Here is a 72,089-nt window from a genome sequence, read left to right as displayed (position 1 = left end):
TCATTTACTGCAGAATATACAGTATGGGGTTTTCTCACTTTCATAGGCCTGTTTACGGGACGTATTATGGAATACCGTTGTCCGTCTATCTGTCCGTCCGTCGTCAACATGTCAGACATTAACTTAAAAACGCTTTAAAAAATTTGCATATAACTTTGGTGAATTGTTTATATCTATTGATGTGAGCTCCCTTTCTTTTTTTATAAATTTTAGATTTTACATTTCCGAGTTTATTCTTAAAAAAAGGGGAATTTTTCAGGTTTCAGACTATAACTCAAAAATGCTTCAGCAGTTCTCATGAAACATTTGTGAATTGTTTATATCTAGTGATGTAAGCTAGCCGCAGCTGCCTTTAGAATTTTATAAATTTTACATTTGACATTTCCAAGTTATGGGGTTTTTATATATTAAAAGGGGGGATTTTCCAGTTTTGGACAATGTTTTCAGCAATTCTCATTAATCTTTGGTGAATTGTTTATATCTATTGATGTAAATAGATATAAGAAGATGTGGTATGAGTGCTCTCCATCCGAGTCAAAATTTATAAAAGTAAACCATTATAAGTCAAAGTACGGTCTTCCAACACGGAGCCTTGGCTCACACCGAACAGCAAGCTATAAAGGGCCCCAAAAAGCTCCCTTTTCGATTTTCATAAATTACTAAAATGACATTGAGAAGTAATTGAACTTTATTTTTTGTAAATGTGACGGGCATATCATGCGCTCATGGCGCAGCTGTTTATTGAAGGTGGTATGCATATGGTTGCCTATAATTTCTTATTTACATCTATTTTATTTGAATTTAAAGGAATAGTTGTTATATTTGTACATAAACAAATCTATAGTTGTTAATTTCTGTGTCATTTGGTCTCTTGTGGAGAGTTGTCTCATTGACAATCATACCACATCTTCTTTTTTATAAATCCCACGTCGATATATAACATGTACAACAATCAAACATCAACCCATGCCAAACTGGATGTAATTGAAAGACATCTAGAGGTCAATATACAGTCTCGAACAAAAGACAAAATAAGGAAAAATATAGCGAATTTTTGAGAAGAATTATTATTGCATGTATTTGCAATATTTAAAATATATCGTTAAACATTTTTTTTAGGTTCCACCTACCATTTTAAAAAACTGAGATTTCATTGCGGCTAGTCTATTAGAGGGATATTTCATTGGTAGATATGGAATCTTATTTTATCACGAAGTCAGATTTGATCACGACTTGAGGAATGAAGGTGGAGTAAAGACCGAATGTCAGTTTTAGTCTTATATATGTACGTCAATTTTAGTCTTATATATGTATACATATATTATTGATTCAGTGGTGATGGTAAATAGACACTGACAAGTCTTAGATAACATTTTATAGTTTTGAATGTTTCTTCATCAATTAACTAAAATTAGGTGGAGGTACGCATGTTCTTATTTCCGACAGATGGGCACTCAACCTATATCAATTTGTGCATGAAGCGATTGATAGTTGCTAGATACTGAATGATTTTACCACAAATTTGTGAACGTTTTAACTGGTGTATATACTTAAAATACGATAATAAAATTCATGTCTTTTTCAGGACTTAATGATCCAACGATGTAGTATGGCATGTTTGTGAGATATGGTTTTGGCCGATAGGATGTTCATGAAGGACCTGTAGTACAAAGTATATCACTGGATTGAGCTCTTTGTCTAAGTGTATTATTAAAGTGCTTTGCTTTGAGCTCAGTTCGTTGTTATGCAATTCATTCTTTGTGAAATAAGGATTTGACAGACAACTCTCATGAACAAGGAATTGTCAAAGTAGTATTCATTCTATGTACAATGTAAGTAATAGGGAGATAAAAGCATTTTATTTAGATATGAACCAAACATGTTTTGTCCATTAGCCAAATTTTAAAAAAGCACAAATTTACCAAACAATACTACTCTCGCTACTAGCAATATGATGCTAGGTTGTTTTGTTACACTTTATTTTTGTATATCTGTACTGCCTACTGACGACTCAGTCCTGAGTGTAAATGGTCATTCAGTATGTTAAAAAAAAAGTCCAAATTTTTTAAAGCCTATCTGGTCTAATTGATTTCTAAAACTATATTTCATTGTATATGTTCAACATTTATCATTCATTTGTTTGAATTAACAGTAAATGTTAATTACTACACTTTCATATCACAACAAAACTGCCTTACTGTACTGGTTTCACTTATATTTGTATACATATATTTGTATAGTCATTCCTAACTATCCTACTACCTGTTGATACATTTATTTTTGGCATTGCACCAGTCATGTCTTCTTTGACTGTTCATGACTTTAAAATACTAAATCCCTGGGATGTATTTTAGTTGATTTTAGTCTCTGATGCATGATTTTTTTATTATTAATTGTTTTGGCTTTTAACTGGCTGTCAGTAACTGCGAGTACTCTCAAATCGTACTTTCTTTTTAATTTGACCTGTTGATACTATTTGTAATGATTTTTTGTTATTCAATGTTAACATGGATCTTGTCTATATACCAGCTTTGATTATTTGGTATTACTTCAAATTTTCACTTCTTCGCAGTACTATGAACATCAAAATTATTTCATTTTTCCTTAGATGCTGTTCTTGGACCTGTACAGGAAGTTTTATCTAGCACTAATTGTATAGTTTTATTGTTGATATTCACCCCATATGTACCAAGTGTTAGATTAGTTTTATTGATATTAAAGAAATTTCTTGGTATTCCTAAACGGAAGATTTTATACACACAGAAGAAGTATACTTAACAACAAAATTATTTTCATTTACCTGTGTATAATATGACGCAGGTTTCTTCAAAAGTGATGATTTTCTAAAAATTGTTTGACATTTCAGTGATATCATACTTTAACTTTGTTTAAACCTGTTTATTTTTACTTTTGACTTTAATTATTTATCCCTTGTAATTTTTTATTAACTGTGTATTTGCATTCAGGTGTCACAGGTCAAATTTATTCGTTCATTGTGTGTTAATTTACGTTTTTTGATTGAGTTAAGCCTTCCAATTGAAATTTTAAAGTGTGTTTTTCTATGTTGTGATGTTATACTATTGTTTCAGAAAAGGGAGAAGGTTTGGTACCATTAAAACGTATAATCCCGCTGCAAATGTTTGCACCTGTCCTAAGTCAGGAATCTGATTACAGTAGTTGTCGGCTGTTTATGTAGTTCATACGTGTTTCTCGTTTCTCGTTTTTATATAGATTAGACCGTTGGTTTTTCCGTTTGAATGGTTTTACACTAGTAATTTTTTTGGGGCACTTTATAGCTTGATGTTCGGTGTGAACCAATGCTCCGTGTTGAAGGCTGTACCTTGACCTATAATGGTTTACTTTTATAAATTGTAACTTGGATGGAGAGTTGTCTCATTGGCACTCATACCACATCTTCCTATATCTAAATAACAACAAAAATTGAAAAGAGAATATTTTTGCAATACCTTTTTCATATTAAACATAAAACATATAAAACACTGTCAAACACCCAATCATACTATCCACACTGATTTTTGTCCACACTTGTACAATACAACAAAATCAATCGCATGGATTCAAAAATCAAAAATGTTAAATTAAATTTGCTTTTGAAATAATAATCAGTTCTTTGAATTGCATATATGTAAACGAAATAAAGTTTTAACCTGGCGTTCGCTTATACCTAGAGCCGCCAAATGGCATATTTTCTATTTTTCCAGCTCCGGCAACACATTCACTATTTCGCTGGTGCCGGTAAAATAGCAAATTTCTATAGAAATATGCTATTTTGCCGGCTTGAATAAAGATATTTTAATCAGAGCCGGTAAAATAGCATATTTTCTAATTTGCCGGTACCGGCAAAATAACCACTGCCTTAATATTAACGTAATGCAGAGTTTTGCAATTGTTTGTTAAACTGCATGGGCAGTACATGTATTCACTTAATATATAATGTATAGCTGAGTTGACCAAACAATTGTAAAAGTTAGCATGGCTTATGGTTCATCAAACGCAATTTAAAAATAAGGCCGTGTTTACACCACGTTGGGACAAAATCTTCTCCGAGTACAGACAAACCGATGCACCAAGGAAAGTTTTAAGGCATGGCTAGACCTAAATATATTATAGTTATATGTAGTATATGTTCCAGAATATTAAAAACTTACCTAGATTTTGATGTGCGGTTTTTTCCAGTCTGCAGAAGATAGCAAAATAAACAAACAAATGAGTTTCATTTGATACAGTAAACTCAGTTACACAGTTTGAATAACCTATTGTTTGTACATGTCTATTGTCCATCTATTGTCCATTTAAATCAACACAACTCACAACATTTAAATTTGAGGGGAGCTTCTCAAACCTCTTTAGTTAAGTTTTTAATATTCTGAAACTTAAAACGCATTTAAATTGTATATATCTAGATCCAGCCATGCTCTAAAACTTTTCCAGGTGCAAAGGTTTGTACTCGGAGTGAAAATTGTAGTGTCAATCTGACGGCCACATTTACTGAAAGGTTATGATGAACCATATACACGTAAAATTATGCAGCTGTGTTGGGCAAACAATTTTGAAACTGTGCAAGCTATATAATTTACGCAATGCACAGTTTAGCAATTGTTTGTTGATCAACTGGCCATGCATTGTTTTACAATTTTCATCCGATCTGTACACCATGCATAATTCCCCATTGTATATAGATGCCTATGTTACAAACTTACGGTCTATCAGATGACCATGACATCATTTATGGATCAGCGACTACTTGAAAGTTAAAAAAAAAAATAAGATTTTATTTTTGTTATGTTACTTTCTCTCTTATTATACGTAATAAGGTAACTATATTTGGTATGTGCGTACCTTGGATACTAAAAAATTCCAAAAATCCTTTAGAGTACATACAATCTAAGACTCTCTCATCTTGCAATAGTATTAAAACATTTGACTTTTCTACACTTTACACAAGTATTCCCCATTCCAAACTAAAAGATAAATTGAAATAGTTGGTATTACTTTGTTTCATTAAAAAGAATGGCGAACGTAGATACAAGTATCTTGTCTTGGGAGGGGGGATAGATCCTACTTTGTAAAAAATCACTCTGACTTTCAACAGACTGTCGGAATTCTAATGGGAACCAATTGTGCCCCTCTTCTTGCCGACTTGTTTCTTTATTATTACGAGACTGGCTTCATATACAGGAACTTCATAGGAAGAAAGATAAGAAGTTAGCAATATCCTTTAACTTTACGTTCCGCTATATAGATGATGTTCTCTCACTAAATAATACAAAATTTGGTGACTATGTTGAACGAATTTATCCCATCGAACTAGATAAAAAGGATACTACAGATACAGTTAAGTCTGCCTCATAACTTGACTTACATCTAGAAATTGACAATGAGGGTCGGTTGAAAACAAAACTTTACGACAAAAGAGATAATTTCAGCTTCCCAATTGAGAACTTTCCATTTCTATGTAGCAACATTCCAGCAGCGCCTGCATACGGAGTATATATCTCCCAATTGATACGATATTCCCGGGCTTGTATTTCCTATCATGATATCCTTGATAGAGGATTGCTGCTCACAAGGAAGCTATTAAACCAAGAGTTCCAAATGGTGAAGTTGAAATCATCCCTTCGTAAATTTTACGGACGCCATCACGAGTTGGTTGACCGTTATAGAATAACCGTTTCACAGGTGATATCAGATATGTTCCTTTTGTCGTAACTACAATACCCTTCCCTTTTCACGAATGTGACCTACCGAATTAAACTATTTACCGGATTTGTAATAACATAAGCAACACGACGGGTGCCACTTTTGGAGCAGGATCTACTTACCCTTCCGGAGCACCTGAGATCACCCCCAGTTTTTGGTGGGGTTCGTGTTGCTTAGTCTTTAGTTTTCTATGTTTTGTCATCTGTACTATTATTTGTCTGTTTGTCTTTTTATTTTTGGCCATGGCGTTGTCAGTTTGTTTTCGATCTATGAGTTTGACTGTCCCTCTGGTATCTTTCGTCCCTCTTTTGCAAGGTCCTCGTGCCTTTCAGATAGTTTTCTCTTGACCTAGACCCCATTTCATGGATCAGTGAACAAGGCTTAGTTTGCGTGGTCATGTCCGTATCTCAGACACTAAAAGTAATAGGTGTTAGGTGTTAGGTGGAATTGCTGTAAGGTGTACATGTCCAACTGGCAGTTGTCGTCTGACCTTGAACTCATTTTGGTTTTTTTTTACTTTCAACATAAATTTAGTTATGAACACTAGGACAGGCGAGACGTTTCAGTGTGTCTACTCTTGTTAAAAGGATAAGTCGTCTAAATTATTTAGAGGTTCGAATTTCGTATACTGGAAAATTGGACTCGCTACATTCAATACTTCGAATTGTAAAATATCAGTTGATCGACATTTGACCAATAAAATGAAAGAACTTATTAAAGATCAGATACTTAGTATGCAGTAAAATATAATACTGAATAGAACAGGCTAGTTGTATGTTTTTTTTTAATTTAGGCTGGTGTGTAAAGGCTCTCTACTTCAAGGTGAAATAGAATCCAGTGGACGTCAATGCACGTGTATAGCTTTAGTAAACTATAAATGATATCTCAAAGTCAGTACAGGAAGTCGATAATACACTCCATAAAGGAGCTACTACATACTTGCTCGCGATGATAATGTATACTTTCTCATATCAGACTTTCCAGACAGGGTCAGCATTGAAAATGAAATTTTCGATCTTTTAGTCAGAAATTCAATTTGCAAGAATTTGATCAGACATTCAAACCTCGATTTTGCTGTAGAGCAATGCTATGATATGGCACCTACATGTTTCCTGACCACTGGAAATAATTCGGGATATACGATCGGGGTTAAAAAGATTGGTGAGCACTACTATGTTATGGATTCTCATAGTAGAGATGAAAAGAGGCTATCTTCACCGTTGGGTAAAGATATAGTGTTACAATTTAACTCTTTTGAACAATTGGTGAAATATATTAGACATGTGTCATTCTTTATCAAATACCGACATGCAATATGAATTGACTCCAATAGTTATCAAGGCTAGTGTATTGGCACCCTCGACAAGCCCTCAACCCACCGACGATACGAACAAAATCAATCAAAATAATCCAAGTCCTCAATGTTTCGAACCCACGGATATTGAACATGTCGCAGATGATAATCCATTGCCAGATTCTGATATATCGGTAGATGGAGGTGGAACAGACTCGAACGTACAGCAAAACTTTGATGCTATAGATGTTGGAAATTCAGACCCACTTCTATTAACAGATGATCAAAAACACATGCTTATATGTAATAGGATGCCAGAACCTACCTTCAAATTTCCATCAAAACTATACAAGGATAGTTGTTGCAAATCAGGTAGTTTCAAAAGATCTTATTATTGGGAATGGTTTACGAAGTTTGAATTTATTTCCTACTCAAAGGATAAAGATGGTATATATTGCCTGGCATGCAAGTTCTTTCCAGACACCTCTGGTCGCCGACCGCGAAAGCTAGTTTCCGAGCCATACCAAAACTTGAAAGACGCTTTAATTCATTTAAAGCGACATGCATCATCCGAAACACATTTAAACTCTATAATTAGACTATCTGGGTTCCGAGAAACTTATATGAGACCAGAGCCCAGAATTGATATTAACACAAATGCAAGGAGTGACACATTAATTGCGAAAAATTGACAGATTTTGAAATCACTCATCAAATGTCTCGAGTTTTGTGGGAGGCGCGGATTGGCCCTTCGAGGCCACCGAGATGACGATCAAACTGAAGATAAAACACAAAGTTATAATCTAGGCAACTATAAGGAACTAGTTAAATTTCGCGAGACAGGAGACTCCGTCTTGGGCGACCATTTAAAACAATGTGCTAAAAATGCATCATATACGTCAAAAACTTCTCAAAATGAATTGTTATCATGCATCAAGAGGTTTATCCAAGAGACAATCGTCGATGAAGTAAAGGCTCAACCGCTTGGTCCACATTTAGAATATCAATGCGATGAGGTGTCGGATGCTAGTAACTGGGAACAACTCGGAATTATTATATGATATCTTAGAGACGGTAGTCCAGTAGAAAAGTTTCTTGAATTTTGTCCAAGCAGAAGAGACAACAGGCTCGACACTTTGTGGTTTGATAGTCAAAGCTTTGACGGATGTTGGATTTGATATTCAGTTTTGTCACGCGCAGACTATGGGTGGCGCCGGCAATATGTCCGGTAAAAATCTTGGTTGCGCGGCGCAGTTTACCAGACTGTCACCAAGGACAGTTTATCATTACTGCGCTAGCCATAACCTGAATCTAGTACTATGCAAATGTTGCAATGTTCCAGAAATACAATTGATGTTAGATAGCTTAAAACAGCTCGGGATATTTTTCAAGTATTCTCCAAAACGGAGTTGATGTCTCGAAAAGCCGTAGATGAGATAAATTCGAACAGGGATGCGCAAAACAAAATAACAAAACAGAAATTTAAGGTCTTCTGTGAAACAAGACGGAGTGAAAAAATTACGACCCTCGGCAGTTTTTCTACCATGTACGAGCCAATCATATCTTGTTTGGAGGAAATCAGCTCTAACGTTGGACGCACCTGGGAAAAGAAAGCTGTTATTGACCCTAAAGGGCTACTCACAAAAATACTTGATTCTACTTTTATAGTTAGTTTTAAAGCCGTCCACAACTTTTTTGGATATGTAAGTGGATTGAGTAGAAAACTCCAAGGGTCTACACTCGATATTGTAGAAGGGTATAAAATGATTGATACCGTCAAATCTTTGGTCAAATCAACACGAGACGACGAAAAGGAATTTGACACCGTGTTTGAAAAATCTACGATATAATGGCTGAAGTTGCCGACATTGGTGGTATCAAGACTCTAAGACGGTGTGGGCGCCAAACCCAGCGAAGTAATGTCCCTGCCGACAATGATCAAGTGTATTTTTGACGTGCAGTTTTTCTACCACTCTTTGTCTCCATGGTTCAGCAGTTCAATATTCGGTTTGATTAACATGCTGTTTCCGTTGTAAGGGCATTGGCTTTGATTCCAAGCAACATTCACCAAACATCAGATGACGCTATCGACGACATTGTTGGTTATTATGAAGTTGACATGCCATATCCTGACTCTTGTAGACGGGAGTTTCGACTCTGGAACGAGTTATGACGTGACCAGACCGACAAACCGTCTACATTAACGTCTACCGTAACAGACATAAGACTGTGTCGTACGATCATTCCAAACATCGTAAAACTTCTGAGCCTACTTTCATTGCATTTTTGACCAGCGTAACATCAAGTTCCACAGAAAGGGCAGCGTCATTAAAATATATTAAAACCTTCTCGCGTAATACAATTGGAGGAAAACGTTTAAATGCCCTGTTGCTTTTGTATGTTCATAAAAACATTAAACTTGACTACGAAAAGATCATTGACGATTTTTCTCGTCGAAATCCGAAGAACATGCTTTTGGTTAATCCTATGGCTTAGACGTCATCACTAGAAACTTAATAAAAAAATGTTTTGTGTGGATCTATTTTTTATTGATAAGTGCATGAATAAAGTAAAATATCAATTATATAAGTATGTATGATCAGATGCACCTGGGGTGCGAATCACAAATTCGCAATGCATTCTTCAGATGCTAGTTGTGACATCTATTTCATTGACTGACTTGGCTAGGGAGATTTTTTCCATGTCCACTTTTTAACGATCAATTCCACATCAAATTTTATGTACATATAGCTTTGGATCCATCCAGTCATTTTACAATAGACAATCAATGGGGAGAATACGGCATCAAAAATGTCCAACCCTTTAACATTAACTATAAAATGTACATGCCCCACTTCAGAAACCGTTAAATTAGTACAATTTACACTTGTTTTATGTTTTTTTAGCCAAAAAAAGGTCAAAAAAAATGTTCGCCTTGCTCCGCCCTGCAAAAGTTTTAATCTACTCCCCCCCCCCCCCCCCCCCCCCCTTTTCAAAAATCCTGGATCCGCCCCTGTTTATAAGCCATTCGGGATATCTTATATGATTGATTTATCTAATATCTTATTTAGTTTATGTGATATCTTAATTAGTTTATAAGATATCTCAATTAGTTTATTAAATATCTCATATATATTATAAGATATCTCATTTTTTTAATAAGATATCTCAATTGGTTTATAAAATATCTTATTAATTTTATAAGATATCTTATAAGCTATACCATATATATTTTATGATTAATAAATCAGATATATTATTTAGTTTATATATAAACATCTTATTTATAAAATTAAGATGTGGTATGATTGCCAATGAGACAACTCTCCACCACAGACCAAATAAGTTTGAGATATCTCATTTAGTGTATGAAATATATAATTAAGATATCTCTATTAGTTTATAAAATATATCATTTAGCTTTATAAGATATCTCTATTAGTTTATAAAATATATCATTTAGCTTTATAAGATATCTCATTTAGTTTTATAAGATATCTCATTTAGTTTTATAAGATATGAGGGTCTGGATGGAGTTTACAGAATATTTCCAGAAAAAAGGGCAAACATATAAAGAATAGTGAAAAAGGGGCCAAAAAATTAAAGAATAGAGAATAACAGGCAAAATGAAAAGATTAGAGAAAAATAGATCAGACAGAAATGAAAATCCCCCCCCCCTTTCCTATCCTCACCCTCAGATATTTTATTTAATATATAAGATATTTTATATAGATTATAATATATATTTTTAAAGATATCATGAAGCAAAAATCTCACAAGATTTCTTATTACTATATATATATAAAAATATTAATTTTCGTGAACCATTTAGGTCACGGAAATTCCATTTTTTGCCATCAGTAAGGAGAGTTGTACAAATAATGTGAATACACAGAACCCCGATCCAATTCATCTTTTGCTAAAACTATTTATCATTTTCTGTTTTATATCTTCTAACATCATTCCATTTTTCTCTAATTTCGATTAAAATATGCCAAAACCTGCAGTAAAAATAGATGTATGCCCCAAATAAACATTCCCCGATTGGTTTAATTTATAAGATATCTGTAAAAGTGGGTAAGATATCTTATTTACTTCATTATATATCGTATTTAATGATATAAAATATCTTATTAACTTTATAAGATATCTTACAAGCTATACAAGATATTGAATATAATTGATTTATCAGATATTTAATAAACTAATACAAGATATTGTATCCCTTTGCCAAAAGGCAGAGCATGAAAATCTATTAAATATCTTATATTGTTTATAAGATATCTCTTTAAGTCAGTAAGATATCTTATAACTTAAATAAGTCTATAAGTATTAATATGCCATGAACTGTTTATCTGTTTGTATATGACAATAGAGAGTAAATGTAGCCCCATTTTGCAGTCTTTCATGAAAATTTGAAAGGTCATCTTTAAAATGATGACTATATTGCAACCAATTACCTCATTATAAATCATAGACAAGGAATGAGCTTTCAAATTGACAGCAAACTGGGTTGTCTGTATTTTGAAAGGCACTTTCAGGCTTTATTTACCTGCCAATTCTATGTCTCTTACAAACTATCAAGCACCTTAACTCCTGAACGACAAAAATGAAAATTCTCAATATCAAAATTGACCACCATTTTGTCATCTGTAACAGCATACTAACATTTTGAGAGCATTGGTTGTACGGTTCATATGTAATTGCACAGAAACTACTTAGAGTGCAAATTTCCAATCCAGCAAGGACTATAACTCCTGAACATCAAAAATGAAAATCCTCAATATCAAAATTGATCACCATTTTGTCATCAGTAACAGCATATTAAAAATTTAAGAACATAAAGTGCCATTTTTTAATCTATTAAGAACCATTACTGCAAAAGTGAAAATCATCAATATTGAACTTGACCTCCATTTTTTCATCAATAGCAACATATCAAAATTTAAAAAGTATTGGTCTAGTGGTTCATAAGAAGTTGCACAGAAACTACATACATAAAGTGACATTTTCCAATAAACATAGAACCATAACTCCTTAACAGTAAAAGTGAAAATGGTCAATATTGAACTTGACCTCCATTTTGTCATTAGTAACAACATATTACAATTTAAAAACCATTGGAAGAAGGGTTCATAAGTTATTGAATGGAAACAACATAAAGTGTCATTTCCCAACATTAAATCGTCTACATCGAACTTGACCTCCATTTTGTCACTAGTATCAACATATTAAAATTTGGAAAGCATTGGTTGAACAATTCATAAGTTATTGCACAGAAACTGTTACCAGCTTGAAGCATAGTGAAAGGCACACTAAAATTGTATTTTAATAAGATTTATCAGTGACCCTACAACAGCAATATCTGTCAAAGCCTTGTTCCATCAACACTTTATTTCCATGAGAAAACTGTTTGTTTCCACTATGATAATACTAGCATAGAGATGCTGTAATTTTGTATCACTAATCTCATATCTATAAACATAATACTGACTCAATCTTAGTACCAGTAATGAGAAATTATGTGCTCTAGATGAAGACAGCAACGATAGCTATAACTTTTAAAACAAGACATTAATAATCAGATGTTCAGTGGCTGTCTTATTTTTGTTTTTAAAAGACCATGTACTGAACTTTGGTTAAATTTTAAGAAATGTATTTAAAAGTAATGGATAAAAGTTATATATTTGACCTGTAGAAAAGTCATTACTGTTATATTATCCCTAAATGTTAAGACTTTTTACTAAAAAAATATTTGAGAAAATTAATTTCAAAATGTATCAAGTGCTTTAAAATAACTTTGTAATAGGGGTCAACTGTGATGAAGTGACATCACCTATTCCAAACCTGTATACATGTATATAGAAAAATATGATGATGTTATGTGGTATGGGATGTGACAACTATATGCCAGATCTAAAATCATTTAATGACGTAGATGTAAGCATATATAGGTCACCATGGCATGTCTGCCTTCAATAATGAGCAAAACCCATACCAAATCTTTAGGCTTCAAAAAGTTCCAGATGAATGCAAATCCAGAAAAGCACTTTGTCTGTATCAAATTTTATTCAGTTTATTTCATATATTAAGGAAGATCGCTACTCAGTTTCAAAATAACAAGCTTTTCATAACACAAGTATATATTGATAGGGGATTAATAAAGGAACCAAAAGAGCAAAAAAAAAATATTGGTCCGTGTGTGATTGTTTTCGAGATATTAGCCATTGAAATTTTGACGGGAAAATGTTCTCTCTTGATCATTCATAGCTTTATCATTGACAAGTTTAAGTTCTCAAAAACTATTAAAAAATAACGAAGATTTTATAAGACTTTTACAGATGGCTTATAATTATACATGTAAAAGATTTATAAAAGAAAAATGGGGGTTAGTGGGCAAAATTTGTTAAGGCTTTCAAATGGATAAAACCAGAGGATTCTGAAAATCTAACAAAAATTCAAAACATGACAAGCGAACATCCTTAAAAGCCTTGACATGAAAAAATGTACAACAATTTGAACAACGAACCCAACAGTCAGATTTCTGTAGAAAACATACTTTCATAAAGTCCCAATCCAATTATTGGGTTTCAATATGTGTGTTGCAAGTGATAATAAAATGCTCCGCTGGGCGCAGCTTGATACGACCGCAGAGGTCGAACCCTGATCAGTTGGGGCAAGTATGGACACAACATTCAAGCTTGATACAGCACTGAATTTGGATTGTGATTAAATATTTGACACAGAATGAATGTGGTCTAAGAACTTATAATTTTTTAATTTACCTATTCAAACCATATCATTATTTGCTTTTATATATAAATCAGAAATAACCAATTTAAAATGGAAAATTTTAAAGAAAAAAAAGGGGAAAAAAATCCCCCCCCAAATTTTTTGAACCCCCTTATGATTCATCACCCCCCAAACTCAATCCCAGCCTTCCCTTTGTGGTATGGTACTTGTGTGTAAGTGTATGGATCTTTATGAAATTGTACTTTTTCAGAGAGATCCATACACTTGAACACAAGTTATTCTCTGGAAACTAGAAAAATGGTTATTTTTGGCCCCTTATTCCTAAACATTTTGGGCAATTACCCCCAAACTCAATTCCAGCTTTCCCTTTGTGATATGGAACCTTGTAGTACAATTTCATAAAGATCCATACACTTACACACAAGTTATTGTCCGGAAACTAGAAAAATGCTTGTTTTTTGCCCCTATTTGGCCCCTAATTCCTAAAATTTTGAGGCAATTACCCCCAAAATCAATCCAAGCCTTTCCTTTGTGATATGGTACCTTGCAGTACAATTTCAGAGAGATCCATACACTTGAACACAATTTATTCTCTGGAAACTAGAAAAATGCTTATTTTTGGCCCTTATTCCTAAACGTTTTGGGCAACTACCCCCAAACTCAATTCGAGCTTTTCCTTTGTGATATGGAACCTTGTAGTACAATTTCAGAACGATCCATACACTAACACACAAGTTATTGTCATAAAACTAGAAAAATGCTTGTTTTTTGCCCCTTTTTTGGCCCCTAATTCCTAAAATTTTAAGGCATTTACCCCCAAAATCAATCCCAGCATTCCCTTTGTGATATGGAACCGTGTGGTACAATGTCAGAGAGATCCATACACTAACACACAAGTTATGTCTGGAAGTTACAAAAATGCTTATTTTTGGCCCCTTTTTGGCCCTTAATTCCTTAACTGTTGATACCATAACCCCCAAAATCAATCCCAACCTTCCTTTTGTGATATTGAACGTTATGGTAAAATTTCATAGAGATCCATTCACTTAAACTAAAGTTAGAGTGCGAAAACCAATGTGTCTTCAAACGACGACGACACCAACGTCATACCAATATACGACCACAAATTTTTTTTGCGGTCGTGTAAAAAAAAGGACTACCTCTTATAGGATAGAGGTTGCACCATTTTACATACTGTGAATATGATGGACACTACAAACAAGGAAACAATGTAAAACTACTGAACAGTATTGATTTTTTGTGGCATTATTTCAAAACCTATGCAATATTAATATCATTCAATGAAAGTAATATCTACATCCAAAAAAAAAACATAATTACAACTTTATATAACAATAACAGTTACCATGGATTTTGTGAAAAAGATAAAAGATTCAGAAATACATGCACAAAACATTTGTGTAGGTCAATTTGTATCATGATTCTAAAGAATCAGTTTTGTTTTATAAAAAAATCAAAACTAATAAAAGACAAATGAAATACTTTCAATTTTTTTTATCACATTATGTTCCTTTTGTCACTAAACAGAAACCTGGTTTTTAATTCAAGTAATCAAAATCAACATTTTAGAAGACTGAAAGTCAAGTATATGGTAATTATAAAGTTAAGGAAATTATTGAACCAATGCAAGTTGCATATATATTAAATTAAGTCCTCTGTGCATGTTTTTACATTTGTTACCAATCCATAACGTATAATTGACAAAAAATATTTCATTCTGTGATTGTCGATCCAAATATTTGGCTGCAAATTCAAAAGTGAGATAGAGCAATTTGCACTTGTTTTTTAATGTAATCCATATATTCCAATTTGTAAATTAAACTTTTTCATGACAGTTCTTCAATGGATTCACAGCTGAACGAAACCCATTTTTGTCTAGAAATCATAATCCCAGTTGCCACTGATTTTGGGAATCAGTGAAAGTTTAATCAATGAAGTGCAATACTTTTTTCAAGAGTGCAAAGGATCCTGATAAATTACTTCATATGATTTAAAAATATACAAAAAATCATAAATATTCAACTCAGTACATGTAAGAACTGTAAAGACATTTATAATATGTTAATACATGTACATGTTAATACATGTACATGTTAATACATCTACACAGCTTCATAACAAACTAACATATTGCACAGATCCATGAAATAATCAGTGTACTCTTTACATTTTTATTAATAAAAAAGACCATATAATATACTGTCAACCAACTTATTTTCGTTCATACTTTATTTCGTTTAAATTCTTTCTAGCCAACTTTGCATTCTTCACAATTTTTTGATATATGTTTACATAAGAGAAGATCTCATATATAATAATTCAGCATGACTTAAATTCTTGTTATTTTTCTACTTGCAAAAATAAATCACTCATGAATATTAGTTGGTTTACAAAATCAACAAAACGGTTCTAAGTTTAGTGAACTCAAAGAAAATTGTCTGGATTGAAATCCATCAGGTATACTAACATCCAAATGGAAAAATAAAGAACTGTACCTTCAAAATGTAAAAAATTCAAAAACCTTCTGTTTCCAGTAAATAAAATAAAGTCAGAACTCTGACATATTTTTTGCATGAAAATGTATATGTACAATAAAAACTGGATTTCAAACTTCAGAAATCCCATTTGCAAACAAAAAAGTTAATGGAAATATGACTCATACCCATATTTCAAGTGAAGGCTATTCCATAATTTATCAATGGGAGATAACAATGGGAAGGATCTTTTTTTTTATCTCACAATGCATAAAATTTGATTATTTCCTTTATTTCTGAGAGTCAATAATAAAAACAACCACCATCCATCAAACTTTAGCCCTATAAATAAATAATTTAAAAACATGGTATTTTTTTAATAACTCTCTTCAATAACTCTTTATTGTGAACCAAATGAAACTCTTCCACAGAGTCATCTTCTCTTGGTCAAGGTATTCAAATTTTGTATTCAAACCCCGCTCATGCGGGTGCACTCGACTCCAATCTTAATTGGCTAGGATTGTCAGTTTTCATATCGAAGGTCGGTGGTTTTCTCCGGGCATTCCGGCTTCCTCCACCAATAAAAACTGGCCGCCACGAAATAGCCCAAAAGCGGTGCTTAAAAGTGGCGTTAAAACACCAAAAATCAAATCAAATTAAATCAAACTTTGTAAAATTTCTTCTAAGAGAAACCAATCACTCATTGATTAATTTACCTGAAGCAAAAATTATCTTCTATATAGATGAAAATACATGGAGTCAACTCACAAAACTGCATGTGATGTTGTATTTATTCAATATCAATAAAACATTTTCAATCTGTTCAATGTAAACACTTATTCAAACATTAGAAGTTGATTTCTGACAAAATTTTCAACATTGTTCCTATTGAAATTTGTTTTTTGTGTGTTTGACAAATAAAAACTGAAAATGACGATGTTTAAACTAAGTCCTTCTTAAATGTATTCTATAACTAAACAACTGAAAAAAAAAATGCAAATTTCGATAGGAACAAAAGCTAAAAAATGTGTAAGAAATAAACTTTTAATGATTTAACCAGTGTGTATATTGAAAAGATTGAAAATATATCATTGGTATTGAATAAATACATCACATGTAGTTTTGTGAGTTGATTACATGTTTTTTTCATCTACTAAGAAGATAAATTTTTGCATCAGGTATACAAATTAATCAATGAGTGATGGATTTCTCTTAAAAGAATTTTACAGGACCCACTGAATAAACCAAACAGTGGACAATAGCTATTGTATTTATCTAATGGGACAATTGAACTACCAAGAGGAGATAACTCTGTGGAAGAGTTTCATTTTGTTCACAATAATAAGAAATGAAATTGAAAATTACAAAGAACATTTAAATGTTATTGCCTTTTTTCAATTAAAGAGTAATTTTTTACCAATGAACATACAATAAACATATGATAAAACCATGCTAGTTAGTTTTGCTGTTGTAGTCATGGTTTTAAAATTAATAAATGCATACAAGAATTTGCATAGTATTAAAGAGAAAAAAATTTACAATTACATTTGGGAGATACTTTATAATGCTATAAAAAAAAATGTTAGTGATCTCAATACCAGTAACTGATACGTAAAATATTAATTTAAAAGATTAAAATGGTATGCATTTCTAAAATTTACATGAAATTTAAGGATGGTTCAACACCTAAAAGTTGGTTTTTTTTGCTCTACCTTATATGACAAGAATTCTTTTGTTTTAAGACAGACTAGCACTTTAAACTGCAAGTTTTTCTTATTAAAATGTGCGATTGCCTGAAATAAAGGTCACTTCAGGCTACTAAAATGTTTCCTTGTATGTATACATGATATGTTACTGCATCATTCATCGAATTCTGGAATGTCATCATAAGAATATCCATCATATCCTTTATAAGCATAACAAGCTAGTCTAACATGATAGGCACCAGGAATAAACATGATAGCTCCTAAAATTATCACAGGCCAAGTTCTGTCACCATACTGAAATAAAAATGTATATATACATGTATTGCTTATTTATTCATAGTTTTTCTGTAAATTTAACATTTTATACAGTTTTCCCCTTCATTTTAACATAGCAAAGTGGGATTTGAATTTGAAATAGCACGGTTTCCTTTAAATTACAGCAACATATTTGTGATACAGTCTGCTAAATATTCTATTCATCTAGCATACTGATTTTATGGTAAAATATACTGCTTCGCCTAGCGCAGCTGGATACAACCGCAGAGGTCCAACCCTGAACAGTAAGGGCAAAAATGGACACAATATTCAAGCTTGATACAGGTCTGAATTTGGATTGTAATTAAATATTTGACACATTATAGGTTTCTGACACAGAATAAATGAAGTCAAAGAACTTGAAATTGGTTATATGATTTGAATTTATATATTCAATTGAAGATTTCTTGCTTTTGTGCAATACACTGTGCTGATCATCGGACCGCCCTGTGAAAACGACCTAGCTGGAACACTGTGATGTGCAATACTTAGTAAATCTGTTTTCAGACTATATACAAAGAATTAGCAAAATGAAATATGACCCCCAATTTTTCTTTGGAAAATTGACAATTTCTTAAATCTTGAGGAAAAAATTTACACCCTCCCCCACCCCCTTTTAAAAAAAAAAAATAAAATTTGAAGAAATTTTCTATTTGTAAAATGTGGTACAATTTAAGAAAAATTGATACTTATACACAAGTTATTGTCCTGAAACTAGAAAAATGCTTGTTTGGGCCGTAACTACATTGAGGCAAATGAGACAAATGCCTCATGTTGAAAATTTCGAAAAAAAAAAGTATAAGTTGAAACAAAAGCTTGTCTTCATATCAAATTGTTTTCACGGCGAGTGTCTTGCAAGAAGCAAGTTCTGTTCACCTTCTGACGTCATCCCATGTTTTTCGGGATCCATGTTACTCATTTATTTTTAGTTTTCAGTGTTGATGGTCTATTGTTCGTCGTTATGTGTCTTATCTGTTACCGGGTTTGTCTTTTGTTCGTTTATTGCCCCTCTTTATAACTATTGTCTTAGTGTTGAATTTCATTTGTCAATTTAATTTAGTAATTTTGTTTTAAACTTGAGTTTTGTTATATTTAAGGACCTTTTGTCTAATTTTAAAGCCTACTTTAACTTGTAAAAATATTTGAAATTAGCTCTAGCTTTTTTTGTTCTGAGGCGGCGATAGGCGAACACCAATCAATCAATCAATCAATCTTTATGACTAACGCTTCAGTTGTCCAATATTAAGCTGTTTTTGATTCTTCTCGTAACATCTGTATGTTGTAAACGTTCATTCTCTGCTTTGAGTAGACTTAAGACTTGGGAAAGATCAACGATGACGGGTGAAAGGTTGTGTGGTTTGGCAATGTTGCATGTCCACCGATGTCGAAAAAATGGTGTGAGAAGATTCGATGCTGCCGGACATAGAAAAATTGGTCGTTTTTTTCATGGAAAATTAAACTTTATATTAAAAAATACAAGACTGGCTCTCTTTTCTGTAAATAAAACTAAAAAGCTGACATGGGTTAAATTAAAGTGAGACAATCTCCCGGAATCAAATCACTTGAAAAGAAAAATCACGTATTGCCATACGACCTTTTACATTGAAGGGCTAAACTCGCATTAAGCCGTGTTCAGGCCCTTAAATAGAATATAAAGGGATATGGAGTAAATGTGCAATGGACAAAATCGCACACACTACATAGAAAAAAGTACAAATTATCAATGAACAGGGTTTTTATTCCTGTTCTTCATCTTGACAGTCGCTTGAGGGTCTTCAACAATGAAAGAATCATTCATACCCTACAACAAGGTCAAGACGGCCCCTAGCGTCGACTTAAGCGGTACTTAAAGTATTTGTACTGTGAATAAATTTGAAAGTCACACAAAAATACACCAAAGTCTAAACACAATACAAGACCAGAACAGACAGATCAGACATTAATCAGCCGGTATAAAATGTAGCAATGAGGTCTAAGAACAGTTTTCCTGATTCTACCCTGAGTGTACCCTCTTATCCCAGTTAGGAACTACATCAAGTTGGAATTGAAATGCGTTATAAAATCTTAATTCACATAGTTAAATAAATGATAATCAGCCCCCTCTTAACTTGATTTGAGAAAAAAAATAATTGACAGGTATAATACGTTTTCTGCAAGCTGAAACTCAATTAAAAAAAAAAAAAAACAGCAGCCACACACTTAATTATGTGACATACGATTTTTGCTTTATCCTACTAATCGGTCTTTTGATGTTGTCCCTAAAAACTAAGAGTCTTACAATGAATCTATATATTTTGCTTTGAGACCAGAATATTGTCGAAAACATATTTAAAACAAAACTTACGTTTCTGATTAAGAACGGGTCCGAGAAACGCTCAGAATGCACAATTTTGCGTCATTTTTTCCAGAGCTTCTGGGGGCCTTGAGCGGCCCCAGACCCCTCGCCGAAACTGTTTTCGCACCGTGAATATATTTTGCCTCATTTTTAAGAGGCTAGTTACGGCCCTGTTTGGGCCCCTAAACGGTTGGGATCATCACCCCCAAAAACAATCCCAACCTTCCTTTTGTGGTATTGAACCTTTTGGTTTAATTTCATAGAGATCCATACACTTAAACTAAAGTTATTGTCCAGAAACCCAATGTCTTTGGACGACGACACAGACGACGACATGATAGCTTTATACGACCCCAAAATTTTTTTGCAGTCGTATAAAAAATATGACGCCATGGTACAAGGCCCTGGGGAGAACACTGTCAGTTCTTCCCCATGTATATCTTGCTCTTTTAATTTACTTCCAACGATAATTGTAAGTAAGAATAAAATGAGATAAATGTATTTGTTATAAGTCAATGAAAGAGGGACGAAAGATACCAGAGCGACAGTCAAACTCATAGATCGAAAACAAACTGACAACGCCATGGCCAAAAATAAAAAGACAAACAGACAAATAATAGTCAATGAAATATACCAACAAAATATAAAAGACATCTAGTCGTTAACAAGATTTTTAAAAGAATAGACTATTGTCTAAACGATAAAACAAGAAAAATAATTTGCCCTGAGTCTGGAAAAGTTGTAAATAAATTTAACAGAACCTATCAATGATCTGTCAACACCAAATTTCCCAAATGACATAGATATCAAGATGACAAATATTGACTGAATGTTGACAACTTGACATAGATATCAAGATGACAAATATTGACTGAATGTTGACAACTTGACATAGATATCAAGATGACAAATATTGACTGAATGATGACATAGATATCAAGATGATAAATATTGACTGAATGATGACATAGATATCAAGATGACAAATATTGACTGAATGATGACATAGATATCAAGATGACAAATATTGATTGAATGATGACATAGATATCAAGATGATAAATATTGACTGAATGATGACATAGATATCAAGATGACAAATATTGACTGAATGATGACATAGATATCAAGATGATAAATATTGACTGAATGATGACATAGATATCTAGATGACAAATATTGACTGAATGATGACATAGATATCAAGATGACAAATATTGACTGAATGTTGACAACTTGACATAGATATCAAGATGACAAATATTGACTGAATGTTGACAACTTGACAAATATATCAAGATGGCAAATATTGACTGAATGATGACATAGATATCAAGATGACAAATATTGACTGAATGATGACATAGATATCAAGATGACAAATATTGACTGAATGATGACATAGATATCAAGATGATAAATATTGACTGAATGATGACATAGATATCAAGATGACAAATATTGACTGAATGTTGACATAGATATCAAGATGATAAATATTGACTGAATGATGACATAGATATCAAGATGACAAATATTGACTGAATGATGACATAGATATCAAGATGACAAATATTGACTGAATGATGACATAGATATCAAGATGACAAATATTGACTGAATGATGACATAACTTGTGACTTTACAGATATTAACCATTTTTATGTGTGTTTTTTTATGTCACTGGAATTAGACTTATCATGATCAACACGACTGGTGCCACATGTGGAGCAGGATCTTTTTATCGTTTAGAGCGCCTGAGATCACCCCTGGTTTTTTGTGGAGATTGTTGCACAGTCTCTAGTTTTCTATGTTGTTTTTTGTATACTGTTTTTGATGGTTTTATGTTTTTTGCAATGGCATTGTCAGTTTGTTTTCAACTTATGAGTTTGAATATCACTCTGGTATCTTTCACATCCCTTTTACGGATTGTTAAATGTACCTTAGCATCAATGTAACCTGTCAACAACATGGATCCAATTATAAGCAGAACAGTCCCTATAACAAACAGCACTGTAGCAAGTGTTATAGCTTTGTATGGTATCTTTGGTGGTGGTCTCTGAAACTAATGAATAAAGTTCAATTACTAAAAGATATTATTTTCTTGGCAAGAAGTCAAAACTCCAAAGTTAATTTAGCTTCATAAGATACATATTTTCTTTGCAAGCCACTTAACACTTTTCATATCATTTTGAACATTTTGATAAAGAATTGACAAGAATGGTTTTACTTGGCTGAAAAGATTTCTCCTGTTTCAATGTTTGATGTCTAAGTTTATATTAAACTAGCTAGTAATTAAATGCTCCGCTGGGCGCAGCTTGATATGACTGCAGAGGTCGAACCCTGAACAGTTGGGGCAAGTATGGACACAACATTCAAGCTTGATACAGCTCTGAATTTGGATTGTGATTAAATATTTGACACAGCATAGGTTTCTGACACAGAATGAATGGGGTCTAAGAACTTAAAAAATTTGAAATTTACCTATTATGGTCGCATATCCAAAATCTAAATACATACACGGTTAGATTCAGCACATCAAAGAACCCCAAGAATTCAATTTTTGTTAAAATCAAACTAAGTTTAATTTTGGACCCTTTGGACCTTAATGTAGACCAATTTGAAAACAGGACCAAAAATTAAGAATTTAAATACATGGTTAAATTCAGCATAAAGAACCCCAATATTTCAATTTTTGATGAAATCAAACCATATCATTATTATTTGCTTTTATATATAAATGAAAAATAACCAACTTAAAATGGAAAATTTTAAAGAAAAAAAAAAGGAAAAAAAATCCCACCCCCAATTTTTTCAACCCCCTTATGATTCATCACCCCTAAACTCAATCCCAGCCTTCCCTTTGTGGTATGGTACCTTGCAGTACAATTTCAGAGAGATCCATACACTTGAACTCAAGTTATTGTCTGGAAACTGTAAAAATGCTTGTTTTTTGGCCCCTTTTTGGCCTCAAATTCCTAAATTTTAGGGCAATTACCCCCAAACTCAAACCCAGCTTTCCCTTTGTGATATGGAACCTTGTAGTACAATTTCATAAAGATCCCTACATTTACACACAAGTTATTGTCCTGAAACTAGAAAAAGGCTTGTTTTTTGCCCCTTTTTTGCCCCTAATTCCTAATATTCTGAGGCAATTACCCCCAAAATCAATCCCAGCCTTCCCTTTGTGGTATGGTACCTTGCAGTACAATTTCATAGAGATCCATACACTTGAACAAGTTATATTATTGTCTGGAAACTAGAAAAATGCTTATTTTTAGCCCCTTATTTCTAAACGTTTTGGGCAACTACCCCCAAACTCATTTCCAGCTTTTCCTTTGTGAGATGGAACCTTGTAGTACAATTTCAGAAAGATCCATACACTTACACACAAGTTATTGTCATGAAAAATGCTTGTTTTTTGCCCCTTTTTCTGCCCCTAATTCCTAAAATTTTGAGACAATTACCCCCAAAATCAATCCCAGCATTCCCTTTGTGATATGAAACCTTGTGGTACAATGTCAGAGAGATCCATACACTAACACACAAGTTATTGTCTGGAAGTTACAAAAATGCTTATTTTTGGCCCCTTATTCCTTAACTGTTGGTACCATAACCCCCAAAATCAATCCCAACCTTCCTTTTGTGATATTGAACCTTATGGTAAAATTTCATAGAGATCCATTCACTTAAACTAAAGTTATTGTGCGAAAACCAATGTGTCTTCGAACGACGACGGACTACGACGCCAACTTCATACCAATATACGAACGCAAAAATTTTTTGCAGTCGTATAAAAAATTGTCAATATGTTTTGACTAAATGATACCTAACATATTCAAATTAAAGTGTATCTTACTTGGGAAACAAACACATGTCTCATGTTTGTAAACCACTAGAAAAATATTGGGCCTATGACAGATTTGAAACCATCTCATAAACTTGATAAAGATTATCTTTAGCTCCTCAAAAGCTGTAAGGCTAAGTAACAATTAGTCAATTAAGTATATTTAATTTTCTATTAAATGCATTTAGATATAGTTATTCAAAGCAACTAAATCCTGTTTTTACTTAAAACACTTCCTATTTAAAAAAAAAAGAACAAAACATAACAGAGCCTGGCTTCAAAAGATAAATACAAATATACAATAATGATATTGTAATTGCTCTGAGTACATGTACATGTATATAAAATTTTAATTTGCTCAATGTACAATGTACATTTTCCTATAATACATGTATACAAATTAGCCATCTTGCCTTTTGATACATGATTTCATTCTAATTCAAAACCTTTCAGATTGCCTGTCTCCTACAGAATACAGAATACTAGTTTCTCACACTCTAGATCATTCAGTTCAAACTTCTGATTGATCTGCCAAATTGAACAATAGTAACAATTTACATGTCTCCTTACTAACTTAGACAAATGTACATGTATCCTTACTAACTTAAAGACAAATGTACATGCATCCTTACTAACTTAAAAACAAATGTACATGTATCCATACTAACTTAAAGACAAATGTACATGTATCCTTACTAACTTAAAGACAAATGTACATGTATCCTTACTAACTTAAAGACAAATGTACATGTATCCTTATTAATTTAAAGACAAATGTACATGTACCAACCTGTAAATCTATAAAGCCATCATCAACATTTCTTCTTAATTTGTGGTATTTTACTTCTTCACCTGATCCATTTCTTGATCTTCTCATTATTCAATCTCAGTGCAGACCTACAAAGAGATATATGACATATATTTTGGGAAATAAATTTAAAATATACGGTATGCATGGACATTAATGTGGTAGACTGCATTTTATATGTTTTACAGTAATTGTATTTTGTATATTATATGACTTATATTGATAAATATAAGGTATGAGTATTTAAATTACAGATTGTAATTGATTGATTAGTATATTTATGTGCTTATAAATCAGAATATGTGGTATGAGTGCCAATGAGACAACTCTCCACCCAAGTCATAATGTGTAAAAAGTAAACAATTATAGGTCAAAGTCTGGCCTTCAACACGGAGCCTTGGCTCACACCGAACAGCAAGCTATAAAGGGCCCCAAAATGACTAGTGTCAAACAATTCAAACTGGAAAACCAACAGTCTAATTTATATAAAAAACGAGAAATGCTTATGAACCACATCAACAAACGACAACTACTGAACAACAGGCTCCTGACTAAGGACAGGTGCATACAAATGCAGCGGGCTTAAATGTTTTAACAGGCGCCAACCTTCACCCTAACCTGAAACAGTAGTGTAAAATTACAACATAAAAAGACTCACTATAAAATGTCGATTGAAATGGCTTAACTTGATCAAAAATACATATAAACAAAAACAGGTAAGCATACACTGAACGAATCAGTTTGATCTATGACACAATATAAATACAACATCAATAAAAAAGCTGTAGAACAATGTCAAAAAAACAACTCTAACCTGGGACAAAACGGCGTTAAATAAAATAATGTACACAAGTAAATTTAAACATAATAATTTTGTTGTTAGTACAGAAATATTTTTTTCAAAATAAATAAATTTGTTGTTCACAGTACGAGTACAGAAGTGAAAATTTATCGTCATACTAAATACTTATCAAAGGTGGTACATATTAAAAATAGTGAGAAGAGATATGACACCAAATAAGTAAACATTGAATAACAAAAAAGCATTACAAATTGTGTCAACAGGTCAAATAACACGAAAGTACTATTTGAGAGTACTTGCAGTACTAATAAAATATCATACATCAGAGACTAAAATCAATTAAAACACATCCCAGGGATTTAGTGTTTAAACGACATGGACAGTCAAAGAAGACATGACTTGTGCAATACCAAAATAAAAGTATTGACAGGCAGTAGGATACAATGTAGTTAGGATGTAACCTTATAATAAATATGTATCATGTTATATATAGATAAAGCAATCTCTATATAGAAAAAAAAACTTGGATGATACAGACATTATGGCATTGTTTATAACAAAGTTTCCTGTGGAACTTCTGTTAGGCGGAACAAAATATACGTTCACAGGGAGATTAAAATAATCCAAGATACATGTAAGTTGCAGTTTGGTTAAGCTACAATGTATCATGTGAAAAATCTCAACTCACCAGAATTCTCGATAAGTGGTGGTCCGAAGGTTTTGACAGCCAAAATTTTGCAAAGGACCAACACAATATTGGTATTTTGCAATAGAAATAATCGTAAGAACAGGCAAATTTTCTTCAAAGGCGACCAGGGAAAAAAAGAATTTCGAGAACTCTGACTCAGGCAAACTCCTCAGTTATGCCGATCATGGTGTAGAAATTGAGGTTAGATAAACTTTGTTCATTATATATTAAATATAAATCTTGAAGGATTTTAAGGGTGTCATTAATAAAAAATTATACCGTTCGTAAAAGGCTGAAAACAATTTTTCTTGAAACCGGAAGTAAACAAAGTGTAATATTCACAAACTTTACTGGAGCAATCCTGATTCATTTCCGAAATTATGAATTAATTACAGTTACTGCCAAATTCTGAGAGACAAGGATTTTCATGAGTGTCTTGATAGTTTTTACAGAGTAGAGAATATTGGGCACAGATAAGAGATAAATGAGCCTTAAAATAAGGAATAAAGAAAAAAATGGGGGAAATAAAGAATAGGGAATATCAAGTTAAATAATAGGCAAAATAAATAAAAAAATACTGAAATCTGGGTCTATTATGATCTATTATACTAGTTATTTAGTATAATTGTCCCAGCTGAAATACAGAAATGAAGACTCAACCATCCAATAGTCTAATTCATAGTAGAATCATTGATTTTTGTGTTCTCAACAAGCATATTTTTAATGTAAGATAATATTTTTTTTAAAAGTCATGTTCTAAGTAATAGGTAATACACGACAGCTGGGACATAATATATTAATTAGTATAATAGTCCCAGTCGACAGCAACCTTTCTTAAGAGATGATCAATAAACAATTCTCAATTAAACATTAAACTTGGATTGTGCAAGAAATACAAATAAAGGTTAACATATAGTAGACTTGGACTCGAGACTTCACATAGATCCTTTCATCTTGTGACTACGTTCAGTCGGAAACGTTGATGTCTCTTGTTAATTAATACGAATGAGAACTTTATTATGTTAAAAAAAAAATTCGATTTTCTGTCTCGTGGCCTTTAGTCTTTAGCAGTTCTTATTTTTTATAGAAAGAGTCAGCCTTTCCCCGGTCATCGTTTCCATGAATAAGTGGAACAAAGCCTGATTATGGATTATGTTTCACGGCTTTTAGTTTGTTTATGAAAACGTAGAATGAGGAAATCACGAAGTCGAATTTCAGGCTAGTCACAATTCAACAAACGTAATCTTACAAATATTCAGGCAATACTCAGATTGACGGCGAATGATTACAAAACACTGTAACCAGGGGCGGATCCAGGATTTTAGGTTAGGGGGCGCAAACTTAAATTTTAGACGAGCGGAGCGAGGCGAACATTTTTTTTGAGGTAAAATTATCGAAATATTCTTTCTTAAGCTGAGGACAACCCATGCTTTGCAAATTTAAGGGGGGGGCACGCCCGCCACGCCCCCGCCTGAATCCGCCCCTGGTAACTCGCCTAATTTACGTGGCCTGCGCTAAAATTCTAAGTGTTTGCTAATATACTTCACTATAATGACGTCATAATTAAAACGCTACCCATTGCACGTGAAAAGTGGTGTATATTTAAACCGACAATCTAATAAAGTAAAGACGGCGAACGTTATATCGTTCAGTTTTGTTATATTTGGTTGCTGTTTTATTGAAGTATATATGCCTTGCATCTTCTTTTATTTATATTTATGTTTTATGTGTCAAAAAGTTGTAACTTATTTACAAAAGAATGAAAATTTTATCGCATTTTATAGCTGTTGTTTACCATTAAAATAAACATATTACACGCCCCCCCCCCCCCCCCCCTTTCTTAAAAAATAGATGCAAAACAACACAATACAAAAACAATAACAAAAACACAAAAAAAATCGTTTTCAACGCATAATAAGAAACAAAACACGCTACTTCTTTCAGAGGTAAGCATACGATTTATTATATATGTATATGAAAGGGTTTGGAAACCTTATATAGTACACAATTTGCGAAATTTCCTCAGAGAAGGTATTGGCTAAAATCTAGTTCGTTATATACGTATTATATACGTTTATTGGGGTTTTTTTTTTGGCATTTTTCGTCTTCAAGTTTTTTAAATTGTGAAATGCGCAGATTAAATAAATAGTGCAAAAATTCTTAAGCAACGAATCAATCATAAAATTATTCTTTGTCATTGGTTTTTCATGATAACAAACACATATTTTGCGAAACTTTGAAAATTTCGTATTATTATACCTTTTTCAAGTAATAGCTGGAAACTTACCCTTCCAAGGAACTAAAGTCAAACCTGTACGCACGTTGAGGCGACAGAACGAATTTAGTACAGTGCCCACCCAGTCAACGAATTTGATCGATTTGGGTTAACGGAATAACACACGGCTGTAGTTTATATCATTGAAAGAGGAGAACAAGTCTCATCGAAATATCGATGTCATCGTTGTCTACAGTGGTCACGGTTTTCTTAAATTTGGGTCAAAGGTCAAAGCTAAAATTTCTGGGAAAACGCAGAGTCACGTTTAGACAGTCTGCCGCCCCTACATAATTATATGCGTTTAGAACGAAATAAATTCAAATAATTCAAAGGACAAATATGTTTCGAGATTGACATTTATACTTATAGGGTGCACATTACAATTGTCATCCAGCTGTTAAATAACAATGACCTTGGCCTGAGACTACTATAACACTGTGTTATAGTAGTCTTAGCCTTGGCCCATTAAATTTTCAAAATTCGGAGTTTTTACATAAGATTCGATACAAGTGATCTCTAGAGATGTTTTTTTAGATGATAACATTTATAAGTTGCCCTCCTAAAATGTTATTTTTTCCACCATTTGATAGAAGGTGTTCGTAATAATTTTCTGGGTAAATATCCAATTTTCTTTTGGTGAGTGCTGAAGCACATACAATTGTACCTTGTTCAAAAACTGGTGTAATATTAACGCGGAATGGATTAAACTAGCAGTTTTGAGTATATCTTTGTTTATAGAAATGAGACATACTACAAACGGTGAAAAAAGTGGAGGGGTGTCTTCTTCTTCTTCTTTTGGTATACAATTTAAAGTTGTGAAAACAATACGACAATTAGAAACAGGTTAATCACTCAATCTTACACACTTTTATGTCTTATTGACCATAAATTGGCTATGGAATTGACACGAAGTTCAAGATTATCTACAAAAAGAGGGTAATGTACAGCATCAATGTTTTTACAAACACTGGTAAACAGCATAGAAAAATTGTCGAAGCTAAAAATAGCTATTACGTTTCATTGTCCACTGTTAATCTGAAAGCCCGTCGACCAGGTCTAGGTCAGAGAGGTCATTTCAGTTGTTCTTTTTTTTTTAACTCGCATTTGACGTAAGTCGCAGAATGCGAGGCATAGAGAATACAATCTATGGTGGCGGCGGCGGCGGCAGCGGGCGGCGTAAACTGTTTGTATAGCTTTATATTTCAGATGGTAGAGGAATTGGATGATTTATACTTTGTATATAGATCCGTTGTGTTACGAAGCAATCTAATTAAAATATAGACCTCCGATTTCGTTATCCTCATAAGATAAAATCAGAGATCTTTATTTTAATTAGATCGGGTTCAGTACGAAGTTTCCGTCTGTCATATGATCATTAACCTTGACCTAATTTTCTTGGTTCAGTGACTGATAAAAAACTTCTTTTTTTTTTCGTCATGTGAATGTCTCACTTATCATGAGTTCTAGGATAACTATATTTGGTTACTAGTATATGATACCATTGCAAGGTCTAGATGCCAGTCAGACATGGTCCACCTGACCTCGACCTTATTTCATGGATCAGTGAACAAGGTTAAGTTTCCGTGGTCAAGTCCTTATCTCAGATATAAGTCGTGAGTCAAATATATTTGGTGAATGGAATGATAGCAATTGGTTTACATGTCTTTGTGGCAGAGTTCATCTGACCTTACCTCATTCATATGGAACATTGATAATGTTAATTTTATGTAATACTTGTTTTATAATATACAATTAAGGAGATGTAGTATGATTGCCAATGAGACAAAGTGTCCATCAAAGTTCAAATGAAGTGAATGTAAGCAATTATAGGCAACCATACGGCCTTCAAAAATGAGAAAAAAATCCATAACGTATATATAGTCGGCTATAAAAGGCCCCGACATGAAAAATATGAAACAATTCATTTGAGAAAACTTATGGCCTAATTTATAATATAACAATTTACGAAAAACAAATATGACAGACGTGAACCGACGACAACCACTGAACTACCGGCTCCTGACGTTGGACAGGCACATTAAGAATGTATAACCCTTTTCGAAACAATTCAATCAGTGAGTAAAGCATGCTGTACCTGTAGAATTCTTATAAAAAACGGATATCGTATCCTAGTTTTTACGGTATTATTAGTTATCTTGGTGTATTATTTCTTATGAAGCGTTCCTTTACTCATTTTATACCGGGATGTAAAAATTGAAAAATGCTTATGATGAACTTCCACCGATTTTGCATTGTCAAATATTACTTTTTTTTTATTCTTATTTATATTTTTTTAATTTGGTTCCGATTGGCAGATTGGAGGATTCTTGCTGAATAAGAAATAATGTTGTTTATGGTCATACTTTTCTCAAGACTATTTAGACGTCCTTTCATTAGCTTTCAGTAAGAGACGACCATTTGATTTTCTGGGAGGGGGGAGGATTTTGAAAATGAATAACTTGGCCTAGTAGGAACTGACAAAAAAATACTTTGCACACGACAGGATGAAAATGAATACTCTGCAACATGAAATGCAGGATAGTTGAGGATACAAATGTGTTCAAAAGTGAAGATACAGTTTCGCGGAGCAAAGCCGCGGAAAAAAATAAGCATGCGTAGCAAAAGATGAAAATAACTGGTCAATCCGGAAAAAAATCCTCCTGCCACCAGGTCCGATCCCCATCCCTGCCCCCTCCTCGAATATAAAATGGTCATACCCTAACTTCGAGTACTTTTAGATCGCAACTTTGTTTCTTTTGTCATCATGTCATCATGTTATTTGTTTATGTGCTTCATGCCAAGTTGAATTTTAACCAACTGTTTTTTTTTCTCAGTTTGTTCTTATGTTGTGTTGTTATACCATTGTCCAGGTAAGGGAAGGGTTGAAGGATCACAAACATGTTTCACCCCGCCAAATTCTGTATATGTCTGTCCAAAATCAGGAGCCTGTAAAATTCAGTGGTTGTCGTCGGTCGCTGTCTGTTATATCTTTTTTTTTTGTTGTCATAAAGGAGACAGTAACTTTTTTGTTTGGATTGTTTCGAAATTTGTCTTGTCTAGGCCTTTTATAGCTGATTATATAATTTGAAACTACCGATCTTTTTTAATTGTATTGTTTTCACAGAAAAAACATTCCAATTTGAAACATGGCATTGACGTATAACCCATATCTGATTCTCCTTCTATTTCACGGATAATCTTATGTATTTGTATGCAGTATAAGAATCAAATCGGTCGGAATATGGCACATCAAGTCTATGTTATGTATGGTCTTGCATGATTTTTTTCTACCCAAATCAACCTCGATGTGACCGACAACAAACATGTAACACCGTTCGCGCTATAAATTATACACCAGCAGGCACAACTGTACACAGCTGACTGAAAAAAATATATAAATCTGATAGAACGTAGGACACGTCTCCCTCTAGTTTTTTTTTTTTGGTGTTATTTCTGTTGTTGGGTTGGTGTCTTATGACGAATACATTCACATTTCCTTTATTCAAGCAACACTTAATTTTCCGTGTGCACTGATGGCTGAAAAAAATCTGATTATAAAAATCTGAAAGCACTGCCAGTTTTGCTTTGTATCAAATATAGCGGATTGATTAAATCGTTTTCTGCTTAACGTCCAGTGGCAAATATTTCATGTCTATTTTGACACTTGCTTTTTGGTATTTTCTGAGTGAAGAAAGAAAGAAAGATCTGTTTCCAGAAACGCACATACACACTTGCTTCAAATATGTGTCAAGCGCAAAATAAAAGAATTAACACACACACAATTTGGGCGAATTAGCACAGACGTCTTTGCACGCTCTACGTCTACTCATTTTCTGGAGAAAAATAATCAAAACCGGGGAGAATTTAAAGAAGAGGAAAGCGAAATAACACCCTCCTTCTTCCGTGGTTCAATGTTTTTATATCAACAATATTCAGACTCTTTTCGAAATAATTCTGTGACTCTAAAAGATCCCTTTTCAATATGCAATTGTCTTTGTTCTTTAATATTTTGTCTGGGTGTAATGAGGGTCTAGATTGGTGGTTCCTCGTTTCTCTATTCTTTTATTTTGTATGCCATTTTTCTCTATTTTTATAATTTGTTTCTGTTATTCTCCAATCTTTATATTTTAGCGTGATCCCATCATGTAATCTCTATTCTTTATTTTTTTTTACTCTATTTTTTTCTACTCTTTATTATTATTTTTTTGTCCTTTATTCTGCACATTTTGCCCATTATTCTATATTCTATAAACCCCATCCACACCCTCTGTAATCATTTTAACTGCTTCTTCAGAAGTGTTAAAATTCTATTCTTCCCCTTACACTGCCAATTTCTCAGATCCCACCCTCCCTTTTTTTAGTAGACGATTGCTCTCTGCATGGTCAACTAAGTGGATGGTTTCGCCACAGTTCCGTTACGTCTGGTACCATATTGACGTCAACTTCGACTTTATACGACTTTTAAAATTTCTTTTGCTCACGGGATGCCGTTATGCATTGAGTCTCTGACTTCAACTGAAAATAGACTTGAGCAGTTTTACTCGTTTATGGTGAAAATATGTTGTTTCTTTGTCTGTTACTGAAACCACACTGTGGTATAAAATGTACATCTGTACTCAGGTTGATGGCATTGCTGCACAACGTGTGACTGTAACTCGCCTATGTTACGTAGGCCTGCGCTAATATTTTAAATGTTTGCTAATATACTTCACTATAACGACGTTATAATTAAAATCCAACCGACTGCACCAATCGTAACAACTCGGCCATTCTCGCTACGCCTACAATATGTACAATAAATCAAATTAAATCAAATCAAATAGTTTTATTGATGTAATTTCCAATACAGGAATGATACCAGCTGACATTTACAAAATACAAATACAAAAATTAAAAAAAATAATAAACAAAGACAAATATACAAAGACATATTTTCTCAATTATAAGAGACGCATAGTTTACAATATAACTACATTGCGTGGGGGTATTATTCGTACTATGTGTTATCAAGCTATAACAATAATCGTTGATACTATAACAGTTCTCAACAACATTATGTTTGCTTTAAATAAATGTTCTTATCATACATATCGCTTGTTCTAGCCTCACATACAGTACATATGTCAGTATCATTACTTTTCAAAATAAAACTAAATTTATCTTGTTCAGACATATTAACAAAAGATGGGACTATATCACTTAAATTACAAAAGAGTATATTTCTGTTCAATTCTAACGCTTTACATTTAATGAGGAAATGGAATTCATCTTCAATTCCATCCTTGCAGAGTGGACAAATTCTCTATTCTAGAGTCGTTCTAGTAACGAGGAGCAAAAACTAAAGAAGATAGAGAGAAACTAAACAGACTAAATGATCAGTAATACAAGATCAACAAAACAGAGATTTTTGTCATGAATTCTATTCTAGTCTACAATGCTAAATAAGCACATAGACCCAGGTGAGCGACACAGGCTCTTTAGAGCCTCCAGTTTGAAGTTGTGAAGTGCGCAGATTAAAATAAAATAGTCCAAAAATTCTTAAGGAACGAATCAATCATAAAATGAGTCTTTGTCATATGGTTTTTCGTGATAACAAACACATACTTTGCGAAACATTGATAATTTCCGTATTATTATACCTTTTTCAGGAAATAATTGTTACATATAAGTTTTCATTGCAAGTTTTGTAATCCAACCAAACTCCTGCACTGCTTGGAACTTAGGCCTCCACGGAACTAAGTCTAACCAGTATACGCACGTTCAGGCGACGGGATGAAGATAGATGCAACTATTCCCATATCTGACCTAGTACTATTGTAAGATAAAAGGGAGAGGGTTGGGATCTATGATGATAATAATAATAAGGGAAAGCCAAAAGAAGAGGAAAATGAGAAAAACGTCTTCTTCTTTCGTGATTCAATGTTTTTACATGAACAATATTCGGATTTTTTAAAAAATTATTTTGTGACTCTAAACGATCCGTTTTCAATATTTTTTTTAATCTTTGTGCCTTAGTTTCAACGACTTTATTTTCAGTAAAAGGTGCATATATATATAGATATTCAATGAGCTATTGGTGAATTATGAAAGAAACCGGAGCAACTGTAATAACTTATAAGGCAATAAAAAAAAGCAATCCAATATATATTTAAAAGTGACGATGATAGCAGAATACAGAGATCAACAAAATAAAGCTAAAGGAAATCGAGTTTCCATTGTTACGTAATCATAATTCGTGACACTCAGATTCCTTGCCGCATTAAATTTTATACAATTTTTCGGATGAATTCTTTGAGCTAGATTACAAAATTTTATATTTGTTCTTCACGAACAATAATATTAACTTTAAAAGTGTGAGTGTAAAGGCTCACACGTATTTACACATACTGAGCTTTCAAATGTTTAGGTTTTAGCGATTCCTGATGAAGATAAATCTTGAAAAGTGTTACAGACATATGGAATTTGTATAGTGTTATTTTCATTTATTAGGCCGAGGTTATCAGTGCATCGTACTGACATGATTTAGAACAATACTTTTCTAAAATTCCACTTTTGATAAATCAAAAAGGTTCCAACTCCCTCAGGCAAAGTCATTATAGTAGTCTGGCTCTTCTTTTTAGGTCTCGTTTTTGTCGAGCCTGCGACTTTTGTCGCAGAAAGCTCGACATAGGGATAGTGATCCGGCGGCGGCAGCAACGGCGGCGGCGGCGTTAGCTAACTTCTTAAAAGCTTAATATTTCAGAAGGTAGAATACCTGGATCATTCATACTTTGTATATAGATGCCTTATGTTATGAAGTTTCCGTCTGTCATATGTACATCGACCTTGACCCCATTTTCATGGTTCAGTGACTACTTGAAAAAAAGTTAAGATTTTTAGTATTCTTAATTTCTCTCTTATTATGAGTAATAGGATAACTATATTCGGTATGTGCGTACCAGGCATGGGGCGAATTACATTGCAATGTAATGCATTATATTACAATTACTTTGACAAAACCATGCATTAAATTACAATAACAATTACATTCATTTATCAAAGTAATGCATTACATTACAATTACTTTTGCAAAGTAATGCATTGAATAACACATTACATTTGTAAATTTTATTATTAGGTGAATAGAAAAATCAAACATTTTGAAAAACAACACGAAGTCAAAAAAGATTCTAGCATATGCAGTAACTGTTCCATGCATTGAATTTAAGTATACATGTAAACAGACTATTTAATTCGGCTATTACATTTTTATTATTTAAACTTAATGTTGACTTTACTTTTATAAATATATTTTTTGTTTTTTTTTTTAATTTCAATCAAAATATTTAATTACTTAGAATTTCTTTCCTAATTATATAATAAACATAGAGCTTAATTAATGAACAATTGTCCAAATAATGAAAATATTGATTGTAAAACAAACTTATTAGTGTTTTATAACAAACTTCAATAAACTTTTATTTAATCAAGACAAGGTATTCTTTGATCTTATGACAACAATACAGTAATGCTTTTCAAATATCAATCTTTTTATGCAGGAAAATGTATGAAATAAAATGAAATAAAGAATATATTCAAATAATTAATAGAATCATGTGCAAAACAGTGTAGACGAGACCATTGATTGGCGCGCTAAAATATCCCATTGACTGGGTCAGATTAGGTGAACGTTCGTAATAATAAAAAAATAAAATTTTGACCAGATAAAAGTTAAAAGATGACATAATTGGACAACCGCAATTGTTAAATCGCTTTGACGTCCGAAAAAAAAAGACAATAATCAACACATGCATTGTAACTGTTAAAGCCAGTTAAATCCTTTTTTTTTTTTGCTGAAAGAACGTGCGATATCATACAAATTGATTATCAAAACATAACGAAAACACAAGTAAAGAACGTTTAAGTATTCAATATAAATCAAAACACAAAGGTTATTCCTGATTAGTTTTTCGAATTATTTTATTTAGGCGTTGAGACCCTTTGGTGACCCCACAGTTTAAATGTCTATAATAAATACGTCGTGAGTTGTGGGCGTTACAGACGAACGTTCACCTAATCTGACCCAGTCAATGGGATATTTTAGCGCGCCAATCAATGGTCTCGGCTACACTGTTTTGCACATGATTCTATATTCTTAGTTAATCAAGAAATCTAAAATTCTACTTTAGTTAAATCTCCAACAATATTTTAAAGATGTAGTATGTGAAAAAAGTAATGCCATGTAATGCAATGTAATGCATGAAATTACACAACTTTTTGCTAAAGTAATTCATTATATTACAATTACATGTAATGCAAAAATTGCTGCATTACACATTACATGCAATTACTTGGAACCATGCATTACAATTACAAATTTGCATTACCCCATGCCTGGTGCGTACCTTGCAAGGTCCTCATGCCCGTAAGGCAGTTTTCACTTGACCTCGACCTTATTTCATGGATCAGTGAACAAGGTTAAGTTTTGGTGGTCAAGTCAATATCTCCGATACTATAAGCAATAGGTCTACTATATTTGGTGTATGGAATGATTGTAAGGTGTACATGTCCAAGTGGCAGGTGTCATATGACCTTGACCTCATTTTCATGGTTCATTGGTTAAAGTTAAGTTTTTGTGTTTTGGTCTATTTTTCCTATACTGTATAAGATAAATCAACTATATTTGGTGTATGAAATTATTTTACGATGTACATGTACATGTCAGTCTGGCATGTTTTATTTGACCTTGACCTAATTTTTACGGTTCATTGCTCAATGTTAAGTTTCTGTTTTTGGTCTATTTTTCTTATACTTTCAACAAAAGGTCAACTATATTTGGATTATGGAATGATTGTAAGGTGTACATGTCCAACTGGCAGGTGTCATCTGATATGGCCTTATTTTCATGGTTCAGTGGTCAAAGTTAAGTTTTTTAGTTTTGGTCCTTTTTTCCTTATACTATATGCAATAGGTGAACTATATTTGGTGTATGGAAATATTTTAGGATGTACATGTCTGTCTCGCAGGTTTTATCTGACCTTGACCTGATTTTCACGGTTCATTGCTCAGTGTTAAAATTTGGTGTTTTGGTCTATTTTTGTTCAACTATAAGCAATAGGTCAACTATATTTGGTGTATGGAATGTTTATAAGGTGTTTATGTCTGTCCGCTAGGTATCATATGACCTTATTCCCTTTTACATGGCTCATCGGTCAATGTTAAGTTTTAATGCTGAACTTTTTTTCTTAGAAGAGATAAGCAATAGGTCAACTATATTTGGTGTATGGAATGATTGTAAGGCGTATCTGTCTGTCTGACAGGGTTCATATGACCTTGACCTTATTTTCATGGTTCATAGGTCAATGTTAGTTTTTTTCATTCTTCACTGCCATATTTAATCACAATAATCAATATCAATGGTATATCACTAAGTTATTTCACTCTTAACCACAGTTATCCAGCATATCTTCATATAGCGGATAATAACCTATACAATTAGTAGTATGAAGACACTATGATAGTTGTCTTCAGCAGGCCTGGCAGCAGCTTTAGCGTTCATACAGGCACCAGCAGCAGCGACATTATCTCATTATTTACAGCTTAAATTTTATAATGTATGTCTGATAGCATGTACTTTCAACATAACTTAAATCATAAATACACGACAGGCGAGACATTTCTGTGTGTCCACTCTTGTTTTTTGTTTGTGTCATATAGCTCCTAACGTTTCTATTCTAATCACAGACGCTGGGTAATAGATGAGCACCTGTATCAGACCTCGAGTACATCCTGGTGATGCCGTTTTGATGAAGTGCATTTTGTTCCTTTATGCAGAAGCTTTTCCGAACCTCTCGCTTGGCATCACAGTGAATGTTTCGTTCAATCACTAGGACTTTTATGCGGTTTAAGTCACTAAGTTTATGATCAGACTGTCTGAAATGCTGGCTAACTGGTGGGAATAAATGGCTTCTTAGAGATATCACTTCGATAGCCATTGAGGCGTTTTGTGGAAAGGCTGTTTTAACTCACCAATATATTGGAAACTTCAAACCGAACATTCTAGAATGTAAATAACACTTACCCCATTAATTGTCGTTATCTATTCATATTGGCCTATCTTTTATCGTTGTTTATTGAAAGACCTATATATTACCGTTACCTATTTGTATCTATTATCGTTATCAATTAGTTGAGTAATGCATTTCCTCGTCAGCTTTACTTAGGGTTGAAACACAGTTCATGATGTGAAGTGGCAAGTAGATACCTTGCAGATCAACAGCTATCTCTTCTTCGGCCTATTTTTTATCACTATCTATCTGTAGGCCTATATATGCCGATGATATATTATCGTTACCTATTCGTAGGCCTATCTACTGTCGTTATCTATGTGTAGGTCTATCTATTATCACAATCTATCCGTAGGCCTGTCTGTTATCGTTACCTATACATAGGCCTATATATTATTGTTATCTATTCGCATGCATATCTATTATCGTTATATATTCGTATTAATTATCGTTATCTATTCGTATCTACTATCGTTATCTATTCGTATCTATTATCGTTATCTATTCGTATCTACTATCGTAATCTATTCGTATATATTATCGTTATCTATTCGTATCTATTATGGTTATCTATTCGTATTAATTATCGTTATCTATTCGTATTCTACTATCGTTATCTATTCGTATCTACTATCGTTATCTATTCGTAACTATTATCGTTATCTATTCGTATCTATTATCGATATCTAATCATATATTTACTTTCTTGTTTCTTTGAAAAAGTATTTTAGTTACTTGTAATTGTGGCTTGATTAACGCATCTGGGATATCACTATACGAATAAGCCGGGGATGCTGATGAGACAGCAACAGACGCAGATCCAGAGCTTAAAGCGGGGGGAGGGGGGGGGGGGGGGGGGGGTGAGAAATGTTTTTGAACATTAGAGAAGTTTTTTTGTTATACCAAATAATATGTTTTTTTTCAATAATTGGCACACTTTTTGTTCATCCGGCATATGGTTACTCAAAATAAACTTTTTAGATTAGTTTAGTTATTTAATTACAGATCGTATCCACCGTTTTGCAATTGCTGTATCAGCCCTTGCATCTATTCCACTAGCCGTCTTATCATGTATGTTGGTCAAGTCTTGTGATCTTAATAAGGCTGTTTGGTGGTATTTTTTTTTGGGGGGGGGGGGGGGGATTAACATTCACCATTTGCTTAACCCAATTCTGAACGGTTTTTAACAAACTGTCCGGGGTTGTCGTCTTACTTGTTAACCCGTACATTTCTTGTTTATGAAAAGCGGGAAAAGATCTAGGTGGATTCCAGTTTTCATCTAGAATGCTATACATTTGAGCACTAGGTACAGATGTGGAAATAAAGTTTGCAATATCCTTGAAATTCAGCTGGTGTCATTTTTCAAAAAAAAAAATTCTTATGGATATGATAAGGTGAAAAAGAATTTGTCTTAAATCAAGCTAACAGAAAACGTCGTTTTAATCATAAAACCAACAAAGTAATAAAATATAGGGATAGCAGCCTTGGATTGTCTAAATTAAATCCTTACATCCTCTAATTATCAATTAAGTTTCCCTCAGGCCAATGTAATTATGACATGTGTATATTTAAAGGAGTGTAGCAACAGCTTGTCACCCTATTTAGTGCTGGATATTCAATTTATAGCAAAGATAACATTAAAACAAGAAATAGTTAATACAAAAATTATTTTAAGATTTTCAAGCGGGGGGTTTTTTGCGACCCCCCCTCCAAACCCCCCTAAATCCGCTAGTGAGCAATGAGACCATAAGTTAACATTAAGATTTACATCTTAGAGCATGCATCATATGACAAATTCTGATTTGTTTCGGGCCACGAAAAATGAGTAGTACTACAGACAATTAATCTGATCATATTGCAAAAATTCTAATAGAAAAAAAGAGAGAAGACGCTGGTGTAGCAGGATTACACTTTATTTGTGAATGATAACGCCTTCCTCTATCATCATGATTAGTGGAACGAAAAACGTGGAAAACTAGAAGAAAAAAAACCCCACTTTACTCAAATAATGTTTTTTTTCAGTTATCTTATGAAAACTAGGAAATCATGTAAAAAAGGAGGTATAATCTCATGCATATAACAACTCCATGTTGTAACGAACTTTTATTTAGCAGAAATCGGATCTCTATTTCGTGCTGATTATCAAATACCTAACGATTTAAATACACGTCAGATTCTCTGTTCCGTTCCTTTTAGTCGTGGAATGTCTATCTTCATTTATTGTATCTCTTCATCGTGTGTTTTTCAAAATATGCAATGTTTCATCCTTCAAAATGTCACATCTATTAACCTTCACACATTATATTTTCAGAGTTCAAACAAATTCTTACATGAGCTATCATGCGCTGGTCAATATCTATAATTTTGGCCAAAGTTATGTGTTTATTTGTTTTGCCCACCCTCGCTGGGAGGTTTTTGTGCTTGAGGTAACAAAACAAAAAAACTGTTTCGGAAAATCTTCCGAAATTACAAAAAAAATTATTATCAAGTAACATTAGAATAGTTTTATCATTAAAAAATCACATCTATTAACCTTAACACACTATATTTTCACAGATTTTACAAACAAATTCGTTCTTGGGCAATGCTCGTCAACATTTAAGTTTGGCCAAAATTGGTTGTTTCTTTGTTTTGACTTCGCTCGCTGGTAGTTTTTTTTTTGGCCTGGGGTAAAAAAATTTGTTTTTCGGAAAATTTTCCGAAATTATAAGAATAAAGGATTTTTTAAGAAATATTAGAATGACATCTTATGAGTATTTCGAAAGTAAATATTCTCAATAGAAATAGTTAAAAAAAAAGGGAATTTTTAAGTACTAAGACATCAGAATGAGACCCTATGCGTAGATCAAAATAATTTTGGTGTAAAAAAAAATGGCGTTATTTAAAACTGTATGAATGTTTAGTTTATTTTTTGTGTGTTTTTATTAGATGTGTGTTTGGCTAGCTGGTAGGTTTTGGAAAAAAAATATACTCGACTCAAAACCAATTAACAAAAAACACATCCCTACTTTTTTGTGGCGTTGTGTTATTTCAAGCCTTAGTGAATACGGCTTTGTTTGTATTTCCTATTTCCTACAACCCTAGATTATAACAATATGTTCAAAGTACTTCAAAATATATCTATAACATCTTTCAAATTCTTTAGTGGGAAATATAACATTTATTTTGCATTCCGATCGATCACAAGGGTACCATTCAGTTCCTCAATATACGCATAGGACCTGCGCTGAGTATAACAATATCCTTTTGGTAGTATGGGACGTCCGATCGGATGTAAATTTCTTCTTAGATAACATAGAATGATTTTTGTCACGTGAAGGAAATACGCAGTAATTTGATTGTTAAGTGCATCGTCCGATTAAACGATTTCACAAGTTACTTGACTTTTTAAATATAAAGTCATTATACTATTAGTTATAGGGAATGAGGATGACGAGGACGAAAATGCATTCCTTTATATTGATATTAACTTTTATCGCCATGTATAAACAAACTACTGGAAGCATTTGCTGCTTACCTCGCCAGTGGCATGCGGTTCAATTGGTGTCGATGAGATCTACTGACAAGGTAAGAGAATAGTCTTTTGGTTCAGAAACTTCCACTGACATCTCTCAGATATTATAATGTATCTTAATCGATCTAGTATAAATAAAGGTAATGTTTAAACGCGTTATAATTTTTGTTTTCATCTCTAGGTATATGTAGATGTTTCGTTCGATGCAAATCTGAAGAATGTTGCATCATATATGAAAGTATCAAGAGAAGGAATACAAAGTCAAGAATTTTCACTCCAAGATTACGGCAATGTAAGTAAAGCATATATATGATTTTAAATGAATAGTCAAATGTAACTGTGCACTCTGATTGGACTTGAGGAGGCACTCCACTAAATGGACATTCCATTCATCGTAATAAAGCGATTTTTTTTTTTTTTTTTTAAATCAAGATGAGGTATTCTAGTCCTAGTATAGTCATAACACTCCCTGTATTTTACAATTAAGTACCTTTTCCATTTCAATTCTTTACTAACTAACACCCGAAACAAATGAACTCATTGAAGTTCAAGTATTTCTGCTAAAACGTAACCTGTTTCGAACCAGCATAGTAAAAAAAATTCCTGCCGATTTATTTGTTCTATTAAACAATCTTCTTCTTTTATCCTTCTGTACGAGCTGAAAGACGTGTGGACAATTATTTGTTTAATACTAGCAGTTGTGAACTATTTTAGCAATACTGTCGACATATCGGAATCAACGAAAACGTATACATGTGCAAGGTAGCCTATAGATCACCAAACCATAATTAGATAAGCTGTATAGTTTAATCTTTGTTACTATACATATGATGGAAATAAAGCGGTCTGGTTTTGTTTTATTTTTTACAATAACCCATGCCATATAAGTAACAGAAGTATTTTTCGTGGATCTGACCATATCCCGTTGAAGATATGTTGTACATATATTGTTGTTTGCCTTATTTAACGAGATCTTTTAGACGACAAAAGACCAAATTCACCAATTTATATTTAATTGTAGAGTATTGAGTACTATGTCGCCAACAATGTTTGTGAGAAAATACCAATCTCTACAGGTTTCCCTTGGTGTGTACCAGGCAAGTAACCATAAAAAAGAAAGTAGTTATTTCAAAGAAGAAATAAAACATTTATATATAGGTCATTACGCGAACGACACTCCCCCAGCAACAACAAAAACACATTTTTTTTTAAAGAAAATGAGACTGGCATGAGTATGCACCATCAAAAGAGCAGTGAACATTGCAGTAAACTTAAATGTTATACTTAAAAACTTAAACTCCCATTAAAATCGGAATTGAGCACGTAGAAACAAGCTCGTGAAAAGCTAACCAAATGTGTGATATGTATTCACCATAGTCAGGCTGCAGTCGGTGCATATTGGGTACACATCTGAACGCCATTCGTCTTTTGGCAATCTCGGTTCGCCAAATTCAGAGGAAGACCTATCATTTACGAAGTGCATTCCTTAAGCGAATGCTACTTGTTAGAACTTTTTTGATTGAGGGTAGTTCTTTTCAAAACGCCCCTTTTCTAGGTTTCTTGGACGGGTACATCCTTGTTGTTAAACGTTTATCTTCTTTTAAAAAAATGGAGTATCAAAGTTTTGATACGGTCTTTTAAACTTAGTGGGCTATGCATTATGTTTAATGTTGCCTCCGTTTGACTTTCTTCGTATATCTGAAAAAAAAAGAATTGCAGACATACCTTTGCAAGGACCGGACCATTTGATATCAAAATGAGGTAGCAATATGATATACTAGTATGTATTTTATACGTACATATTGTAAAAAAGAATGCATTCATTCTCAATTTTATACGAAGTGGTAGTTTTTTTTTTAATACCAGAGTGTGGTTTTTAACAATGAAATACAAATTGGCTAGAACGACAGAACCTTTGAATTAATAGGTAGGTCGGCTAATGTACTTCAAAGGAAAATCTTCCTGTGTAAACCCAGTAACAATACATGTAGATAAAGATGATGGCTTTTATTGTTGTTTTTTTTTGTAGATTCCGCGAAAATATTGTTTAAATCTTTTGTTGGAACGGGAGCCAACAAAATTGCAACAACAACATACGAAATTTCAAACACTTTAGAACTTGGAAATGGTGTATTGACGGTTACTGACGGGGAATGTATTCCAATCAACTTCAAACTTGCTGCTATTAACGATGGAGGTAATTTATGTTTAAACCTGATAAGAAAATCTTCAGAAATAATAAAAAAAAGGGATTTTTAAGTAGACATCAGAATGACACCTTATGCGTAGTTTGAATGGAAAAATAAACTCGAATAAAAACAATTTTGTTTTTAAAAATTGGCGTCAAACTGTATGAATGTTTAGTGTATTATTCGTGTGTTTTTATTTGATGTGCTTGGCTTTCTGGTATTTATTCTAATCAACATCAAAATTGCTGCTATTAACGATGGAGGTCATTTATGTAAATGATCTATTGCCCATACACTTACTTATAGAACCATAACCACAAGAAAAGAAAGACATTCCACGAGAAAGTGACTTAAAAACTCCAGAATGACAGCACTAACGCAAAAGTAACGGTTAAGTGCTCCGGAAGGACGAACAGTTCCCGTTCCATTAACACAAATTAAACATTTACAGAGCCCGTAAATAGTTATTGGACGAAGAAAAATGAATATATTTATGGTACGAAAACACGAACAGATATATCTACATCACAAACACCCAATATCCCGTAAACAAGTTATATATTTTTCTGTAATGCCACTAATGTCCTTTTAAGCATTTATCATGTACACATTATTAACATGTAAGATAGAATCATGTATTCAAGTGCAAGTTTCTAATAATTGTTTCACATTTATTTTCTTTGATGTGTGATTGTCTCTGTGGGCATCATACTTAAAATACAAATTTTTATAAATATTGGGATGGCAACCATAAAATGTTGGTCCAATATTCCTAGTAAGTACTTCTGGCGATGATCATAAAATACAATAAAGCATATGAGTTGTCTTTCTTTAGACAAAAATCTTCCGTTTTTAGTGTGGTAAAGTGAATTAGAGTTAACTTAAGCACATACGTATATATGTCTCTGACTTAAGTAACATGTACGAATTTTACATACTATGGTGACCACTCTTATACTCAATGAGCATTTTCAGCATAGCATAAACTTTATTATTTTGTAGCCAACCATTTTCTTTTACTCTGTGCTAATAAAAACTGTTAGCGGATTTTTGACCGAGGGCCCCGGATATTCATACTAGTCTTTATTTTTTCTGAATTATGGTTTATGCAATTTTTGCACCTTTAGTAATTAGTTCTTTTATTATCATTATTTTTAATTTAATTATCCAACACACATACCTGATCGTAAAATGCCGTAGTCTGGGAACTTCTTTGAGCCGATATTGTTTATTATTGTTCTCAGTGACGCACATGCCTGATATCATTATTTTATTCATATAGATAACTAAAATTACTGCCTCTAAAATAAGTGTACAGTATTAAACAGTAAGAGCAAATACTTATCGGATCGAAGTACATGTGTAGAATAATGTGTCCGGATAATGTTAAATGTCATCATGAAGAGAGGATAGACACTAAGGGATCCGGAGATAGCATGTTAAAAATCCAAATCAGTGTTTCGGTGTAGTTCAATGCAGAGTTTATAGTTTCTTCTTAATTTACATGTTCTTTTCCTGCATATTTCTCATAAAGAATTAAAAAAAGACTTGTTTATATATATATATAGTAATTATTTGTTGATTTTCAATAATAAAAAATCGATATTATTTCATCAAGCATCTACCGATGTATATGGATTCGAAGAGGGAATTCCAGACGCCACAATCTTTGATACGCCAGATACCTGCCAGTAAAATGTAAAGTAAGTAAATATGCAAGTATGATGTATGTGTGGACTATACGTGTTTCTGTACTAACCTTCATCAGGTACACTAATGGCTAAAATTTTGAAAAAAAACCAAGGCGCCACAATATAACAGCCAAAATCGTGGAAGGTTAACTATGCCCGAGGGAGTTGCAACTAAATTGTGGTTAAATCCACGTATTTGAATTATATATTACTGGGGTTAAAGTAACAAGAAATATACCGGTTCTGGGCTTGCGTCGCTGCATGCAATTGATTGAGGTAACATGCATGGACCAAATATTAAAATCATTAACTTTATAAGGAGCCAAGAAAAATCAGGCTTATGAAAGTTTTCCTTGTTCAATAAGTGTTGTAAAATTTCAAACTATCGGCAAACAGGGAGCGGCTAGACGGTAGATACTAAAATTGCTTAACCGCCTACAACTCAACATCATAAAGCTGCAGACCAAGTATAAAATCATCCCCTTTCATAGAATCCTATACAAGTTTGACGAATGTTTTCTTTCGGACTGACGGATGGACGGAGTCGAGCGGTTGTTTACTAGACGTGCTTCCGCCTTCGGCGACACAGGTAAAAACTAGACATTTGGCATTTCTGCATTTATTGACAAGATTCTCTTACAAGATTAATAAGGATTAACTGAATGCTGAAGCAAAGCAGGCGACGTATGATATAGCTGTTTTGGAAAGTTGCAAATTACAATACGATTATCAACATTATCGCATTGAAGGGACAGTTTAAAGATTGAAACAGATATGCATGTGTGCGTCCGGTATAATAAACCTTCAACTTAATAAATTAGTATTTTAATAATAATTCAAGAACAGTAACCATGCATTCATGCAAAACGTTGAAATTATTAAGAAATACAAAATTATTTTGCAAGGACTTGGTACATTTGCACTTTTGGATTGTAGCCTATGAAGTGTTTTCCAAACGGGAAATAAATATTACACTAAATGCGCTATGGGAGTTTGTTTACCAAAGAACATTTGGTGTTTTATAGGTATAGAAAACTCATTTGGCTCAACACTTTTTCGGGATTTTTTTCTCTGTCTCTTTAATGGATTCTGTGCCTTAGCAGATTTTCTACCATTTGATGTGAGGCGTATTCAAATAAATATTATTTGTAGGTTTTCTGTTGTTTCGACATAATAATCAGTATGAACAATCTGTTTCCTTTAGGGGAAACCACAAACCACATTTTAATTACTGTTTTCCTTCTATTTACAGATTTATGAATACAACAAAACACCAAGCAGCGGAACCAAACTTAGCAACTTTAAAACTGAAATAGGAAAACTCTATACTAAAACTTATTAATAAAATCATATACATCCTTTTACGATTTTATTTACTTCATGCCACTCTGAGAATAAAAAAAAGACCTAAAAGCTAAAGATGCGATATTTTTTCTTAGTTTTAAAACATTTCATAGAGATAACTTGCTTACAATGATCATAGCCAAAGGAGGATACCAAAGGAAAATTTAAATTCATTAGTCGAAAATTAACAAACTGGCAATGCCATGGTAAAAAATGAAAAACGACGAAAAGACAAATAACAGTATATAAAACACAACATAGAAAACTAAAGACTAAGCAACACGAACCCCACAAAAAAACAGGGGTGATCAATGGTGCTCTGGAAGGATCAGCAAGTACTGTTCCACATGTGGCACCCGTCGTGTTGCTCATTTAAGTCCAAACCCTGTGGGTGTCTAATTCGGTAGCTCACATTCGAGGAAAAGAGGACAAAAGAGGACGGGGTTGTGGTTACGATTGGGACATCGTGTCATTCAATGATATCAGGAAATATTGAAAACTAATTTGTTCCTTGAAATTACGTCGAAAACGACCCTTCTTCAAATGCTGTAATAAGTTGCCTGGATAAACAAAGGTTACACGATAATAAACATGAATACAAGTCTAGGAGAGCATCAAGGCTTTAAAATGGAAAATATAGTTGAACTGACAGAGTAAAAACGTTGATAGTAAACTCATCATAAATACCAGATTTTGTACGCCAGACGCGCGTTTCGTCAACAAAAGACTCATCAGTGACTCGAGAATCAAATAAGTGAAAAAGCGTCAAATAAAGTACGAAGTTGAAGAGCATTATGGGTAAAGAATAATAAAAGAAACTGATCTGTATTGTGAAAGATATAAAAATGTTCGTTTAAATTTGTTTTTGGCACAACGTACTTAATACTTATATTTAGGATTGAAGACACAATTGATAGCACAACGTTTCAATAATATACAGTTAGAAGACGGTCATTTTATATTAAATAATCTATCATGAACAAACGTCACTGTTTAAAATAAAAGAATAATAACAATATCACAGATTATGTTTGTTAATTTGAAAAGTTATAAATAAAAATTTGATTTGATAAAAGTACTCGAAGTATTGAGTAGCTCAACTTTTGCACCCACTACAATGAACTTTTTGTTCCTTACTTTAATATTTCAGTAATCTGACTTCTCTGGTAGGTATATGACCATGGAAGTACTATATTGAAAACATAGTACTTCCATGTTATAAGATTATAAAACATTTTAGATCAGACGAAAATCAAAACTGTCGACATAACGGGGAACCAGTTAAACAGTATATAATAAATATCTTTGGCAAATTCGATAGGGAACGTGCAAATCAAGTAATGTTTTCTTTACTTGAAAACGTGCATATTGATTCACTCATAGGGTCTTTGCATCGAAAATAAACACATTTATTCTAAAACCAGTTGTTGGCATGATACGGGTTATGTTCTTCTCGTATAATTTATGATGGCATGAGACTAGACCTCTAACGGGAGGGACTGTGGTTGATTTTCATATGATGCAGACATAATCTTTCGATCAGTTCAATTGAGGTCTGGAGCTGGCATGTCAGTAACTGCTAGTAGTCGTCCTCTGTTAATTTATGTTGATCATTGTCATTTTGCTTAGTTTCTTCTGTTACATTTTGTACCTATTCTAACATCGGACTCGAACTTCTTTTAAACTGTGTTTTACCATGCGTTCACTGGGCCGCGTGTTTGTTTATTCCACTCTGGATAGAGGTATAGTGGAGGGTTGAAATCTCACAAAACATGTTAAACCCGGCTCATTTTTGTGTCTGTTCCAAGTCAGGAACCTCTAGCCTTTGTTAATCTTGTATGTTTTTTTATTTATTTTGGGTCATTTGTATGTTTCGGAGTTTAATGTGGCGTCCATTTTCGCTGATCTAATACTACATTATTTCATATCGGTTAAGAATTAGCTTCTCTTATTACACGTGGCCACATGGCATTCTTTATTCTTTAGTAAAAAATTCCATCGGTCTTTAACTGAAAAAAACGGACAGGAAACCCGGTCGTTAACGGACTTTTACATGTTAATGACCAGTGGGGCGTGGTTTCTCTGTTTATAGTCTCGATTATCCAGACGCTCCATATGTAGAGTCTGGATTATGGCATGGTATTGGTTGCAAAAATTTGATATTTTTCATTTAAATGCAATATTTTTTATTCAATTGGTATATTTCTTCATTTGAATGCAATATTTTTTTACTTGAATGGTATATTTTTTCATTTAAATGCAATATTTTTTATTCAAATGGTATAATATATCATTCAAATGCAATGTTTTTTATTCAATTGGTATATTTCTTCATTTAAATGCAATATTTTTTATTTAAATGGTATAATTTGTCATTCAAATGCAATATTTTTTATTCAATTGGTATAGTAGTTTTTTTATTTATATGCAATAATTGCATTATGGGAAATTCTTTGACGTCTTAAGGTCAAATTTGCAACAACGTTTCTGATTGGTCGGTAATTGTTTGAATTTCCCCCTTTCTTTCTAAACATGAGTGACCAAGAACTCAAAAACGCGACAGAATATCGCCCCTCTAACTAAATCTGGCGTTCGTGCGAGTCCTGCACTGGCTGTTAAAATCTTCTGGTCCTAACTATTATTTCTATTGCAAAATTTCGATGGTCAAAACGTTTGGACCACCACTTTTCAAAAACTTTCATTGTATATGGATCTATATGCAAGTATATCGTTTTTTTAACTAGATTAGACACCGTTGATTTTCCCGTTTGAATGGTTTACACTAGTAATTTTTTGGGAGCCCTTTATAGCTTGCTGTTTGGTGTGAGCCAAGGCTCCGTGTTGAAGACCGTACTTTGACCTATAATGGTTTACATTTACAAATTATGACTTGGAAGGAGAGTTGTCTCATTGACACTCATACCACATCTTCTTATATCTATATACAACATAAACCAGACGTTTCTCATACTGTTTTCTTTTTTAATAAATCCTTTGCCGCGCGCTGTGTACTGATTGATACTTCAGTCTGGGAGAACAAGATTTATTCCAGTACTAGTTGTAGTTAGCTTTGAGAAAACTTCCAGTAATTGTAAATACTCTTATGTCGGTGCGTTGCGTCTATTGTCTTAATGTTAGTTTTTTTGTGTGTCTCATACCGATCTTTTTAGTTAATCTAATTGCAACTGATTAGTGCAGGTTGTTCTTTTATTGTACTGTTACACCACTGTCCCAGCTTCGGGATGGGTTGAGTGCCGCTCACAAACATGTTGTTGTACTGTTACACCACTGTCCCAGGTTAGGGGAGGATTGAGATCCCGCTAACATGTTTGACCCCGCCACATTCTGTATGTATGCATGTGCTTGACGTCCCAAGTCAGGAGCCTGTAATTCGGTGGTTGCCTTTTGTTGCTGTGTTATACATATTTGTGTTTCGTTCATTTTTTTGTACATTAATTCGGCCGTTAGTTTTCTCGTTTGAATTGTTTTACATTTGTGATTTCGGGGCCTTTTATATAGCTGACTATGTGGTAGGCTTTGCTTATTGTCGAAAGCCGTACGGAGACTTATAGCTGTTGATTTCTGTTTAATTTGGTCTCTTGTGGAGAGTTGTCTCATTTGCAATCATACGGTACCACATCTTCGTTTTTATATCAACCCTGCACTATTCTTTATTTGCCTGTCCCAGGTCAGGAGCCTGTAGATTAGTGGTTGTCGTTGGTTCATGTTTCGACCCGTAATTGATATTTTGCAAATTGTTTTGTTATGTATAATTAGGCCGTTAGTTTTTTCGTTTGAATTGTTCACACTTTTTATGTCGGACCTTTTATAGACGACTTTACAGTATCAGGTTTTTGTCATTGTTGAAGGCCTTACGATTGTGTATAATTGCTTACATCCACTTCATATTTGAACTCCGGTGGATAGTTGTCTTATTAGCAATCATATCCCATCTCTTCGTTTTTATATTATATACCGGACTTCTAAACTCGTGTTTACCTGAACAAGCATGAAATATTTGTCACTGGGTGTTAACAATTAGCAACAAAACAATCAATCAATTTAAACTTGTGTTAAATAAGAGGAAAACCATTTGATATTTATTTATTTGTTGGGGTGGGGGACAGAAGGATTTCATATATATGAGTATGGTTGCCTGGTAAGAGCTGAAAAATAGGCACGATTAACGACAGATTAAAATGAATAATAATGCCCTCTCTTCCCTTCCCCATCCTTTATCTATAAATGTAAACTGACCACTACGGAATAGCCCAATAGTGTTGAAAGTAGCGTTTAACACCAATCAATCAAAATCCCTTACCTAGAATATCAAATAATCGTCCCTTAACTGTTATTGTCCCTGGAGTTCTTATATTTATCCAGCTTATCGTCCTACAGGGATGTCTTGCCAAGGCTTTCATACCATAAAACGTTTATAATATAGCTCACATTCTAATATATCTGAATTCATAAATTTATTAATGTTATTTAGACTAAACGACGCCTTTGTTTACGTTTGTTATGTGCCTCTGTCGTCTAAACAACCTATCAAAAAAGAAGAGGTGGAAGAGAGCCAGAAGATCTTCCCAATGCAAAAAAAAAACAGGAATGGACTTCTTCTGGCTCACTACCGAAGAACAAAAAAACGCGCCCCATTGATATGTTTTAAAAACGCCTTGCCCCTACCCATTTTCCCCAAAAATTGGCATTGTTAAATATATATACATATATATAATCATCATTAAAATGCTATTGTACCTACTTTACCTACTTTATTACATGATCTTGGACTAATGACATCTATCTATAAGTCCAAGCATACAGTAAATTATTATAATATGAATATGTTTCTTGTTTTAATAACCACATTTGATGCTATGCATGAGTCACCATTTATCAGGACAGGAATTTTACATGGAGAGAATAATGTGCAAAAAATGGATATGGGGCGGGACCAAACCTATAGATAACATAATAAAGAAATGATGAAATATAAAGAATGCGTCGATTGTTTTTTGGTTGCCAAATGTCCAGTAACAAATATTTCACGCATGTTTAGCACAAATATAATAGAGATCAAAGGATAAAGAATAGAATGAAATGGTAAAAACTAAAAGATATAGAATTATAGAAACTATCTTTAATCTGAATCCCCTCCCCTCACACACACACACATTAACCATTACTGCAAATATCGCATATATACATCTCTATACAAATATCTTAATCTGACCACCCCCCCCCCCCCCCCCAACTCCCCTAGACACCGAGGTTTTGGATCCGCCCCTGTTAAATGTATCTGATAATATTATACATTTTGTACGGGTCTATTTAATTGCTAAACGTACAATCCTATAATTTGTTGGATACAAATCATTAGAGATTTGTATCTAATTATATTATATACTGTGTCACAATATAAACTTGTATACCCCCTCCCCCTCCCAATGCAGTATTGAAAAGTAAATCGTTTAAAAGTCCTGAAGCAAAAATATGTTTTGAAATATGCCCTGCATACTTATTTATGCAAAGACATAGGTATATTAATTATTGAACTACTGTGGGACTTGAAAAACAAATTCTATTTAAGGGATTCGGAGATGTGAACAGTAAAAAAAAGCTCAGCAACGAATCCTAAATGTAAAATGATTTGCGGCATAAGACATGAGAGCACATATTATAGATAGTCCAAAATGTGAAGTTCACGCCTTATACAGTGTACGTCCTATGTCATAGGACTATTGTTGTAACATGGGTTAGTAACTGGTTCCAATTTATCCCGAATTGTCTTTATTAAAGAATTAGTTCCGGAGTATCACAGCTTAGGTCTCTTCTTGTGGGTCTCTGGTTCTGCTGTCGTAATTAGGTGATTTTTTTCTACATGAAGCAAAAAAGATGGAGCTTAGTCCAAATAATTATAACGTTCTTGAAGGCTTTTTACTCTTTTTTATGTTTGCCTTCCTCAACAACGTCTCTGAGGACCAAGAAAAGAAAAAATGATATTGCATCAGAGGATATCATGATTACATGTATCTGGACTTAGAGGGGGGACTAGCTATGCATTTTTTTTTTTATTTCAATGTGTAGACTGTCGGGAAGTTTCTTCAGAAAGGGTTTTCATTGGAAGCGTTTTTGCCATGCACGCAGGCATCTGTTTCTATCCATGAATAGGTTGTGTGTCAAAATAATTATTATTACTTGTCACTCGCATTTTTTGCTCGACCTGGCCATTATTGGCATTAACAGCCAGTGCACGAACTCGCACGAACGCCAAATTTAGTTAGAGGGGCGATATTCCGACGCGTTGTTTTAATTCTTGGTCACTCATGTTTAGACAGAAAGGGGGAAATCCAAACAATTACCGACCAATCAGAAACGTTGTTGCAAATTTGACCTTAAGACGTCAAAGAATTTCCCATAATGCAATTATTGCATATAAATAAATAAAAACTACTATACCAATTGAATAAAACATATTGCATTTGAATGACAAAATATACCATTTAAATAAAAAATATTGCATTTAAATGAAAAAATATACCATTCAAATAAAAAAATATTGCATTTAAATGAAGAAATATACCAATTGAATAAAAATATTGCATTTGAATGACAAATTAGACCGTTTGAATAAAAAATATTGCATTTAAATGAAAAATTATACCATTTAGATAAAAAAATATTGCATTTAAATGAAAAAATATACCATTCAAATAAAAAATATTGCATTTAAATGAAGAAATATACCAATTGAATAAAAAATATTGCATTTAAATGAAGAAATATACCAATTGAATAAAAAGTATGTAATTGAATAAAAAATATTGCAATTAAATGACAAATTATACCAATTGAATAAAAAATATTGCATTTGAATGACAAATTATACCATTTGAATGACAAATTATACCATTTGAATAAAAAATATTGCTTTTAAATGAAAAAATATACCATTCAAATAAAAAAATATTGCATTTAAATGAAGAAATATACCAATTAAATAAAAAATATTGCATTTAAATGAAAAATATCAAATTTTTGCAACCAATACCATGCCATACTGGATCCAATCGGTTCGAATGATTGTGATGCGAAGGCGTGTCCAAATATGCAAACACGCAAGCTGGATTTTTTCGAAAACTTTCTAGACTTGAGGTTCCCTTGCGGTAACACTAGACAAAAACAAACGGAGGAAGTAGCAAGCATCATGCCTGGTGCCGGTTGGAAGCAACATCAAGTGCTACAGTTATGATAATGCCTTATATCTATACAACACACACTCCGATTTCTGCACGGAAAATAACGTTATATGCGTTACTTGTGCACAAAGTTTTGCAACTAGCGGGGGGCTAGGATGAAATTTTTAAAAAAGGCAGGACAGGAGTTATGACTGAGTAAAAAAATGGAAGGATGGGACAATTTGCAAAATAAGGCAGGATGACAAATTATTTATTTTAAAATAGTCAGAATACCATAAAAAAATCAGGACCTAATAGAGTGAAAATTAAAAAGGCAGGACAGAAATTACAACTTAAAACACATGCTGCAGGACAAACTGGTAGCTTCTATCACCCAAAAAAACACTATTATTATTTTTAAATGTATATATTAATATGATTATTATTATTATTACAGTTGCTTGAATTTTAGTGATAAAAATATGAAGAAAATTTTAAAAAAAATAGTGGTATAAATATTTAATAAAAAAAATCATATTTTTATCACTAAAATTCAAGCGACTGTGTTATTATTTATGTACAAACATGTTTAAAATTTATATAATTATGCATGTGTTAAATTTTTAAATCTAGGTCAATATACATGTATCTGAAGTAATGAGCATTTGTAAATATACTTTCAAATACTTCATTTATTAAAACTACCTTTAATGAAATAAAAAAACCTGCATTATATAACTCAAGTACATACATTACTTTTTTTGTAGATATGTCTGTTTGTTGTTGACAGTCCCTTTACATTAAAGTTACAATTTTGTCATTTAAAGATTTAATATTTATTCCAGATCAATTTTGCACATCTTGAAGAAAAATTAAAACAAACAATGGAATGTAGTAAAGTGGACATTATACTTGATGAGTGCTGAATATGACGATTTTTAGAACAGCGGTATAATTACTGCATGTTGCTTTTATTTGATATGGTGAATCTATACTTGATTAAATGACTTTGAAATAACCATTAGAATTTCAATAACAACATGTACATATAGTTCATTTCATTTGCAAGCTGATTTAATCATTTATAATGTAATCAAGCACAGAATTCTCGAAAAACTGGTGGTCCAAAGATTTGACCAAACTTTTTAAAGGACCGACACAACTTTGGTTATTATTTGCAACAGAAATTATAGTGAGGACCAGCAGGTTTTCTTGTAGGACCATCAGGGAAAAAAATATTTCGCGAACTCTACAAGCATGCATTCCACAACTCACTGGTTAGTGATATTTTGGTATTCTAGATCATCGAAAATTGAAAGATATTTATGATGAACTTATCGATTAAAGAAATATTACCGTAGTAATTATGTAATTTTTTTTGGTTCCAACCACAACCATGTTTGACAATGAGTGAATAAAATTTCATTTGTTTATAATTACTATCAATATTATGGCTGTGGGCTATTATTCATTATTTTGCCACCATGCAAATTAGAACAGAGACCTTATGCATTGTATACTTAATAAAATTAACCATTTATAGTGATACACTGTGACTCAAAATTCTACATTTTATAACTATTGATTATTCCATTACTTGTATTTTTCTAGCACTTCTTTTTAACATGATGGAGTTGCAAAAAGTTACCACAGTTCTATGGACATGATGGACAACTAAAGGAGAATAGTTTCATTTGTCAAAGGACAACTAAAGGAGAATAATTTCATTTGTCAAAGGACAGGAGACTTTCCATGCCCTAAGACTTTAAAAGCTGAAATTGTAAGGCTTTAAGAAACTAATGTATGTATGTCCTGTCCTGTCTTATGTTTCCATTAAAACATTTAATATAATTTAAGCCTTTAACTTTTTTATTTAGACATATTTTATGAAAAATATAATGATTTAACTTTGTTCAATGCATTTTGATACATCTCTCTTTAATTGGAAGAAGAAAAGCACTTAATTTATACACAATAACCTTTTTGATTTTAGCTTTCATATGAACCGTTTTGAAGATCATTAAATGGAGCTAACACTGTTTGAAAAGATGTGGGGTCCCATGAGACAGCAACTCAACTACAAAAATAACCAAAGGAACATATCAATATACAGTTTTAACAGTATAACCTAATGCTCCATATAGTCAAATTCCAAGCAATTAAAAGAGTAAAAGCATGCAGTAATTCTTCCAATACATAATGAGTGTCTTCAATTAAAAAAGCAGTTATCTGATCTTGAGTCATATCTTTTTAGGAAAATAAGATGCAGAGAACCATTCATGAAATATATATATGATACTGATATTTACAATGTTCTCCAGAGCTATAACTCCAGCCCTTAAGATTACATTACACTACTATTGTTTGCTAATTCTACCATCAACAGCAGGAGAAGAGAGGAGATTCAGCACTATGAATGATCTTTGCAATTTGCTGTGGATGATGACTATATCAAATTTGGATGCATTGATGAAATTCATATAGCGATGACAGTTATTTCATTGAACAAGAAAAAGCTGTAAATACTTTCAATGGTGCAAAACAAAAAAGTTATGAACTATAAAATGATTTAAACTGTGTTGAGTTTTCAATTTGTTTAAAAAGTAACAACATTTACCTAGTAATGAAATATAAAGAACACCAAAGATGCAAAACCTATATTGCATAGTGAGTTATTAAATGCCACAAAATGAGAAATGTAAAACAATTCCAGAGAGAAAACTAACAGCCTGATTTCTGTAAAAACAATTCAATTGACGAAATACAAATATGATATACAGCCTCTGAATTACAGGCTCTTGACATGGGACAGGCACATTCAGAATGTGGCGGGCTTAAACATGTTGGCCAGCGCCCAACCCTCCTTCTAACCTGAGACAGCAGTTTAACAGTACAATATATGAACAAACTATGAAAATCAGTTGATTAGGGCTGAACTCATATTGTATTTATACATCCCTACAACAACAAAAAAAACTAAGTACAGATATAATAGTACTGGCAGTTACTGACAGCTAGTTCAAAGCCAATAACAACGTGTAAACAAAACCTGTATCTAAGACTTGAGTATCAATAAGCACACATCCAACATCCAATGGATTAAGTGTAAAGACGTCATTAATAGTCTAATTTATGGCTGTGCAGCATCAAATATAACAACCATCTGCATATAGGATAATAACAAGTTCGTGCCAAATGAATATACACATTAGAGGGGCGGATCCAGCCATTTTAAATAGGTGGGTTCCATATGTACCCATTAAAATGCATTGATCGTCCAAAAAAAAAAGAGTTCTGGATCCGCAACTGCATTAAGAATGCCACCATATACTTATTTACATTCTGACCAGTATCAGTGCCCCATACTTCCATGCATTGATCTTCATCTATAACAATGGCTGATAAATGACACTGGTGTGGTTTTCTTAATTGTTACAGTAACAATTTTTACTAATTTAATCTTTAGACTTATCAATGATGATATGACTTGCAGAATTTTTATGCTCTTATATGTGTGTCTTGCAAAAATGTTAATCCACAGCACGATTATGTACGCCATTAGCTAATGAAAGCTAGGAACATGTAATTCAGTAGTGGTAGAAGGTTGCTGCCTGTCATTTTTTTTTCGTTTATTATTTTGTCATTCATTATGCCGTTGGTCTTTCCTTTTGAATTTTTATACATTTGGTTATGTCAGTCCCAGTGGCGGATCCAGAGGAGGGCGTATGCCCCCCCCCCCCCCCCCCCCCCATTGCTTGAACTTCTTTTTTTTTTTTTTTTGTAAAATGATGAATCAGACTTGACTTCGTGAACTTTGCCATTTCCCGGTCGTGTATTTAATTTTTATGCGACAATTCATTACTTATAAAGATATTTTTCGCTCGTATTAACTGTAATATATTATTGATTATGTCAGTCATGTGTTTCGCTACGGTGGAGTTGATCAGTACGTTTGAAACGTTACTCAGTCATTTCGAAATTCAAATTACAGGAACACATTGCTTAGGCGGAGGATGACAAGCATGACACCTTCAAAGCGACAAAGGATTGAGCAAGAACGTATTGACTTCTAATTCATATTTCCACTCAACAGAAAAAAATACTCTATTAATAAATTACACTCTCATGAAAAAAAAAGTTCCACGACAATATTATTTACCTACGAAAATATATTTAACCCCACACGCCCCAGCCAATTAATAACATTGCTGAATAATGATCCCCAGTCAGTAAGCTCTAGATATATTTAAAGTCTAAGGTACGGACAATTTGATTTGATAGGGCAGTCTGAGATATTATAGAGAAAAAATTCTGGCCGTATCTGTAATGAAAACAATTATCGTGTCCCCTTTTTTGCTATAAGAAAAAAAAATCCAACAGAATTAATCAGCATTAAATGAACATGGTGAATAAAAAACGGACGTAATTTTTTTTTTTTGGGGGGGGGGGGGGGGGGGGGGGTTGCATGTAAATCCATATCTTACCGGAATGTCTGTTTCGCCGAACTGATATACTGAATACTTTTTTCCAGGCCCAACTGCAACCTGCCTGCTGGGTCAGTGTGGCCTTTATGTCTCCATTTGTCGACCGTCATTCACAACTTCGTTGTCATTTGATTTTCAGACTCATTCGTAGCCTTTGGTCGATTTGGAACCCCTCACTTCCCTTGTTGAGTGAAACATTTCAACCAAACATTTGGATAAAAAAATGCTTGTTTTGTCTTTGTTCGTGTCGGTCGTATTATAAACTTCATTGAATAGCCGTATATCATGTCTACAACAAGTAATCTGTGAGGTTATGCTAACTAACCATACAACAAACGAGAATTTTTCATGTCCATTTTTTACTGACGATCCCACATCAAATATATTAGTACATAGCTTTAGATCCATTCAATCATTTTATAACAGACAATTAATGGGGAGAATGCGGCATCAAAAATGTCCAACCCAAGATTACACTTTAACTATAATATATACATACCCCACGTTAGGAACCGTCACTAAAAATGTGCATTTTACACTTATTTTATGTATTTTAGCCCAAAAAAGGTCCCAAAAAAATTTCGCCTCTCTCCGCTAGCTGACTTTTACATACTACGCCCCCCCCCCCCCCCTTTTTCCAAAATCCTGGATCCGCCCCTGAGTCCTGGTTTAGATGACTATACGGAAATGGTTTTGATCCGATTGTTCAGTGAAGGCCGTATGGTGGACTACAATTGCTTTAACCCAGGTAATTGGGGACAGGACAATTATTTAGTCCCCGCCCTTTTTCCAATACCCGTAATTTTTTTCCCTTAAAAATTTCAAAATTTTCCCGTTTTTCTGTGTCATGAATTTAAATAAACTACAAATAACTTGTATTTGCTGTTTACTATCAATTTCAAGTTTACTATCCACAGCAGTCATACTGATTTTTTTTGATAAAATTGAGAATGGAAATGGGGAATGTGTCAAAGAGACAACAACCCGACCAAAGAGCAGAAAACAGCCAAAGGCCACCAATGTGTCTTGTTTACGAATTCCCTACTCTGTCTCCGTGGTCATCATTGACATATTTCAGTAACTTTTTCTCTATTTTTTTTTTTGTTTTTTTTTTTTGCAAAATAACTACACACATATAAAAACAAAAGGACAGCGCTTTTTTCGTCTCAAAACCAGTGACGCCGTCAACAAGAAGCAACAAAGGCATCTGTTTCTTGCGATTGTAAAGCCCCCTCTTTCTTTCCAAAGAAATAGACAGGGGCCTTTGCCATCGCATGAAACTATTAGCCGTGTAAAACAGCGAGACAATGTTAGTATTTATTAAAAAAAATAAAATCTGTATAAAATTAAAGATTTACAATATTGAAGTGTTATATTAAATCTTTATAATATATATGTTAATGTGAAAAATATGCATTTTCAAATGCAACCCACCTCCCCGGTCGGATTATTTTCACTTAATTATATACAAAAAAAGCATCATGTTTAATTTGAGCAGTTATGTCCAATTTCTACCCTGTCAGGATAATAGCAAAACTGAAAATTAAATAAAGGTATGATTAAATCTATGAGGTTTAACCAAGGATTTGTATAGAAACTATACAAATCCTTGGTTCAGCGTTCAAATTATACAAATCTAGAAATTTGAAAGAAACAAAATAAATAAATCAAATGTAAAACATTTAATATATGTTTGATACCAATAGTGACCAATCTGTTTATATATATAGCTGTTTGGTATACAGCTTGCAGTCTTCTAGAATATGAATGAACTATTTTTCTAGCAACAAATCAATCAACTTCCCAAACTAAAAAAAAAAGAAAAATAGAAAAGGGGGAAGTAAAAGCACTCAGTTCAGTTGTTGTCAAGATATCAAAACACAATATTCGCAGTATTGTATTGATACTGACAAAAGATGCGTGTACCACCCCACCCCACTAAAACCCAATTTTGTTGATAGAATAAACAAAGCGTGTACGTAATTTTACATGAAGTGGCAATGGCGTATCTAGAAATTTTCACTGACTGCCTAAGAGGGGCCCGCTGCAGTCTGCTCCAGCAATTCCCTAGTCATGATAACTTGGGAGCCCATTTTTTCCCACAAAAAAAATCCGAGAGGGGTGTCAATAAGCTGAAATTAAAACTTGCTATTAAAAAATAGTTCGATCATTCATCTTAATTTTTGATGAGGAGGAGAATGGATTCGAGATTTATAATTCTTTTTTTTTATACCAAAAAACAAAATATATTATTTTTTAACCAAGATTTATATAGAAATACTTTTTAAATCCTTGTTTAAGATTCTTTTATATCTAAAAACAGGAGTTTTACACATTCATTGAAAATATTTTGTTCATCTCCCTTTTAAAACAAATCATTACCAAATGCATCTAAATAAAAGATAAAACTCTCGTCTTTAAAATAAAACAGCACGATACATGTGCTCTTCGACCGTGTTGTTGTTATTGAAGTTTATTATTCAACATGTTAATGCCATCCAATCGCGTATTAGGAAAGAAACCTACAGATCGTAGTCGAGGCTCATGAATATAACATATATCTCAACCAGACGTTATTGTTCGCAGTAAGAACGATAACTCTGGTGCAACGAGACTACTCTGTTTAGAGTGATGTCCCTTTAATAAAACGCAATCGCGATTCAAACGTTTGGAACATAGCTGAGGGTGTGTTTTTTTTTGTTCTTCAGTAGTGAGCCAGAAGTGTTTCATTTCTGTTTTTTTTTGCATTGGGAAGATCATCTGGCTCTCTTCTAACTCTTCTTTTTAAATAGGTAGTTTAGACGGCAGAGGCACATAACAAACATGGCATCACTTAGTTTAAATGACATTAATAAATGCAGATATAATAGAATATGAGTTGTGTGATAAACGTTTTTATGGCATGGCAACCTTAGTAGGACATTCCTATAAGGGGGCGTAAAGGGGGTATCTGCACGGAAGAATGCGAAATAAAATTGCCATTCACGATGAACGTACAATTAAAAATTTCTTGCACGTTGATCTTTTTATCGATTTCACGAAACGCGGTGAATAACGAACCTTTTTCACGGCTGCACGTGAAATAAAAATGGCAAAACACGTTGCACGAAAATAACCCTTTACCACCCTCCTTTAACGTTAGGGACAATAATCTGGATAAGTATAAAAACTACACGGACAATAACAGTAAGGGGACGACTCTTTTATATTCTGGGAAGGGGAATGGGGCAGGAGGATATTTTGCGGATTTTTTTATTCATTTTAAATTTTTAAAGCATGCCTATTTTTTACAGCTTTTACCAGGCCACCATATTCATGTTCAAAATCCTCCTGTCCCCTCCCCAAAAAATCAAATGGTTTTCCCCTTATTTAACACGAGTTTAAATTGATTGATTGTTGGTTACTTATTTTTAACGTCCAGTGACTAATATTTCATACATGTTCAGAAAAAAAAAACACGAATTTAAAAGTCAGGTATAAAATATCAAAACTAGTAAGGAGATGTGGCATGATTGCCAATTAGGCAACTATCAACCGGAGTTCAAATGAAGAAGTGTCAGCCATTATAACCAACCGTACGGCTTTCAACAATCACGGACAAAAACCCATACCGTATAGTCAGCTATAAAAGGCCCCGACATGAAAAATATGAAACAATTAAAACGAAAAAAAATAACGGCCTAACTATATATATCAAAACCCTTTAAAAAAAACAAATATGAGTTGACAGATATGAACCAATAACAACCACTGAACTTATAGGCTCCTGACTTTGGCGAATGTGGCAGGGTTAAACATGTTTGTGAGCGCTCAACACTCCCCTAAGCTGGGATAGTGATGTAACAGTACAACATAAGAACAAACTGTAAAAATCAGTTGCAATTGGATTTACTAAAAAAATCGGTACGAGACACAAAAACAACTAACATTAAGAGGATAAACGTAAAGCACCGAAATAAGAGTTTTTGCAGTAACTGAACGGCTTGTAATCATGTTCTCCCAGACTAAAGTATCAATCAGTACACAACCAACGGATTTAGTCATCCTTGTATACTAGTACTTTAAAAACATATACAATTAAGGTTCTCAAAAAGTGGTGGTCCGAAGGTTTTAACCATCGAAATGTTGCAAGGACCGGCACAATTTTGGTATTTTGAAATAGAAGTAATAGTTAGGACCAGTATATTTTTCTTCAAGGTCCAACAGGGAATAAAGATTTTGAGAACTCTGCGATATCTTTTATATACAATGCTTATAGACAAGATGTCCTTTTCGATCATATACCAGACAAACATTGACAAATTCTTGTATAGTTTAAGTTTATTCCAAAAAATTTAATGATCTGAGCTTTAAGCCGGATTTGTTTGTTAAAATTAAGTTAGAAAAGCATAAAGAAAAAATTTCACATACACAGCGATTTTTTCCAACAATTATTTTCTTTAAAATTGACAATGGCTTTTCACTTAATCATATAACTTACATCAATGCCAAAACGGAGAACACTATTAAATTCATTTCTACCGAATGAACTTACGTAACTAAATTTTCTAATAAATCATCGTAAACTTTAGTTATGTTATCCAACATAAAAATTCTACTATATTCGACGGCAAATTGAATTTTTGTTTTATTGCTTCTACAGAATATCTCCAGAGGAAGTCCAGATTCATTTTTGGACTCTTCACCAGAAGACATTCTGGAGATGCACAGAAGAGACCAATACATCACGCCCCTGGAACTCAAATGATCGTTTTGCCGTACGTTCCGATGCTGATAGAGACAAACTACTCAGCAACAAGAATTATAAAATTATAGAAAACTTTATGTTGTATTCATATATTGAAAAATTGCACTTAAATGAATGGCAGTGACTTATAGTTATCACTATGACTGGTCTTCACTCTTTCCTATAGAAATCGTACAATGACTCGAGTTTGCTTTGCACAATTTGAATTTATGAGAATTTTAAAAAAAACATGGTTCCTTAATGAAATAAACATAATAGTTATTGAAGAACTGTTCATTATCGTGATACATGGACTGCCCGTAGGACAGTGGTATTGACTGCGACAGCGATAATGACCTCGCCTACGGCTCAGTCATTATCGCTGTCTAAGTCAATACCACTGTCCTGTGGCCAGTCCATATATCACGATAATAACCAGTTCTTCAATAACTATTATATAATTATTGTTCACGGGCCAGCTGAAGCCCGCCCCCGGATGCGGGATTTTCTCGCTGCGTTGAAGACCCATTGCGATGGCCTTGGGCTGTTTTCTGCTTTTTGGTCGAGTTGACACATTCACCGTTTCAACTATATATTCTATGCTACATGTAATACTAAACAAAATCCATTAGAAAGTAATTTTGATAATAGCGGTGCTATTTGTACCTCTCTCTCACTGTAAATTGTTTATCTCCTTATTGTTATTTTGCTGCTTTTCATCATCTCTTTTTTACACTTTTTGTTACTTTATATTTGTTAAGTTCGGCACCCGGCTAGTACATGCATTCTTCTGCCTTGAAATATTTTAAATATATTTAGAATACGGAACTCATGTTATCTGAATATAGAACACAAAAGGATCAGATAAAACAGGTCAAGAACGCATGTGATGCGTTGATTCGTGATTTGTTTATTGGCTTTATAGTTGTGATACAGGGGTATTAACAGTTATGCATTCAATATAAAAGTAAGAAGATGTGGTATGATTGCCATTCAGACAACTATCAACCAGAGACCAGATAAGGTAGATGTAAGCAAATATAGGTCACTGTACGGCCTTTAACAATGAGCAAAACTCATAGTGTATAGTAAGTTTGAAAAGGCCCGATATGTCAAACTTTAAAACAATTCAAGCGAGAAAACCAACAGCCTTATTAGATCTTATTAGCCTTTTCAGATTATATCATGTTAAAACTAACCGATAAAAACGTGATACATTACCATAAAGTAAATATGGATATTGACCAAAACCATTAAAGAAATGATAAAAAATAAGAAATGAGTGCCAAGCACTCCGGTTGGAATGAGAAAGTAAGATAAAAAAACATGTTTTGTTGCCAGGCTATATTTTTGTCCCTATCATAATCCAAGATATATAAAGCTTTTTTCCAGTGGGAATCTGTAACATTTTCAGTCCGGTATCCAACTTTGCAGACCCTAATTGGTAGTTTTTCTTAATTAATTCTCGTCATGAGAGATGAGGGGTATATGAAATAACAAAAAGACATCTAAAGGCAATATACAGTTTTCAACCGAATAAACAGGTGTCTATATACAACAATAACGTCAAGCTCTAAATCGTCCAGAGACTTTTAAAGTTGTCGATAAATTCAACAGAAAACAATCAAAGATTGATTTACGACAACTATGAATATTTGCCACTGGACATTAGGATAAACAACCAATCCATATAACAGGTTTCAACAAACAGAGTTGTTTATGGAATCAGTTGTTTCCCTTTGGCCAATGTATCAAACTTATTTGTGTTGTTACAATAAAAACGAATAATTACGAAATACAAGCTTAAGCATATAGATATGATTCTGTCACTGCTTCATATATTATGTGTATCTTAGACGAATATCATGCAGACCAACATCTCCTTATATATCACATTTCTTTTTTTAAAATGCTTGTTGACATAAATGTATCAAGAAGATGTTGATATCCAATTTCTTCCAAAAAAATGTTCCGAATAGTAATCATTTTAGAGGTACTTGCAGGATGGAAGACCACATAAAAAATTAGAATAACACGATAAATTCAGTACGTCCAAATCGCTTTTCTGGATTTATTTTAATCAGGAACGCTCAAAACAAAAATTTGAAAGCCAAGGGTCGAATAAGGGAAGGGTTCAAGAGCTTCAACGTTCATGTAATGCAAACGTAACACTAACTATGTAAAATAGATTAACAACGGACTTGTTATCATTTGTAATACGACTTGAAAAAAATCACCAAATCAAAACAATCCGTACAAAAATAATAACCGGAAAAGGAGAAAAGAAGCAATAAATTTGGTTTTTCAAAGTTTACTGATTTCTTACATTTTTTAACCTTACTGTCATCCAGTGTTTTAATTATTTGTTTGCATCAAAATATATATGAAAAAGTACATGTAGAAGTACTGTCAGTGAGAAAGCAGCATACCAACAACATACCAACATACAACCAAAATTGACATTTTTCTATTTGTGTCCATCTGATAAGCTAAGCCTTTTTCAACAGATTTTTATAGTTTGTTCTTATGTAGTACTGTTACACCACTGTCCCAGGTTAGGGGAGGGTTGGCGCCTTCAAACTAGTTTAACCCAACCACATTCTGTATGTGCCTGTCCAAAGTCAGGAGCCTGTAATTCAATTGTTGTCGTTTTTTGCTGTGAAACATATTTGTTTTTCATTCATTATTTTGTACATAATTTATGCCGTTAGTTTTCTCGTTTGAATTGTTTTACATTTGTCATTTCAGGTTCTTTTATAACTGATTATGCGGTATGGGCTTTGCTCGTTGTTGAAGGCCGTATCGTGACCTATAGTTGTTGATTTCTGTGTTATTTGGTCTCTTGTGGAGAGTTGTCTCATTGGCAATCAAACCACATCTTCTTATTTTTATATTTATAATAGATGGCCACATGGAGTAAGGTCCTTATTGATTAACAGGTCGTTAAACAATGAGCCAAGTGGTCGCTAGTCCTGACCAGCGGCGTTTATGAATCTAAAGGTGGTACATACATAATCTATTTCGTGTTAAAGGGGTTCCATTAATGGTTTGTATAACTCACCATACTATCCATGAGTTACACAAATGTTACCAATTAGCATGGATGTGTAGGTTTTCCAGTTAAAATCACAGGGACTCCGTTAGCAGATTAAAATTTTGTTTATGAATGTTTTTCAAATATTTTTTCGTATCCATGTCGGTATACTGAAAAATCCTAGGAATTAAAAAACATTGATAAACAAAATTTTAATCTGCTAGCCGAGTCCCTGTGGTTGAAATCGAAATTACAAACTTATACAAGCCAAATGCAGACAACTGCATGCGACATCCAACGAAGTATTTCGTTCTTTATATATTATATTTATACATACATGTACATATAAACAGTAGAAAACAGGAAACAAACAACATGAAATCGAATTGATCCATAATTCTAATATAGAATGACATATAGCGAGTTAAATCGTTGTGTATTAATACTTTCCTCCTGGACAAACTTGTCCTATGAGAGTTTTCAACAAACTTTCAACAATTTTAGTAGGTATATAGGTATATCCATCAGAAACTTCATTTCTCTTGTCCTTATTTTGCCATTGTAAATAATGTAAAGGTATATGTCTGGTAATATTTTTGAAAAGATCGTACTGCTTCTTTGAAAAGTTTTTGGGATTGCGAGGAAGTAGTTCAATAAGCCCTCCCTTTGGAGGAAGGAATAATTCCAACATTAAGCCAGCACCATGCATAGCTATTACAATATCAGTTTCTGAAATCAACTTCAGTTGTTCCGTCATTGACATAAGTGCAAGATCAGCTGCTTTGAATCGGATATCAGGAAACGACTTTTTGGTGGCATTGAATAATTCATTTTCATTAATGATTTTACGCGTTAGTTTTCCTTTCGGGTTTCTAGGATGAGATAAATAGTCATGCCTCCAAATAAATAATACGTTTGTATTGTCACAATTTGGTGCTGACCTTGGAGTTATTTCATATTTATTCAGAACAAATGACCTAAAGTGGTCAATGTAAGAAACATGCTTCAGATCTAATAAGTTCAGAGGAGAAAATTTTTCCAGCATTGGCCAAACCATTTCTCTAAAATTAACTGGTTGCTTCAAATGTCGGACTCGAATAACTCGTCCGAAAAGTGTTTCCCAAAGTGGGTCTATGTGTCCTTTTGGGTGTCCATCTGCAAATAAAATGATGGAATCTTTTGGATCCTTGTGAAAGAAAATATGTAAGAGAAACACGTTAAATATATCGTTCATCGAATGGTATACGTTTGCATATTCATATCTTTGTATTGCAATCGTAAAATTGGAAATTGTTTTGATTTCTGCTTGCCTTTTTAACGAATATGGTAGATTAACCACGTTTAGCCAATTTGGTAAATGCCCTCGCATATTCATATACCTGGCAAATGTGTACTTAAGTCGATATTTACAGTCTATTTGAAAAAATCCCCTTTTAGGGTTTAGCATCTCACTGTATTCCCTCTGTCGTAAAACTTGAGAAATGTTCTCACCACCATACGCTCCTCGACTTTTAGATGAGTCGATTGTTATATTCATCCACCGGACAAAGATGTTGGCAAATCCTTGGAATTTACCGTTACACTGTATAGTTTTCCGTTTTGACCAATAGTTTAAAAAATTATCATTAATTGTAAAACTCTCTTTGAAAAAGTAGAATGATTTATCTTTATGAGCTGTATGGTTGTAAGTATTTGGAATGATTTGATAAGATAGTGTTGCGCCAATCTTTACGATTCGTGTTACTCCAAGGTTAATTCCATTTAAATTTGAGGTTCTAGAAACCATCCTTGCTACAACAGTGTTGACATCTTTATTTGGATGAATTCCTCTACCAGGAATATCAATTGTAGTTTCCACTAGTTCTTCGTTCATAGACGGACGGATAGGTAATGATCTTAATTTTTCCGAATTATTTCGAAGAGATAACATACCGGTATTTTCATCAATCCTCATGTCACCCCTTGAAACAGAATTTGTGGCAGACGACATTCTTCCCTTTACATTGTACTCAATTTTCCCTATCAAAGGAATATTAACTATAATCGTATCTTTAGTATGCTTTTGCACATGCTGTATTTCGTTGTTAAATTTTAAAATAAACATAGTGGTGTAAAATAACCATAACAAAGAACAGATGCAAACCCATGGTTTTATCCATTTTTTGCAATATCTTTTCCCAGGAAGCTTAATCTGTAAACAAATATATGTAAATAGATTTTTAATACATCATATGTATCAGTTTACCATTACTGAAATAAAAAGTATTTGCAAAACAGCAATAAATTCTTTGTACTTCATGTATTGCATTCGTACTAAGTAAAGAGGTTTTTTTGTTATTGCTGAGTATATTAAATTTTATGCTTAAAAGGTCACTAAACTTGATAAGGTTGAAACACATGCCTGATCATATTTTCACAATGATTTGAAGGAACTTTTTTTATGATGCGTTTAATTTTCTTGGTTGTTAATGGTGTTTGGAAGTTTTTTTCGCGGTTGAAATAATTTTTATTAATTATAATAAAAACCAACGCAGTCGATACGCAAAGGTATGTTTTTTCTCAAAATGGACATCATATTTACTTTTATACTACAATATTCTTTTTACGTTGAATAAATATTTTTGATATAAATGTGAACTAAATGGCTATTCGAATAAACATCTATTTTTTTTTTCAATCTGCACTGTACATAAAAAAATAGAGATAAAAATACTATCTTATAAAATTTAGACTTACTTTTTGAAAACTCCTTCTTTTTGAAATCATTTTTTTTTTCTGTAATATTCTCCAAGTTCTAAGATATGATTTTACCATGCATGTGTGTCCAAATTAGCTTCCAGCAATTTGTCGTAGATTTCCTGGTCTTATACAGAGTTACGAAGTTTCATCTAAAGGTATACATATAAGCCTAGGGGTAGTTGTCAGTGCTGAAGATATGATTACAAAATGACAATACACATACAAAATAGGAACATTGTCTATTTTTTTTACATAAAGTATCAAAAATGGAATAATGGACACATGTAAGATGTTTAATCCATAATTTGATAACCAACAGTTCATATTTCAAATCATTCAGAAACGGTTTTTTTGACAAATAGTAAAAACAACTTTTCACTGATCAAGAAGAACTTTGAAATTAAAGACATTTAATATATAAGAACTATTAGGTCAACTTAATCTTATGTCTCCCCTCTGACTTGAATTTGGGACATATGTGGCTTTGTCAACAGAAAAAAACAATTATTACTATAGTAATAAGAACTGGTCAGGTCATATGTCAGTCGTATGATACGGTGCTTTCTGTCGGAGATTTGCTTTGTGTCCGGTTTTGCAATTTGTCTGATAATTTTGCGTTTTGTCCGATTCTTTTGTTTTTTGCTTTCGGTTCGTTTGGCTTTTTGTCCGATAATTTTGCCTTTGGTCCGACACTTTTGATTTTTGTCCGTTGCTTTCGGTCCATTTTGCTTTTTATCCCACACCTTTGCTTTTTATCCGTTGCATTTGGTCCGATTTGCTGTTTGTCCGATGATTCTGCTTTATGTCCATTTTAAAATGTGCATATTTTTTGTAGGTTCCATTTGAACTTCGAAACTCCATGAAATCTTTGGAATTAAATACAGACCATATTTCTCTCTATAAATGAGTGGTACATGGAGTATCTGGATTTTTTTTTATGTCTGATCAATATGTTCTGAATTTACCTTTGGTAAAGTCAAGCATGCTAAAATAACCGTACGCTTCGGTTTCAAATAATTCATTAGAAATATTTAGACGATCGTTAGTATGAGCATTGCAATTCCTCTATGTATACATTTGAAAGAAGAAAGCCACAGAGTGCAAAACACAGAAATGCAAATTTCGCTTTTTGTCTCGCCTGCGCCGAAAGTCGCGGAAGGCTAGACACAGGGATTGCTTTTCCGGCGACGAAGACGACGACAACGGCGTCAACAATTGTAAAGATTTCTGCTTAAGTCAGTTTGATAGGAACTACTTGTGATAGATCATTGATATTTGATGTACTAAGTAAAGTTGCATTACTAAGTACATATCAGTTTAACGACTATTTTGAGGCCCTGCCTCCTAGGTAATAGTCCAGCCACTTTCAATTAATAAGCAATTTTTAATGTTAATTTTTCTGTTTAAGTCAGTTTGATAGGAACTACTTGTGATAGGTCAATGATATTTGATATAAAGTCGCATTACTACCAGTACATATCAGTGTGACGACTATTTTGAGTCCCTGCCCATAGGACATAATCCAGTGACTTGGAATTATCAGCAATTTTCAGTGTTAAGTTTTCTGCTTAAGTTAGATTGATAGGAACTTCTTGCACTAGACAAGGATATTTTCTATAAAGTTATATTACTGTCTGTACATCTCAGTTTGTCGACCATGTTAGGCCTTGTCCTGCGCTAGATAGTTTTAATCATGTTATTGTTTAAATTTATTTCAGATTGTTTCAAATCAAACATTTTAGATCAGTGCCTTTCTGAATATATTTTGCGGGTAACAATAACTGCATGTAACAATAAAAAATATATTATTGTTACCTGCAATTTCCGTATGAAATCGATCCGTGTCTGGAAATGCTTTCGGCAATTAATCACGGAAGTAATAATAACTATTTCTTATTATTACTTTTCGCGGGTAATCGTAGCCAGTGCCTTACTAAACATAGGAAGGGCTGTTTGCGATAGAGAGTAATCCATTTGTAGAAAATAAGTGATAAATTTTAAGAACAACATATTAAGATGAAAAATATAAGCTGACTTACGTATTATTCAATAACATACATGCACGTCGAGCGAGTTGGTGGACATTTACTCTTTCTTTGCTCATT

The 72,089-nt window shown here is 33.2% G+C and overlaps 4 long non-coding RNA genes across 4 annotated transcripts; 3 read left to right on the top strand and 1 right to left on the bottom strand.

Annotated features, from left to right (window-relative positions):
- Positions 1–13,065: 13,065 nt before the first annotated feature.
- On the bottom strand, positions 13,066–24,417 carry LOC127733197 (uncharacterized). The gene is made up of 2 exons (XR_007996889.1): positions 23,972–24,417; positions 13,066–14,460 (listed from the first exon to the last, which is right to left on the bottom strand). It is a non-coding gene; the product is annotated as an uncharacterized LOC127733197 (long non-coding RNA).
- Positions 24,418–42,427: 18,010 nt separating this feature from the next.
- On the top strand, positions 42,428–43,694 carry LOC127733187 (uncharacterized). Its single transcript, XR_007996872.1, has 3 exons — positions 42,428–42,652; positions 42,781–42,891; positions 43,621–43,694. It is a non-coding gene; the product is annotated as an uncharacterized LOC127733187 (long non-coding RNA).
- A 938-nt stretch (positions 43,695–44,632) lies between these two features.
- Positions 44,633–47,840, top strand: LOC127733181 (uncharacterized). Its single transcript, XR_007996819.1, has 3 exons — positions 44,633–44,796; positions 46,407–46,491; positions 47,732–47,840. It is a non-coding gene; the product is annotated as an uncharacterized LOC127733181 (long non-coding RNA).
- An 8,392-nt stretch (positions 47,841–56,232) lies between these two features.
- Positions 56,233–57,529, top strand: LOC127733208 (uncharacterized). Its single transcript, XR_007996910.1, has 3 exons — positions 56,233–56,278; positions 56,613–56,781; positions 57,256–57,529. It is a non-coding gene; the product is annotated as an uncharacterized LOC127733208 (long non-coding RNA).
- The last annotated feature ends 14,560 nt before the right edge of the window (positions 57,530–72,089 follow it).

The sequence above is a fragment of the Mytilus californianus genome, unplaced genomic scaffold (assembly GCF_021869535.1).
Source record: "Mytilus californianus isolate M0D057914Y unplaced genomic scaffold, xbMytCali1.0.p SCAF_3, whole genome shotgun sequence".
In the NCBI taxonomy this organism is placed as follows: Eukaryota; Metazoa; Mollusca; class Bivalvia; order Mytilida; family Mytilidae; genus Mytilus; species Mytilus californianus.
The sequence above is the reverse complement of the archived record's forward strand: the minus strand, read 5'-3'. Positions and strand labels throughout refer to the sequence as shown.